The sequence below is a fragment of the Mustela nivalis genome (genome assembly GCF_964662115.1).
Source record: "Mustela nivalis genome assembly, chromosome: 10".
Taxonomy (NCBI): domain Eukaryota; kingdom Metazoa; phylum Chordata; class Mammalia; order Carnivora; family Mustelidae; genus Mustela; species Mustela nivalis.
In genome coordinates, this window is record NC_139029.1 from 29,241,895 (window position 1) to 29,293,268 (window position 51,374).

Here is a 51,374-nt window from a genome sequence, read left to right on the forward strand (position 1 = left end):
TATAAATAGGCTCACCTCAATTCAGATCAGGTTCTGCTGCCAAATGAGTTTGCTGAAGAAATACTCTCCCTTAAAAAAAAAAAAAAGCCTCTATTGTTAGTTCTCAGAACTTTATGAATTTTAGAATCGCAGATAAAGACCGTGAGCCTATTAATAGATGCCAAACAAATCTGGGAGGCTAGTATGAAAAAGAAAATTTAGCCCAAACTTGTTAAAATATTTGGAAAGCTCCTAAAGTAAAACACAGCAGGGTATAAAACAAACAAACACATAACATGACCCCTTCTCTCCCATTCTTTGCCCTCTACTTTCAAAATATATCCAATATATAATCCACCACTTTTTACCACCTCCAGAGCCATTTGTCCCCCATCCACATCACCATCTCTCAACTGAATTTTTGTAATAGTTAGTTCTCTCTCCACAGAAGCCAGAATGGTTCCACTAAAACACATCAGGTCTTGTCACTCCTCTGGGCAAACCTCTGGTGTCTTCCCATTGAATTCAGAATAAAGTTAAAGTTCTTACAATCACCTGCAAAGCTTTACCTGATCTGATCTCCCAGCGATTTTTCTGGCCTCACCTCCTACTGCTCTCCCACGGCTCACTCCACTTGAGCTGAAATGGCCTCGAGGCTCCTTGAACTGGAGGGGAAGCCCCAGGCAAAACACCACAGAGTCCCTCCGTTCTTACCTGAAGTCCACCAGGTTTTCGTGAATAAATACTTCTCAATCTGTTACGTGGCTGAGGCACAGGGGCTCAGGAGCAACTGTGCTAGGTTCTAGAGACAAAGATCCAACATAGGTATTTTTCATTATTCCACACCCACTTAAAGGATACCTGGTCAGATTCTTCCTGAGAGTGACCTTATGGGTATGGAATCGTGCCAGGGACCCAAGGAGATGTCAGAATCAGATCTCAGAGCCTTATTTCTATGAGCATCTCCATGGTTTGGCCTGAGGTTGGTACGGTCAGCTACTGCTTGGCTCTGAGAACACAATAGGCACAAGCCTTGGTGTCCAAGTGGGACAGAGAGACACACCTGACTATAGTTACAGGGTGTGTTTTTGATTGGCTTCTGGGTTTGAAATCTCTCACGTGGCTTACGGCTGCCCACTTTTCCTGCCTGATCTCATGGCCCTCCTCTGCACCCTCTGACCTTTTCATTCCTTGAGTGTGTGCAAGTGTCTCTCCCTCAAATCTTCTCCCACCTTCCTCCTCTCCCTGCTGCTTCTTCCTTTAGGCTTCAGCTTAGAGGAAACTTTATATTTTTTGTGAGAGAGAGAGAGAGAGCATGAGTGCAAGCATGTGAAGGGGGCGCAGAGGGAGGGAGAGAATCTTAAGCAGGCTGCACCCAGCTAGGAACAGGAGGTGGAGAGCAGAACTCAGTCTGCGTACACTGAGATCATGACTTCATCCTAAGTCCCCCACTTAACTGACTGAGCTACCCAGGTGGTCCAAGGCTTCGACTTAAATGTGACTCAAAGAGGTCTTAACCCACAGCTCTACGAAAATTAGGTGGTCCCATTATTTTCTACCACAAATGGCAATCTGTGATTTATGTACTGGTTTATTCCAAGAGTCGCATACTTTTTCCTATAGTGTCAGGTGGTAGATATTTCAAGTAGGTCTGATCTTGTGTGAAAGAAGCCACCGACCATACTAAAAGAGATGAGCATGCCTGCGTTCCAATAACACTTTAGAAACAATTAATTTTCACCTGTGACAAGATATTCTTGTTTTAAAAACGCTCCCCATCTATTTAAAAATGTAAAAACCTGGGCACCTGGGTGGCTCAGGTCATCAGCCCAGAGTCCTGGGATCAAGCCCCCCCGCATTGGGCTCCCTGCTCAGCGGGAAGCCTACTTCTCTCTTCCCACTCCCCCTGCTTGTGCTCCCTCTCTCATTGGCGCATTGGCGGATTCCGCCCAGGCGGGTTTCCAAGGCACCTGACACCGACCGACCTGGTCTGGGCGCTGCGGCTCACTCCTGGGCTCACTCATGAGCTCACTCACGGGCTCACTTCATGCCGCCGCGCCTCCCACCACCCCCGACGCGGACTGACAGCCGGAGGCAGGGTCTGCGGGCACCTAGACGCGGGGGCGGGGCCGGAGGGGCGGGGCAGGGGAAAGGGGGCGGGATGAACGCCGACTTCCGGCGGGTGAGCGCGGGAGCAAGATGGCCACTACGAAGCGTGTGCTGTACGTGGGTGAGCAAGCGCGGAGCTAGGCGGTATCGGGGCTAACCGGGCCGGAGTGGGTCTCGGCGTGGGGCGGGAACGCGTTTACGGTTGCGGAGGGTGGTGAGCCTTTGTCTAGGCCGGATCGATGGCGGTATTGCTTTGCTTCGAGGAGTTAGCCCCAGACTTCCTCAGTCTTTCCGGGTTTTTTCCAAGCCGGCTGAGATCTAACGGGAACCCCTTCACCTGCTGGGCCGGGAGGATTGGTAGAGGAATGTTATGAGGCTCAAGATCCTCACGCTCCTTCATTTTACAGACCCTCACTGCAGTGATGGTTCAGTCCTGATCCCTGCCCTAAAGAACGAAGTTCCCAGATTAACCCAGTAGAAGTGAGAAAAACCTCCGTAGCGAAGTTTGATGAGGGCTTTGTAGCCTAAGTAGGAGGCAGCTGTGTTTACTGAAAGGGAACAGCAAGAGCAAAACCCCGAAGGTATGAAATAGCCTTACCCATGGAACAAAGGGGTCCTCTTGGGGGAAACCCAGAGAATTGAGGAAGCAGAGGGAAAGAGGATGAAATAATTGACAGGGCCCAGGTCGTAAAGAGCCTTGTGTTCGCTGCTAAGGAGTTTGTACTTTATCCTGAGGACAGTGGGAAATCTTTGAAAGAGTTTAAGCAGGGAAGTGATGGATTAAAAATCTGCATGTTCCCGGGATCGCTCTAGTTGGCTGTGTGGAGGAGAGGGAGGCCAGTTAAGAAGCTATTGCAGTAATCCTGGCGCTAAGATGAGCGCCCGCAAGAAAAGGTGAAGAGGTGTGTTTCATAAGGATGGTTGAGGGAGCAAATGAGAAACGTGCTTATGTACCCAAAGGACTAAATGGAACAACCCCTCTCCTTGGCTGTCACATGCTAACTGGGCTGCGGGAACTTCTCAAGAGAATGGAGGACAGTGGCTCAGAAGGCATTTGGCATCTTTGCAGGTGGGTTGGCAGAGGAGGTGGACGACAAAGTTCTTCATGCTGCTTTTATCCCTTTTGGAGACATCACAGATATTCAGATTCCTCTGGATTATGAAACAGGTGAGTCCTTTTCATGTCTTGTTCAGAATCCTAAGAGGAAAAGAATTTGAAAAAATTCTAAATGTGCATTCTAATATGGTTGGTATGTAGGAAAGTTCCAGAGGGTGCCTCATTAGGGCAGCAGGACAGTGATCTTTCTAGTTATAGCAGCATTTTTCTGAGGATAAAGAGTGAGCATCCTACTCAAGATTTTAGGATTCGTGCTTTATGCACCGTTGATGCTCAAAATGTGGGATCAATAATTGAGAAGTTAAATAACTTCATTTTTCTGCTTGCTTTGTATGCTGAGGTTAAGGTTTTAATTTGGCTTTGGTAGAAGAATTGACTGCCTGAAAGATTAGAAGTATAATTCATTACTTAGCCTTGTCTTCTAAAAGTCAAAGTTCAATATGGCTTGAAATATTGTTTAAACTGGGAAGAATTAAAGAAGGAGATTCCTTCCTCCAAAACAATGATTGGGTGGATTTTCCAGTGTCAGGATATGGCACGTGACTGACTTCACTCTCCTTGTAACCCTGTTTCTTCCCATTGCCCCCCAGAGTAATTACTTATTTTTGTCCCCACCCCCCCTTTTTTTTTTCCCAGAAAAACACCGAGGATTTGCTTTTGTTGAATTTGAGTTGGCAGAGGTGAGAAAATTCTGTGTTACCTGTGTTTAGTCTTGGGCTTCTTTTAGTGTCGTTACTGATTACAAAAGCAGCTGTTCTCCCATTTGGTTGGTTTTCTCCCATTTGGTTGGGTTTCTCTAACTGATGCTCCCATAGAGGCAGGAAGTGCCGCTTGATGGAAAGCTTCTCTCAGTTAATTAAATTGTACACTGTTAACAACACTGACATGCCCCTCTTGCTCTGCCGAGCTCCTGCAGCTCTGCTCACTGAGCATTTTTGCCTGGCATTGCTGGTGAATATTTCTTACGCCTTCTTCGAGATGGCAAGTTGCTGCACCAGCAGTTCTAAACTCAGCCAGGATGCGCTCTTTGTTAGACGGACACACAGCCCAGAGAAGAGGTATAGATGGGACTTTTTCCTGTTTTGTTTTGTTTTACTCTGTTTTTCTGTTGCTATGAGTATGTGTTTAGACACCACAAGAAGCTAAACTTGACCTTGTCTTTCCTTGACAGGATGCCGCAGCAGCTATTGACAACATGGTAAGGCTGAGCATCTTCATTCTTACTGAAGTTGCTTTTGGGTGGTACAGAGGGGCCTTGTGCGTCTGCTGGCTTGCTGAACTGTCAGAGTTACAAGGTTGCACGGGGAAGCAAAAAGCTGTGGTCGTGTGAGAAGATTCACTGTGAATTAATCACTTATAAGATCAGTCCTTACTCAAAAGTCCTTCGCCGTTTAACAGTGATACAAATTCAAATCCTTGTTATTGGCCAGTCTCTCACCGGCTGCCCCATGTCTAGGATAATAAATTGCAAGCACTATGTAAATTGATTGCACAGTGAAACCGCATATGTTGCAGAAGAGGCAGAATTTCATGAAGCTTCAGACTAATTACAAGTGAGAAATTTCAGTAAGGATAATGGCAGGGCGTGCTCGTGATGCCAATGATTTTAATATCCTGGAGAGGTCTTTGTGAGTAATGATGAAATGCTGGAGTATTCGTGATTTTCCTATCAGAAAGGAAGTGCAGTGATGTCACAGCATACTGTCGTTAGAATCTTGTTGGAAAAAACACTGCAAATTAATCAGCACCCATTGTATCTTTGCTCTACAAATTAGTGCGTAGTTAAACCTGAAATTTATAATAAATTTATTTCCCTTATTTTTAGTTTAATCACAATAAAATCCCATTCCTTTTTTTTTCCCCTTAACTTTTTACTGTGAAATTTTCTTCACTGCTCTACATGGATTTACATGAAGTGACCATTCCTGGTGCCAGTTATCTTTGGATGATAAAGTTCTTTATTCCTCTTCCGTTACCCACTCACCGAACATATTCCTCAACCCCCCGAGATCATTTCTCACCATTTCAAAGCAGATCTTGGCTTTTGAAGGTGAGCTCAAGTACGTGGAAACTACATGTATCCTTGTAATCCCAGGGCACTCTGGACCTGGAGTCACTTTAAGGAGCACAGGCCTTTGCTAGTATGAAAGAAAGGTGTGTGATGGAGGGAAATTGCCTGCAGCGCCTGGGCTGAGCTTGCTGCTGGGGCTCACGGATTAAGGGAGAACGAGTCATGAACTTATCTCGCATGTAGCAGTAACAAATGCAAAAGCGGTCTGACTCATAACCCGATGGAGTTTAAACAGCTAGGTTTTTAATCTTTTCAGAATGAATCTGAGCTCTTCGGACGGACAATTCGTGTCAATCTGGCAAAACCAATGAGGATTAAGGAGGGCTCTTCCAGACCAGGTGAGTGGGGTGTGTAGGTTCCCCAGCGTGCCCTCCACTGTGGCCCTGGTTGCATTTTTATCCGGATTTACTTGGAAGTAGGTACTGAACGCCACTCTGGATGGTTTGTGTTGGCAGAGGGCATGAGCCACCTTTGTGGGAAATAAAAAAGAGGTTGAGCTTCTCAGAGTAATTGTTTGCATCAGGAGAGAAAGCCTGCTTGATCTCCCATCTTTCCCAGTTTCCTCCACTTCGTTCCTGAGATGTTCCCATCAAGGGCTGGAACTGGCAAGGCTACACCTTCCATCTTGGCATAGTTTTGTTTTGTTTTAGATTTTATTTATTTATTTATCTGACAGAGAGAGATAGCAAGAGAGGGAAAACAAGCAGGGGGAGTGGGAGAGGGAGAAGCAGGCTCCCCGCTGAGCAGGGAGCCCAATGTGGGGCTCCATCCCAGGACCCCGGGATCATGACCTGAGCTGAAGGCAGACGCTTAACAACTGAGCCACCCAGGTGCCCCTTGGCATACTTTTTTTACTTGGCCTTCTAAGAGCTGGACTTCAGGGCTGACATTCCCAGTGGAAACGTTATACTTGGGAGATCCCTCAGCCGAAGCCTCTGGCTGAGAGGGCCACTGAGTATGTTCTGCTTTGCAGACAGAAGCAGCTGGCGAGCCGTGGGGTGACGGCTTGAATTTCTGAGCATTTGTTCAATTCTTTTCCTTGCAGTGTGGTCAGATGATGACTGGCTGAAGAAGTTTTCTGGGAAGACTCTTGAAGAAAATAAGGAGGAGGAAGGGTCAGAGCCTCCCAAAGTAGAAACCCAGGAGGTGAGTCGAAGTCATGTGCCTCACCGGGGAGGCTGGCACTTTCCATAAGAGACTTTTTTTTTTTTTCAAGTTTTTGTGGAAATTTGCAAAACATATTTTAAAACATATTCAAAAATAAGGTCTTAGTATTGTGGTAAAGGAGGTATTGAGTGAGTGAAAGAGACAAACAGTAGGTCCCTCACCTTGTGCTCTGTGTGATGAGCTACTCCGCTCTGCCCAGCCCTGCCCAGCCCTGCCCAGTCCCAGGTTGGGATTACCTGCTGAGGAGGACACCTGAGGTGAGGAAGGCAAGTGAGGGCTCCTCTTCACCCCTCCTGCCAGTCCCTCCTTCACTGAAGCACTTTGCCCAGGCGCACGGCCGGGGTGTGGTACCTGCCCTCAGTCTGCACATGGGTCCGAGGCTCTCCCTCCCCGGGAGCAGCCTGCCGGCACTCTCTCCCTACTCTGGGCGTCCCTCTCTGGCTGGCTCCTTGGGCTTTCCCAGCGCTCCCTCTGGGTGGTGTTCTCTGGACTTCTTTCTGGGCTCGGAGCATCCCCCTTCCCTTCTCGTCTTGGCCGAAACAGTAGCAGTCACGGATCTTTGCAGCCTCTCCTGTGCTCTTGCCTTTTCTGGTCTCTGTTCTAGTGTCAAGCTGCAGACGTTTTGGCCACCAAGTGTCACAGGCAACATCGAGTTGCCCAGAATGGGTGGCCTCCTCTCTCTAATCTTGTTCTCCATCTTGTCGATTTGCCACCATCCATCCGCATGCACACTGACCCAAGCCAGAAACTGGGTTGCAAAGCAGAGCACACCTGTGGCCTTCACAGTCGGAGACACCATCTACAGAACAGGGCCTGCGTGTCTTCACGTGCTGCTGAGTTCTCTCGCAGACCGTCCTGAGTCCCCCTCCCCTGTTTGTCCCACTGCCCCCCCGTAGCTGCTTCTCCTGCACGTAACAGCAGAAGCTCCCTAGCTGGTCTCTGGTGCAGTGCTCCCTAGCCCTTCACCAGGACAGCTAGAATGATCTGTTTAAGGCACAGACTGCTGCCCTGACTCCTGCCGAGAACTTTTCAGTGGCTCCTACCGCGCATCCCAAGGGATAAAGTTGGGGGGGAGCGTGCCCCAGCTCCTGTCCCCGCTCCTTGCCGTCTCACTTCCACCCTCTGGAAAACCAGTCTGTTTCCCTGTACGTCTTCGCTCTTGTGCAGCCTACGCAAGTGTTTATTGCCTGTCCCTTTCTAGACAGGGATTCTGTGAGGTTAGGGGCCTTGTGTGAGCATCTTACTAACTAAAAAGTGAGGTGGAGGAACGTGGTTAAGAGTGTGGGCTCGTTGGGATGCCTGGGTGGCTCAGTTGGTTAAGCAGCTGCCTTCGGCTCAGGTCATGATCCCAGCGTCCTGGGATCGAGTTCCACATCGGGCTCCTTGCTCCACAGGGAGCCTGCTTCTCACTCTGACTCTGACTCTGCCTTCCACTCTGTCTGCCTGTGCTTGCTCTCACTCTCTCTCTCTTACAAATAAATAAATAAAATCTTAAAAAAAAAAAAAAAGAGTGTGGGCTCAGGGATGGGGTGATGATTGAGGTTTCATTTCCAGCTTCACTTACCAGCCTCTTGTTTTGGACAAGTGACTGCACTTCCTTGGACCTCTGTTTCCCCACCTGTAAAATGGGGATAAATAGTGGTACGGCTGGATCATCAGGATGGTAGTAAAGAGTTGATGAGCTAAGAGATGTGAACATCGAGAATAGCGCCCTGCTCTTGGCAAGTGCTCTGCACGTGGCAGCCAATCACAGCCTTGTCCTCTGTGCCTGCGCCGGGTCTCAGCACACGGCCGCTAAACTGAGCCCCAAACCAGTTAGGAACTTTGGACTTTTCTCTTTGGAACATGCAATGCCTGAAAATGTCTCTTATCCCTTTTTAAGCCTTGTCTCCATGGGGTGGAAAACAGGCTCCCTTCCTCCCCCACTGTCTTCCGAGCAGGCCAGAGGGCTGCCCTCCTGGTCTCCATTGTAGCCAGCCTGGGGGGCCAAGGGGGCCCAGCAGAGGGGAGGACATGCTGTCCGCCTGACTGGCATGAGATGGGTTTGTGGGTGTGGAGAGCCACGTATTGTGGGCTAGGGAGGTGGGGTTCTTTGACCGTGGGGCAGGGTGCGGCGAGCTGGGAGCTGGCATGTCTGAAGGCGAGTGTCAAGGGGTCCCAAGCTGTGGGGCAGGGCTGAGTTAGCTGGTGCTAGGTGGCGGGGTTAGGGGGGTCCCCAGCAGTGTCACTGGGGGTCTGGCTGGTGGCTGCCTTCTACAGCCCCAGGCCTTCCCTGGTGGCACCAGGCAGCAGCCCACTCCTCGCACCTGGGTTCTTGGTGTGGATGCGGAAGACTCAGTCTCTGGCTTGGGGAGGCGGGGTGCTCTCCGGCCTGACTATTTCTTCTGTGCCCAGGGGGAGCCCAAGGCCAAAAAGGCCCGCTCAAACCCTCAGGTGTACATGGACATCAAAATTGGGAACAAGCCAGCCGGCCGCATCCAGATGCTGCTGCGTTCGGACGTTGTCCCCATGACAGCAGGTGAGCGGGACTCTGGGTGGGACGCTGGAGGCCGTGCAGGGGGCCTTCCCCTGGGTCTCACTGCCTCTTTTCTTGTGCCCTTGACACTGTTGCTGACCTGAGTTCCTTTGAGGCATCTCAGACCCTGACTTCTAGTAACAAATGAGGCCAGCCAGGCACTTTGAGGCTTTATAGGTGCTGCTTTACTATTTTCTTTTTAAATACATTCATGATAAAACAAAACAAAAAAAATCGGACATACGTATTCAAATAATACTGAAGGTAGTAAGTAGAAAACGTCCATTTTTTCCCTCCCTTCTCCATATCCAGTTTATTCTCCAAAAGTAACTGGTTTTTGTTTTGTTTTGTTTTAATTAATTATTATTATTTTATTTTGACACACAGAGAGAGAGATCACAAGTAGAGAGATAGAGGAAGGGAGAAGCAGGCCTCTTGCTGAACAGAGAGCCTGATATGGGGCTCGATCCCAGGACCCTGAGATCATGACTTGAGCCAAAGGCAGAGGCTTAACCCACTGAGCCACCCAGGTGCCTAAAAGTAATTGCTGTTAACAGTTTCTTGAGTCTTTCTAGTGTAAATACCGACTTCCACTCATTTTTTTTTTTTAAATCTTAATTTTGTTATGTAGACACATAGTTTAAAAAGTCAATTTCACAAAGCTTGTTTTGAAAAACAGCAGGCCCCTGACCCTGGCCCTGACCCTGGCGCCCCACCAACACCATCTGCTGCTCGTCAGAGGCAGTGGTTTCAACTTCCAGCTGGTTCTTTGGGCATTTACCTCCGTATTGGTAGAGAAGAGATTTTTATGTTGCTACTTCCTGATATTTTGTTTTAGACCTCTGTTGGCTTTCCATTCCATTCCATTGTTGTAGACCTCTCTTGGATTCCTGATAAAGAATCAGCTTATCCCTCTCACTGCCCCTTCATCTTCCTTATATAGTTACTGTAAGTTTGGTTAGGCCATAGGTGATTCTCACTATGTAAGCATCATACTAGGGTGACCTCCTTTCGTGCACAGCATTTTGTTTTCCTGGGATTCGTAATTGTCCAGTTTTCACACAAGCATAGTCTTCTGTTCGTTTATTCCTGATGCTCCCCCTGATTCTGCTGCCTGTGTAAATCTCTCCTCATGTTCACACACAGCAGATAGTCAGTTTCCCTCCCCTGCGGAAGTTCCTTTTGGAGCCTTCTGACTCTCCCCAGCCTGGACCGTGCTGTCCAGGCCCACTGCACAGCGAGTGTCATGGGGTCTCCTGTGTTCACCTCTTAGGTTGGACTCTCTTCTGTCTTCTTTTTTGGTGTATTCCCTCATTTTAGTAGAAGACATCCTTCTGTAAGCTTCTGCAGCAAAAATCTTGGGAAGTCCATTTTTGGAGAGTGAAGGCGAAATACATGTACCTTCCCACTTAGGGTGTAGATTTTTAGAGAAGTCTAATGTTCCAATTCTAGATCCTTTACATAAAACTTCTTTTCTCTCTAGTGCTGAGCTGTTCGATATAGTAGCCACTAGCTGTATCTGACTGTTGAAAATTTTTTTTTTTTAAATATTTTATTTATTTGACAGAGAGAGATCACAAGTAGGCAGAGAGGCAGGCAGAGAGAGAGAGAGGAGGAAGCAGGCTCCCTGCTGAGCAGAGAGCCGGATGCGGGACTCGATCCCAGGACCCTGAGATCATGACCTGAGCTGAAGGCAGCGGCCTAACCCACTGAGCCACCCAGGCGCCCTGACTGTTGAAATTTAAATTAAATAAAATTAAAATTCATTTACTCAGTTGCACTAGCCAGGCTCTTAAGAGCTGTTCAATAGCCCTGTCTAGAGGCTTGTAGACTGTCAGTGTGGTGTTCTTTTTTTTTTTTTTTTTTTTTAAGATTTTATTTATTTATTTGACAGACAGAGATCACACATAGGCAGAGAGGCAGGCAGAGAGAGTGGGGGAAGCAGACTCTGCCGAGCAGAGAGCCCAATGCGGGGCTTGATCCCAGGACCCTGAGACCATGACCTGAGCCGAAAGCAGAGGCTTAAGCCACTGAGCCACCCAGGCGCCCCATGTCCTGTATTCTAAAACCATGTGCCTTTGGCTAGATCTTACATGAATCTGGATATTCAGTGGGCCCCACTGTATTAGTTTTCTCTTGCTGTTGTCACAGATGACCACAAACTTAGTGACTTATGACAACGGCTTCCCTACTGGACGTGCTGGGGGGGACATTTCCAGGCATATTCAGGTTGTCAGCAGAATTCAGTTCCCTGCGTCTGTAGGACTGAGGTACCCCATTTCCTTGCTGCTGTCAGCTGAGGGCTATTCCCAGCTTCTGGAGGCTTGCAGCACCCACCCCCCTTCCTCCGTCTTCGGAGCCAGCAATGGTGGATCCAGTCCTTCCCACATTTTGAATCTTTCTAACCCCACTTGGGGAAAGTTCTGTCACAGGCTTATGATCATATTAGGCCCATCCAGATAATTGGGGTTGTTTTCCCCGTCTTGAGGTCCATCCATAACCCTAATCGTGTCTGCAAAGGCTCTCTTGCCATAACAGGTTCTCAGCTTCCAGGGACTGGCATGGACGTGTTTAGGTGGCTGTTACTCTGTGTACCACACCCACAGGACAGTGTTTTATCCTCTGGTTACGGAAATTTTCTTCAATTATTTGTTTGCTTTTGTCCCCTCGGATTCCTCTCCTTGTGGAGCCTTCCTAAGTGTTCTTTCTCTATAGCACTCTGTGCTTATTTCCCAGAGGTAAGATCATTTCATCTTTCTGAGGACATTACTGAGTTTTTTCTTCCTATATTTTATGTCTTAAGTCGCTATTTCCTGAGTATTATGTTTTGCTTTGTGTTTGGTCTGTTTGTTTTGGTCTTTGCTTTTCACATCAGATGCCTCCCTCATATTAAGAATGGGTCCCTAACTATGTGCTTGCAGAACTTCCTAGGAGAACTTCCTAGGCATTGCTAAGGCTTGCTGGCTGCGGCTTCCACTGTGGGGTGATTCATTTGGGGTCTTCTTCTGTCAGACCCCAAATATCCATTTCCCTGACATATTCTCTTGGACAGCTGGGAGTCCCCTGAGAAGAGTCTAATCTCCTGCTGGAGGCTGTACATCCAGTTATTAGCCATTGTGATGGTGGGAAGCGGGGCTAGTGTAGAAACCTTCACCTAATACCTGTTTGTCGCTAGGGTCCCTCAGCCCCCAGCTGCGTCTAGTGTATTCCCAGCCAGAGACCTCAGCTTTTACCCACCAGAAAGCAGCCTCCAGCCGCCTGCCTGCGGAGTGGGGGAGGATCCAGGGGTTAGCTGTTTTCTTAAATAGCCGACTTCACTGTTTTTAGAACTACCTTCACCTTGGACCTGAGCTTTCGGCATTTCTGTAGCATAGAGTGAGTTGGTTCTCAGCTCTGCCAGCTTTTAAGATTCAACTTTTCTTTTTTGGTTTAAATGTTTCAAGTTTTTATTTAAAGTCCAGTTTGTTAACATAGCATATAATAATAGTTTGGGGAGTAGAATTCAGTGATTCATCACTTACGGTTTGCCTCCCTCTTTTTTTTTTCTCCTCTGTTCGTCTGCTTCATATCTTAAATTCCACATAGGAGTGAAATCAAGATAATTGTCTTTCTCTGACTGGCTTATTCCACTCAGCATAATACCCTCTAGTTCCATCCATAGCATTGCAAATGGCAAGATTTCATTTCTTTTGATGGCTGCATTGTAGTCCACTGTATATATATACCACATCTTCTTTATCCATTCCTCAGTCGGTGGACATTTGGGCTCCTTCCACCAACATTTGGCTGTTGCTGATAATAACTAAAACTGCTAAAAACATCAGGTATAGGTGCTGAGATTCAGCTTTCTGAGGTCTGCTACATGTGGTATGATTCTGTCTGTTTCCTAGCTTTCAAAACTTTTATGTTGCTTGGTCTCCTTCCCCTACCTCTCTTTCTCTCTCTCTTTTTGGCCTTTTAAACCATTTTTTAAAAAGATTTTATTTGTTTATTTGACAGATAGAGATCACAAGCAGGCAGAAAGGGAAGCAGAGAGAGAGAGGGGGAAGCAGGCTCCCCGCCAAGCAGAGAGCACAATGCGGGGCTCAATCCCAGGGCCCTGGGATCACGACCTGAGCCGAAAGCAGAGACTTTAACCCACTGAGCCACCCAGGCGCCCCCTTTTTAAACCATTTTTAAGTGTACGGTTCGGGGGCATTGATCGCATTCACAGTGTTGTACGACCATCCCCACTGTCTCCAAACTTTGCTCAGCCCGCACCGAACTGCTGATCCCATTAGCCCACTCCTCATGGTCTCCCTCCTGCCCCTGGGGGCCTCTCCTCTACCCTCCATCTCTGGATTTGCCTGCTCTAGAGACATTTCCTATAAATAGAATCATACACTATGTGGTCCTTTCCTTACAACTGGCTTTTTTTCACTTAGTATGTGTTCAGGGTTTATCCATGTTATGTGTTGGGGTTCTGTCCCTTTTTTATGGCTGAATAATATCCCGTTTTCTGGATATGTGACATGTTCGTTCATTTATTGATGGATATGAGTATTGTTTCTACTTTTTTGGCTCTCGTGAATAATGCTGCCATGGACGTTCGTGTGCCAGTATGTGTTTTAACACCTGTTGTCAGCTCTTTTGTGTATATACTTAGGAGTGGAAATGTACTCACATGGCAATTCCATGTTTACCTTTTTGAGAAATTGCCAGACTTTTCTACAGTGGCTGTACCACTTTACATTCCCACCTCCAATGTATGAGGGTCTCAGTTTCTCCATATTCCTACCGACACTCATTATTTTCCGTTGATTACGGCCATCCTAGCGAGTGCAAAGCGGCATCTCATTGTGGTTTTGATTGGCATTTCCCGCATTTGCTAATGGTGTTGAGCATCTTTTCTTGGTCTTATGAGTCATTTGTAGATCTTCTTTGGAGAAATGTCTGTTCAAGTTTTTTACCCATTTATCAACTGCATTGTTCGTCTTTCTGTTACTGAGTTGTAGGAGTTCATTATATATTCTGGGTATTGAACTCTCATCAGATAAGATTTACAGATACTTTCTCCCATTCTGTGGGTTGCCTTTTCTATTGAGTATCCTCTGATCCAAAAAGGTTTTTAGTTTTGACGAGGTCATTTTATTTTTTCTCTTTTATTATTTGTGCTTTGGGTATCCTGTTTAAGAAACTTGCCAAATCCAGAGTCAAAAAGATTTTATTATTCCCTAAATAAATATCCAAAGATGTTATTCCCTATGTTTTCTGGTAAGATTCTGTTTAGTTTTTCTTTAAAAAAAAAAAAAAAAGAAGAAAGAAAGAAGGAAAAGTAAAAAGAAACCAGGATGCCTGGGTGGCTCAGTTGGTTAAGCATCTGTCTTCAGCTTAGGTCATGATCCCGGGATCCTGGGATCGAGTCCCACATTGTATTCCCTGCTAATGGGGAGACTGCTTCTCCCCCTGCTTGTGCTTTCCCTCTGACAAATAAATAAAATCTTCAAAAAAAAAAAAAAAAATGAGATGCCCTCCATTCAGAGTAGAGCAGAGCTGGAACACAGGTATTCAATTTTCCTTTTTAACTGGAGTCTCTCTAGTCCTTTATAGTGTGAGGATCACACAGGTTTGGAATTCACAGCATATTTTTTTTTTAAGATTTTATTTATTTATTTGACAGAGATCACAAGTAGGCAGAGAGACAGGCAGAGAGAGACAGAGAAGCAGGCTCCCTGCTGAGCAGTGAGCCCGATGTGGGACTTGATCCCAGGACCCTGGGATCATGACCTGAGCCGAAAGCAGAGGCTTTAACCCACTGAGCTACCCAGGCGTCCCACAGCATATTTTTTAATGAAAATACAAATATTAAACAAATATAGTTTATTAGAATCTAGCTTCAGAGGTTTTGTTTTGGGGCGGTTGTTGTGTTTTGTTGTTTCCTCAGAGACTTTGGTGTTATTAGAGTACATGGGCTAGGAGTGATGGGAAGGGGGGTAGCTGTCATGGGCAGCCCTGAGTCATATCAGATGCCCATCCCAATGGCCACGAATGTGCCACAGGTCCTGCCATGCTGCCCTGCCTCATGGTTTTCCTGCCGGTGCTGCCCACGGCTCCTAGCCCTGCATCCTGCACCTGGCCCCCACGCCCACTGTGTGGCACACCTCAAAGTCCATCTTCACGTGGTTGCAGCAGCTCGGCTGGGACTGTCCGGGAGCCCCACGGCCCCTAGCATCTTGCTGGCAGCTTTGGTGGCACAGTGACCCCACAGCCTGACGAACGGCTCTCTTTTATTTCCTGACCTCTGTACCTTTTCCTTTCTCTGCACCAGAGAATTTCCGATGCCTGTGCACCCACGAGAAGGGCTTTGGCTTTAAGGGAAGCAGCTTCCACCGGATTATCCCCCAGTTCATGTGCCAGGGCGGTGACTTCACGAACCACAACGGCACAGGGGGCAAGTCCATCTTTGGGAAGAAGTTCGACGATGAGAACTTTATCCTCAAACACACAGGACCAGGTGGGAGCTGCTGGAGTGCGGGGGGCTAAGGTCTGCAGGCGAGCCAGCCGGTGACCCAGCGCCAGTGTGTGGCCTGGTCAGGGTCGGGGAAGCAGCATCCATCTGTCTACTCGTGCATACCTGCTGTGGTCTAGCTCCAGCTTGGGCCTGCCATGGTGAACTGGGTCCGTCAGCCCCGCAGCCCCATCTCTCTGTCGGACATACCTCTCTGCAAGCAGCTGGTGCCCCAGCAGCTGGAGAAAGACAGCTGCTGTGCTGCGTGATCATCTTGAAATTCAGGACTACACTTGAGGGGCCTGAGCTGTGCTGCTAGAGCCCCTCAGGGAATCATGCTTGGTCCCTGTCCGAGACCACCGTTGCCCCTTCCCTTCATTCCTCAAGCCTCCACAGCACCTTCCAAGTGGATAGATGGCCCCCTGCATCCCTCCCAATGCACCCGCTCTGCCTTCCCTCCAAGGAAGGGCGTGAGCTGTCTCCTGTGGGTGGCTCTGCTCATGGCCTGGACCCCATCCCCCTCTCCCACCAAGGAAGCGTGGCTTCTGTAGTTGTCCCCCTGCTGCCTTGTGGCCGCGTCCCCTGCTCTGCTGGATCAGCCCAGCAATGTGAAAGTATGTGGTATTGATCTTTAAAAAAAGAGTCCTCCTTTGACCTGTGTGAGCTGTCGCCCATGCCTCCAATGCCCTGGTAAGGAAAACTTGTTGGAAAAGTGCAGCCTCCCTGCCTTTTGTTCCCTCTCTCCCCCTTGAGCCAGACTTCGAGCCCCACGCTGTCTCTGAAGCCACTCTTACCACAGATACCAACAGCATCCATCTTGCCCTTGGCCAGTTCTTGGCCCACATCCTGGGCCGGCTTCTGGCAGCATTTCCACTGCCCTGCCTCCCACAGACATCCCTTTGGGGGTTGGGGGCCAGGGGAAGGGGGTGACGCGCTCCTTCTCTCCCCCAGGCCTGCTCTCCATGGCTAACTCTGGTCCAAACACCAACGGCTCCCAGTTCTTCCTGACGTGTGACAAGACGGACTGGCTGGATGGCAAGCACGTGGTGTTTGGGGAGGTCACAGAAGGCCTGGATGTCCTGCGGCAGATTGAGGTGGGTGGCTGCCCGGGCCCTGGGCCCAGTGGGACAGCTGGAGAGGGGGGCCACGGCTGCTCCCAGGGAGGGCTGCTTCTGCTCAGGTGGCAGCAGGCACCTGGAGAGGGCATCCCTGAGCTGCTCCTTACTCTCCATCCTCCCTGGTTTCTCTCCCTCTTCTGTCCCCACAAAGGCCCAGGGCAGCAAGGATGGGAAGCCGAAGCAGAAAGTGATCATCGCCGACTGCGGGGAGTATGTGTGAGTCTGCGCTGGCCATCTCTGTGCCGCCCCTGCCTGTCCAGGATCCATCTGCCTGGGAACCAGCACTTGAGGTCGCCTGTCCCCTCTGCGGCAAGCAGGGATGTGTGTTGTGGCCCTTCTTGGGGTCAGCTTGGAGTGGCTCTTGTGCAGACGCAGCCCGGACTCCCTCTGGCTCTCTCCCAGGTGTGGCTCTGCCCGGGAGCGCACAGAGGCACCGCCTTCCCCACTGGGGATGGGCTGCGCGTGGCCTTTTTTAGGCCTTTGCTGCCACAGCTTCTCCTGGGCCCATCCGTGGGGCTCCTGGACATTGCTTCTGGTAAAATAAACCCTCGTTCTTGTACTGCTGAGTCCAGCTAGTTCCTAGGGGTTGTCAGGGATTGCGTCTATGACTGAGCAGTCCTGCTGAGTTAGGCTGCCAGAGGGGTAGGGCTTAGCTTTTCTTTCCTCCCTTGGGTGGATTCCTGGAGATGCCAGGTGGGAGATCTGAAGCCCAGTTCCCTTGTCAGACCATGATCAGGATAATGGAAATCAGAAATACTGAAGAAGTCCCTGTGTCCTGCTGCCTCCACTCTTGAACTCCTGGCCAGTCCTTGAGGCAGCAAGGGTATGTTATGATTCTCAACAATTCATTTGTTTCTTCATAGTCAGTCTACAGAGGTTTTTTTAAGTAAGCTCTACGCTCAGTGTGGGGCTTGACTGAGCCAGCCAGGCACCCCCATTCTATGGAATTTGTAAATGCTATTTTATAACTCGAAGTGCCTTCTCTGTGCCAGGTATTTTGCTTACTTGTCTGGAGGCAGGAGGTCACTCAACTCTGTGGGCCTAATTCAGCCTGCTGCTGCTTTTGTGCATAAAGTTACTGGAATCCAGCCATATCCATCCATTTACATATATATTATCTGTGGCTGCATCCCTACTGCAGGGACAGATACTGTATGGTCTCTGGGTTAGAGCTTTCCAGAGAAACAGAACCAGTAGGATAGGTGTAGATATGCATATAGAGATTGATTTATTTTAAGCATTTGGTTCCATGATTGTGGGGGGTAGCAAGTCGGAATTCTGCAGGGCTGATAGGCTGGAGACCCGGGAAAGAGTTGATGTTGCAGTCCAAAGGCTGGCTGGAGGCAGAATTCCTCCTCCCTCATGCAGTCTCTGTCTTCTCTCTCTGAATAGCCTTCCACTGATTAGGTGAGGCCCACCCACATTATGGAGGGTAATCTGTGCTACTTCCAATCTGTTGATTTAGAGCCAAACTGACACAAAATGAACCAACACAGCTTCAAAGCCTAAAATATTGACTACTTGAACCTTTACAGGAAGAGCTTGCTAATTGCTGAAAGACATAGCCCCACCCCATGCTGAGCTCTGCTCCTTCTAATGCAGCCACTGCTCACATCAGGCTGGCTTCTCTCTCCCTTCCCTCTCCACATACTTCCCTCCCCACATACTGCTCAGTCAGGTGGTTTTTGAGAATCCCTCACCTGCTGAAGGCCCCAAGCAGGGCTGAGCCCTATGGCCACTAGACACCTCTCTCTGATTGGGTTACTAAGACCATTCAGAATCCACTGGGCTGGGCTTTTTCATCTTGAGATCTGGACAAGCCAGGTGCAGGAGAGGCCTAATGCCTCCTGGCCCTGGTGGCCCCAGGAGCGCTCCTGTGAGGGATGATGGCATTCTCACCCTGCCTCTGGCTTCTCTGGGCCCAACAGACTCCCAACCCTTTGCTGAGCTCCTGCTCGGGGTTTCTGCCTCCCTGTGGCCAGGATGTACCACATGGTTACCCTTGGCCCTGTGGGGCTTCCAAAGGAGACCTTCCCCCAAAGCACAGGCCTCCACTCTGAGGGCAAACGCTGGCCATCACAGGTCAGTCACTAGGAAAGTTTGTGTTTAAAGGGCATAGCATGGCGCATGGCCACCTCCCAAGAGGGAACTAACTTCTGTGACAATGACCTTGTTGCTTTCTCTTCTTCTCTGTTAGCACCCACTGGGCACCACTGCCCATCCCAATGCACTCCGGAGTATCCACAGCTATTATCATCGTATCCACAGTGGAACTATACAGAGGGAAACCAAGGCTCGGGTGACATGCACCCAGAATATGGCAGAACTGGGATAGGAAGCTTGGCCTGCCTCCCCATACTTTAATGTGGTCCTGGGAGGTTTACTGGGCTCTACCCTCAGGCTATGGCAGGGGCCCAAGGCCCTGCGGGAAGACATAGTCATGGTCCTTATAATTAGTCTGGACCCTCTGGGGAGACTCAAGGAAGCCATGCTCTTCTCTGCCAGGCAGGAGGGGCCTGGGGCCCAGGGAAGAGTGGCCCCATGGCCTAGTTCGGCTGTCACAGCCCAGCACCAGCCTGTTCCGTGGGAAGTCTGTGCACTGACGGAAGTGGACCTGAAGGTGCCATGCAGCATCTGCTATGGCCCAAAGGGCAGAGTGCCTTCCTTGGTCTGCCTGGCTCCCATCCAGGGTGGCCTGGTTGGTGTACATGTTGCTCCATTGTGGCAAACAGGGCTGGGTTTTGCCAGTGCACAGACTCCTTTGGGCTGTGGCCCTGAGATCAGGCCTGCAGCTGCTGGAGCTCCCTCTTAGACAGCAGGTCTGCCTTCAGGCACGGTGGGCTCTAGGTGCCAGTCATGACAACCTGCAGCAACCCTCCCAGGAAGGCTAGGGACCTACTTTTTAGTTGTGAACACTGAGTCTCGTAGGCTTCGGGGGTTAAAAATCTAAAAAGCCATGTTTTCAAAAAACATTTATTAACAGGAAAATTTTTTTACTGCATAATAAAGTGGGAAAAGCATATTTCAAAACAATTTATAGAAGAAGGTATGATCCCAATTTTGTAAACATATCTGTCTATAATATATAAACATCTGTATGTGTATATGCTAAGAAGAAAGCCTAGAAATAAATTCACCAAAATATTGTGTTTATCTGAGTCATACAGCTGTGATATTTCAGTTGCATTTTTTTTCCAATTTTTCCTCCAAAACTGCATTATTTTTGTAATAAATGAAAAACCCATTTTTTTTAAGAGGTGGGTCAAGCTTTGTACCTTTAGCAGGCTGGTGGGATCCCCTTGCCTCTGGGAACACAGGGAAATATTCACAGCCTTGGCCATAACCAGGCGTTTTCCTTAGGCCTTGAAAGCAAGTGGGCACACAAGGTCTTCCCTCCACAGATTGCAAGCAAGGTCTAGATTTTCCAGGAAAAAACACAACTCTGAAATAAATACTCCACCTACAGCACACTTTCTGGGAGGAGATTTAGTGGACAAACATGGAAAGGGCTAAGCAAATCAGTAAATCAGTAAATGATGCCAACAGGCGCCTGTTGCTAAGCGTTCAGATGGCAGACATTGTCCTAAATGTGAATGTCCATATGTTTGTAATAGCCTGGAAGGAAAGAACCAATACCTTGCTCCACAAAAGAAAAACGGATTCAAACCCATTTGACTTCAAAATTCTGTCCTCTTGCTATGCTGCCTCTTTTTCTATTTCTTAGGGATTTTTCCATAATGGGTCACTTCCCCACCTTAGAAAACTGTGAACACTGATGTGTTGACTTGGCCTTGAGGCTAGCCTCGCACTGCCCAAACCAAGACTGACCGCTGCGTTTCTTTCAGCCTTTTCCCACAGCCCACCCCCTCCCTTCCTGGCAGCAGTCGCTGACTCAGAGCTATCAGTGCGTCTAAACAACCACCCGTATTTATCCTGGTCCCGTGCACCCAGATAAGCCATGCCTTGAGCAAGAGAGAGGGAAACAGTGGCGTGTGGGCCGCTCCCTGCCGCTGCTGTGCGTGGCTCAGCAAACAGGTAACTGGGAATACGTAGCATGCAGTGAGTGCATGCAGTATCCTGCAATAAACGGGATAAAATGCGTGGGCCTTATATCCATTCACAATTGTTTCTCTGCTTAGGGCTTTTTCTGCGCGATCTCATTCAGTGACGGCGGGAATGGCGACAGTTGCTGTAAGTCTGACCCAGGTCAGCAGGCAAAGGCTTACTCTTCAGGTGTTGGGCATGCAAACGGAGGGGGACAACCTCCAGGCATTCGTGCCATGCTCACCCTGACAGGTGAGGTGCACTCCTAGTCTATAAACCTTTTGAGTGATTTGACAGACATTCCTGGTACATCCCGAATTGTGCTGGGCTGTTGGCTGAGCACAAAACATACCAGGTGAAGTAAAAAATAGCTAAAATAATTGGCTAATATTAAATTTATATTTGCCTAAAGGACAGTCCTTGATGTTAGAAAGACAGAAGCGTCAAAGGACTAGAATGGCAAACAGGTTTCCTATTATATACCAACTCTGATCTGACTGCCACCGGACCCCCAAGTTCAGGATCATGAGGCTGTTTCTGGGTACAGTGTGAGAAAGGGCTGGCAGACAGATTCCTGGCAGGAGGCCCTTTGGAGACCCAAAAAGCGCACTGCCTTCAGGTATAGATGGAAAATGAGGCCCAGAGGGAGAAGCCACCTATGAGTCTGGTCTCCTAACCTCTAAGCCAGAGTTTAGATCCCTGCACCGATGGAGAACTCACCACTTTGTCAAGAGTCTGGGCCCAACCTCTGTGTACAGGGAGGGTCTCCCTCTGTGCTCACTCCAGACTCACCTCCCGGTCCCTGTGGAGGGGCCGCTGTCCTGCAGCAGGGCCCCAGCGTCCACATTTGCTGTCCCGGGCCCCTCCTTGGGGTGCGGAATGACTGCTGAAGGACTCATTCTTGGGCACATGGGGGGGCTCCACCTTGGCTGGGCTATGCCTGTAGGGTGGGGCGGCCCCACGAACTGCTTTTAATGACAGTATTTTCGGGTTCAGGCAGCTGGACTCTGTGCCAGCAGGTAAATTACAGGCTTAGCAAGTCAGAAATCAAATAAACAGCCCAGCTGCCTGTGGTGGCTGCTCCAAGGAGAACAGCGGTTTCCGGGAACCTCCCCACCCGGGGCCAGCCTTGTTACTGCCTGTCACTCCCCCGGGACGGGGGCCTTTTCTTTGGCTCACAGGTCTTGAGAAACAGGACAGCGCTCCAGGGCGTACAGGGTGGTGCAGATTATGACAGCCTGTTTCTGACAACTTCTGGACATAAGCAGGTGCTGAGAGGCCCTAGCCCCAGCCACAGGCTGTCCAGGGTCACGGAGGTATGGCTGTGGATGAAGGGGATCGCTCCTTAGCACACCAGAAGATGGCAAACAGTTTTCACTTCACGTGTCAACTCTGATCTCTTGGCAGTGGCTGTGTGGAGTTTTAATATGGATCATTTTGAAATTCTATACAGGTTTGGAAAGAAAAAATACCAAGTTTGGTGACTGATGTTTGCCATGCCAAAGGGAAAGCGAAATGATGTCATCTGTGCTGAGCATTGTCCTCCTGGACCACCCAATGTATCTACCTGCTAGGTTCAATAAAAAGGTAACTTTTCCAGGGAGCTGAGCTCCTCATGATTCAATGTGATGACAGGCAAATGAGGCCCTCCAAATTTTTTGTTTCTACAAAGGTCAAATGTCCATGCCTGGCACTTCTTCCCCAGACAGCAGAGGCAGATCAAGGCAGGGGATGGGGGGAGACAGATGCCATTGGCCTTTGCCTTACATCATGTTGTTCATCAGCTCATTCTTGAGTTGACCCACATGCCTCTCAGCAGGCTGATACTCAGATCCACAACGACACAACAATGAGGGCAAGTCCACATTCTAACAAAAGTGCCCAGAAAATGCCTGGGAGGGGCAGGCAACCAGAGGTGGACTAGACCATGTCTACACATATCCATGCCCTGAAATGAACCGTGAAGAGTCCGAGGTAGCCATTTGGGGCCCCAGGTGCTTCTCAGTTCACCCCATATTACCCGAAGCCCGGGCCAGCAATGGACAAGAATAGGTCCTCAGACTTTTGTTCCAAATGCAAAATGTTGGGCAGCACCTGCTTTTGGAGGAGATGGCTGGGAGAGAACCTGCTTGATGACTCAGACCACCAGGCCTAGAGGCCAAGAGACTGTCACAAACCTCAGGCAGGGAAGGGGGTAGCGGGGCCTGGAGAAGATCCAGCCCTGGCAGGAAGGAGAGAGGAACACAGATACATTGATCTGTGAGGGCCAACCCACCGGAAGTCTGGGCGAGGTTTGAGGGTTTCCTGGCTCTGGAGAGGGGCCTGTCCTGGGCGGAAGGGGGTCCCCCCGCGGCGGGCATTGGCCTCAATGGCAGCCGCAGGCCCGGACCACCATGTTGCGATGCTTGCGCAGGATGACATTGTTGCTGCTGTCGTAGTAGAGCACGGAGGTGGCGCTCAGCTTGGTGGGGGCGCAGCATGCCTTGGGGACTGCATCTGGCTTCATCAGGTGCACCTGGCCAGAGCAAGGGGGCAGGCACAGGCGTGAACATGGTGGCCTTGCCCTGGCACCCCCACCCTCGCTGGCCCCAGAGTCTCTGGCCACTCATCCTCCCCTGCTCCGTCCTCTGCCTGTAGTGCAGGCAGGTGCTCATGCGGGGACCTGCCCCACCCCATGCCCCTGTACCCCTGCCCTGGCCCGCTGCCCTTAGGGCCCACCCACTCCCTTCAGACAGGACACCTCAGCACATGGTGTGCCCAGAAGCCCTCCGGGGACCCCTCTGCTCCTCTCTCTGTGTCTCATGATGTGTCTGCATTGTCTCTTGTCCCCATTAGCTGTTTGCCGTCTGTTTCCCCTACCAAATGTGGGCCAGTGAATGTTCCCAGAACCAAACAAAGCCCAGAATCCTCAGTCCACCCCTGGAGTGTCCGGCGCTCTTACTCCTCAAAGTCCTTACGCCCCAGCCCTGACAATGACCTCCAAGGCAGCTCTGTTCTGGGCAGACGGAGACCGAGCGTGTGGAAGCTGCACATGGTGCTGAGTCACGTGGCTCTCGGTGGCGAGACGGGGACCAGGTGTGGGGACTTGTGACCCTCTTAACAGCATGACTGCCAGCAAAGAGCCTGCCTGAAGGAGCAGCCTGTACTCAGCCTCCTAAAAACAGTTCTCCTGAGCAGTGGCAGGATGGGCTGCACTACCTGTGACTCCGGTCTGGGGCCCCCAGGGAGGTGGCCAAGTGGGGAGGTGGCAGGAGAGAAGATGAAGCCTACCACACCCAGGGGTGGTGGCCACCCTGCAGCCCAGGACATCGGGCCTCTCAGAGCCTGCCAAGTGGGACCCAGACAAAGCTGGCTAGGGGCAACCTGTCTGGCAGCTCCAGGTGCAGGGACGGGCCTTGGTGTTCATGTGGAAGAAACTGGGGGACACCGGCCCACCTGCACCAGCCGTGGGGCTCCACATGTCTGGAAACCAGGGAGGGCCTTTCCTGCACTGGGGTGCTGGGGAGAAGTCAGGCACTGCAGGGGTGCGGCCTTCCTGAAACTCCCCCAAACAAGAGCTTTGTTAGCTAAGTGACAGAAAGAAGGCCTTTTACCCTATCTGGCACCAAACAGAATGATCTGTGGAGGCTCATGTGCCATTCCATTTAGCCTGTCTTTGAGCCTCTGGGAGACCAAATTGGAGGGTCACTTACTGGCTGTGCATTTTTGGGTACAAATCATGCATCTATGGGGCTCATTTTCTTCTCTGCCAAATGAGTATAATGGTTCTTTTCTCATTTTCCAGCATGAACATATCTAGAACATGTATCCTGTGCCAGCTCTGCCAGGATGGGTCACAGAAATGTCCCAGACATGGTCACTACTCTCACAGACTCAGTGGGGAGGAAGGGGAGACAGGGAACATTCCAGTGGACAAACAGGACCATGGGGGTTGGCACAGCACACGGGTGCTTAGCACTGGGAGCATAAGCATGGTGGCTGACCCTGACAGGAAGGGCCACAGACACGGGGTGTGCAGGTAAGCAGGTGGTAGCTGGGCCCAGAGCGGGGGAGGCGGCCTTCAAGGTGGAGGGAACAGCAAGTGCAAAGCCAGAAAGGTGGGAAAATCAGGCCATCCTGGCACTAGGCCTGTGCAGGGAGATAAGGACACTGGGGCATGTGGGGATGCTGGCGAGGTCAGCAAGGTGGCTCGTGAGGAGTTCTGTGTCCCAGGCCAAGGGGCTCAGCCTTCCCCCGGGGAATGATGGGAGGCAAGGCGAGCTTCTCAGCTGAGAACAAAGTGCTCAGCTGTGCTTTAGTGGGGCCCCTGGCTGCTGCATGGAGAAGGGCTGGGAGGATGAGCCCAGGGGGAAATGCTTTCTTCTCTTGGCCCCCAGGACACCCCAAGACCCCCATCACTGCCCTGGCATCCCCACAGAGGAGGCCAGTCCTAGCCACCTCTTCAGTGTCTGCGGTCTCCCCAAAGGAGCTCATCTGTTTCGAGGACTTGAAGCTTGACCACATGCCCCTCTCTCACAGAGCTTCGGCCTGGCCACCTCTCTGACCTCAGATCTGTTGCTTTGGTTTCCCACCGGCAACCCTGCTTGAGATCTAATTGGACCCCAATCTTACGGTGCAGCTGGTGCAGAACTGCTGTCCCCCCCTTCACCACCTTGGACCCCAGCAACGACTCTGCCCCCGACAAGGCTCCCCATCCCTGTCTTCACATAGCCCTCATCTGTAGGCTCTTGGGTTCCTCCCACCCCACACCCATGCCCATGAGCAGCCTTACCTCCACCCTCCACCAGCTGCCCCCACCCCTTGTCGGGTGACCACAGCAGCCCCTCACTTGGCTCCCCGCCTGCCCCACCCTCGATCCCATTCATCTGCGTGTTGCTGCCAGTTACTTCTAGAGTAAGTCAGATCACTGACCTGTGTTGCTAAAACCCTGCACCAGCTTCTCAGTTTCCTTGGAAATCAGTCCACCCACCCAGCATCCTAGGTGGGACCATAAGCCCCTCTGTGCCAGCCCCTGCCCAACCCCAGCATCACCTTCCCAGCTGCCCCCCCACTGCCCTGCAGCCTGAGTCCACCCAGCCATCCTGACGTGGGTGACCACCACCCACTTGCCCCTATGGGCCGGAGGAAGCACACATATCTCATCACTCCCGAGCTTCTCACAGGAAAAGGGCTCCTGGGGGCAGCAAGTCCCACTGGGTCTGAGAAAGGCAGTGTCACCACAGGGTCAAAACTGCTGTTGCAGATACATTTACTCTTGCTCAGAAGCATCACGTCACCTATTACTAGATTAACATGGGGTGGATTCTATCTAAATGTTCTAGGAAGAAATTTCAACCCTAGAACCAACAAACATTTAAAACACTTAGCAATCAACGGCAGCTTGTGAAGGTACCCCGGCCACAGCTCCCAAAGCCATACCGTCTACGGAAAGCACAAAGGGAAAAAGTGCCAGCGGGGAGGTGAACAGGGGAGGCCAGAACCCAGAAGCCCAGCGAGGCACACCCGCACCCCTCCCTGCACACACATGCAGCAGGCAGCTGAGCGCACGTGTGTGTCACTCATGTGCACACAGTGATGTGTGTTTTCGGAGCACATGGGCCCCAGGAAGGATGTACGCCCGTTATGCAGGCACTGTGTGTCTGACCATGAGCAAGCATGTCTTGTAAATCTGGGTACCCACATACTGTCTGTGGTGTCCTCACACGTGTGTGTGCAGTATACAGAGGTTGGTGTGCACCAGCAGTCAGGGTAAGTTGGGTATATGCATGTTGAGGTACATAGGCGTCTACACAGCCAGCATGGCCATAGAGGCACCCGTTTCCCTCCAGGTGCAGGCCGTCCTTGCTCATGTGTACAGGGAAGGTTCTAGGCAGAGAGAGCCCCCTGACCCCCTGGCAGGGGCTTCCATTCACCAGGCCGTGCCAACCCCCGTCCCCGGGAGCCGGACCAGACAGACGCAGTACTGACCAGGGACTGCAGGATGGCATGGTTGGTGGCGTTCATGCACGAATCCAGTGGGAACGAGCACTCCCCCTCACAGTAATAGGCCGAGTAGCCTTGGGGAGCAATGACCCAGTCCTGGGGGTGTAAGGGGAGAAGGTGAGTCCCATCCAGATGCCCCCTCCTGAGCTCCTGAATCTAGCACCCGGCACAGGACGGCTCGGGGCTGCCCTGCACCCAGCCCCTAGCCCCAGGCCAGTCAGCCAACCCCAGGGTCCCTTCAGACAGGCTCCCCCAAGAGGCTGGGCACTCTCAGCACAGCTCTGTCCCCCTCATGTGCAGTCAGCCCGGGCCTTGTCCTCCCCACTTGCCCCTACCGCCCACATCTCCTAGAGCTGCAGTCCCAGCAGGTGCACAGGCGCACTGCCCACCATGGCCTCCGTTTCCCTGTTGCAGATCTGACCTGTTAGGGCTGAGGATTCAAAATATCCCTCTTTTCATGGTTTTTACCAAGAAGCACTTCTCACAATAAAAGTAAGATATTCTCCCTTCAGAAAACACAGAAGAGCCTAATGCATGAGAAAATGAAAATCACCCATAATTCTACCTCCTCCTGGAGCTACACTTAGGATGTTTGGGTGGGGGCTGTCTTTAAGAAGAAGGAGGATAGTCAGAAATTACCAGCCAGCCGAGGTCCTGGAAGCTGACATAGAGCTCATGCCGCCGGCAAACCTGCCGGCCGTGGGCGCCGTGAACATCATCTGCAGGGACAGAAGCACAGGTCTTTTCTGGGGTTCCTGCTCACGCAGCTACCCCTGGTGGCTCCTAGGGTGGGGACACCGCATTGGGCATATTTGTTGAATAAAATGATTGAAGAGGAACTAAGGCATGTGGTGTCATAAAGCCCATCCTGCAGCTCTGCTGGTGCCCTGACCCAGCTCGAGAAACTTCCATGGCTCCAGTGGCTCCTGATAGCTACAGAGTAACTCTGCACTGAGCCCAGCCTCCTTTGACTTCCAACCTGTGGCCCCAAAGGTGCCAATAAAGAGCCCAAGGGGGCCCAGGACATCAGGCAGCTCCTCCTCTGCAGAGATACCTCCTGACCTCCCCACACCTCTTCTGCCGCACCTGTTCCACCGGGTTGAGTGGTTCTATGGAGGCCAAAGGCTGACTCCCCATGGAGGAAAGGAGGGCAGGAGGGCAGGGCAGGCCCACCCCGATCCCAAGGAACTTGGTCAGGTGGGGAGAAAACAACAATGGGTCCTCAGGGTCCCCAGGGGAGACCTGAGAGCCACCAGTGCCTGGAGGAAGGGGCACCTGGTGCTGACAGACTTCTGGAAAAAGCCCTGGTGAGCCAGAGGAGGTCTGAGAAGATGCTTCTGGGTGGCAGGAATAGAGAGGACAGTGGCTGGTCTTCAAGGCACACAGGACAAAGGAGGTGTCGGGAAAGTGCTGGAGGGTAAGCACAGGCTTGAACCTATGGCAGGCCTGGAGGGTTCTGTCCCCCAGAGCTGTTCTGGGGCCCAGCCGCAGGCCTGCCCTGGACCTCACCAAAAATCCCTGGAAGTCTGTTTGCATGTGGCAGCTCGTTGGTTTTCTTCGGCAGCCTCCTCTTCAGGGGCCTGGCTGCCCGAGGGGCTCGGATGGGACTGGGGTTTGCCCTGAAAAAGGTGACCAGGAAAGGCTGCTTGGAGCGTGGCGCCTGTCGCCCCAGCAGACCGGCCAGGCCAGGATCCACGCTGTGCCCTGGGATGGAGACAGGAGAGAGGGCGGTCACTCGCAGGCAGGGCCGGGCACAGGGGACAGCGGGGACCCTTCCATTAGAGACTGCACGGGCTCTGGCCCATGGAGGCAGAGGTCCTCAGTTTCCTCATCTGGAGACCCAAGGGAGATGGTCCACGGAAGACAGGGCGGGGGGCCTTGCCAACACAGGGTCGTCATTTGTGATAGTGGTCAACACTGCCATCTGTGAAGCCCTTAACTGGTTTGAGCGACTCCCACTTGTGACCCCATGTGTCTCCACAGTAACCTGGACCACATGCCTCACGGAGAAACTTTGAAGCCCCGTGGCCAGGGGAGCACAGAACCGTGGTTCCCACTGCCATCTAAGAGCTCCAAGGCCCAAGTTCTCCCGCCCACCCCATACTTTCGGAGGACTCGATGGATTGTGCCCCAGCAGATGGGAGCAGCTGCCAGGACATAGCAAGGGCTTGTTCTACTTGTGATGCCCACAAACGGGACACTGGGGACAGCAGGGCCACAACATCAGGCCAAAGTCCCAGAGCTGGGGTTCAGCCCACGTCTAATTTCAGACCCCAAGTTCTTATTCACTTAAGAGTTAACCCCAGGTTTGTGGGTCCAAAAAGAGAGAAAAGACTGTGGGCAGGGAAATACGGAGGCCTCTGGATAGGAAGAGGGTTACCCATTAAAATGAGATTTGGTCCCAAAGCTGCTTAAAGATGAGGATGCCTTAAGAAACACAGACATGATCCCTGGAAATGTCGACTCCACCAATAAAACTAATTTCCTGTACCTCTTTGTATTTCCAAAGGACCTCCTGATTTTTTTTTTTAGGATTTATTTATTTATTCTGACTGGGAGAGAGAGTCTCAAGTTGACTCCCAGCTTAGCATAGAGACCCATGTGGGGCTTGATCTCACAACCTTGAGATCATGACCTGGGCCAAAACCAAGAGTGAGCAAGGCTTCTCAACTGACTGAGCCACCAGGCTTCCTGCCTCCTGATTTTTTAATTGTCCAAGTAATACAATAGCAACTGTAAAGTAACCTTTGAGAAAAAAAAGATCCCTCTGAAATCTCTCCACACTCCAACACAGCATTTTCATATTTCTGGAATATATTCATGTCAATTGAAGTTTTACACAATGGTGACCATGAGTGTCTGTATTTTTTCCAACTTTTTCATATAAACACGTTCACTGCTATTAAAATGTCTCCACAATGAGCATTTCAAATGTATAAAACCCTTTGAGAAAATACACCATATTTAGATATTAGCTTCACTTTAAACACGTCAGTTATTTCCTGGCTTCCACTGTGAAGACGAGAGTGCCACAGACCCCTTCATTTTCTCTTCCTGTGGAATTTTCTTAAACAACAGGAGAGGATTACTAACTCAGTTTTATGCTTTATAACATGCAGAGTCAACTGTTCCCGTTCCGTGTCCCTGTCCCCTCGAAGTGACCACCCTGACATACACACACATATGTATAGAAACACATGCATTTATCATACAGTATACAGATGTCCACATGTACAAATACCTATGTTTGCTCCATTAGTGGGTCTATTATGAGTCACTGGGATACACCACAGGTCAAGGGCACTGCCTGCCCCACCCACAGTCCTGCTCTTCTGGTAAAGGTCAGTCCTTCAATAGCTGTGCTGTAGGCCCATGTCCTTGGGCCAAGTTGACTGAACAACGAATCAATCCAAAGACTGAACTCTGACCTATGGCATCACCTGCCCCACACACAAATGCCCTGGACCCATTAGAGGCTCACTTGGGAAGAATCCTGCTGGACAGGAGGCCAGCAGCAGCAGGAGCCTGAGGATGAGAAAACCCAGAAATCCGTCTTAGGTTTCTAGAACCCCTCCTACCACAAGCCACAGCCTTCGAAAGCACACGGAGGGACGGCTGTTCGACAGGGGAACCTTGTCACTGCGTTGCCAGTCCTCTGGCCCAGCAAGACAACCTTGCTGTCGTTCCAGATACATCTATCGAGCCACGAGGAGGAGGACATGCAGGGAGGAAGAGGGGAGGCTGCAGGGACACAGAATTTAACCAGAGGACGGAAGGCCCCAGAGGAAAAGTCAGAGGGGCCGCAGGAAGACAAGCTCACCCGGACAGCATCCCCCAGGTCACGGGGCGTACGGTGCCGGCAAAGTGGGGCTTTGGGGGTATGGGGGTGGTCACGCCTTCCTCACCATCCCCCCACGTTTCCTGACTCATTCACAAGGGGAGGCCCTTCTGTGAAAGCTGTCCCGTGGGCTCATTCGAGCTGCACACAATGTCATGTAAACAGCACAGTGAGGAGGGCGTTCAAAGCGCCTGACGATGGTACCAGACCATTCTGGGAAGTACAGAACAAACAAGATAAAGGGCTCCGTTCTTCTTTGGTTTTTAATTAAAGCCATATCCCTCTTGGCAGAATAGTCTGTCTGGCGGTGGGAAAGCTGGTCAGACAGCCAGCGCCATGGAGAGGTGACCAGACCTCCTCTGGTTTCCAGTGAAACCCACCCTCTGTGACCGGGGCTTCCTTCCCAGCTCAGGCTGCCACCTGCTGTGTGGGTCTGAGGTTTGGGGACAGGGCAAAGGGCTGCCCGAGCTCTTTTTGATGTCGTCCTCCATCAGGCCATCCCAGAGTTCGATCCACGTGGGGCCTTTCTTCCCGTGCACGTGGAACACAGCCTTCTTGAGGATGGTTTTGTCCGCACAGCGCCCTGGTCAGCGGCCCAGTGCATTTCTCCAAGACGTGGGGTCCCTTGTCCTTGGTGTGGCGTTGCATGGTGACCACCGTTCTGGCCTTGGTGTTGGACACCAAACCGATGGCTCCCTCCGGGCTGCTCCCCTTCTTTCTGGGGGTGACCCCGTTAGCCTGTCACCAGACAGGAAACCTGCACGGCTCCCAGTATGGTGAGGTAGAGGTGTCCCCTCGAATTACTACAGATGAGTCTTCGTGGGAGAAAAAACAGCTCCCGAGGGAAATGGTGACCGTCTGCTCACCCGCAGTGATGAGATCTGCATCCGCCTCCTCTTTTAATGGAAACGGAAGGAAGCCCAGGATCCCATTTTCACGGTGAAGATGAATAGTTACATCTGGGCTGATGTAGTTGCTGGGCAGGAGCGGGATTCCTATGCCCCAGGTGGCGCACATGCCATCCTCGTGTTCAAGAGCTGCCCGTGTGATGATCTAGGCCCTGGGGTCACCCACACACTTGGCTTTTTCACCTTCCTCTGGCTGCACCATGAGATGCTCAATTCTTTTCTCATACTTTTCTCTCCAGATGACGCGGCCGTATCAGCGTTAGGAACCTGGACATTTTCGGGGGCAGACATGCCCACACCTGTAGCTTCGTCTGCCCCCATCATGGAGGTTTCTGCAGCTTTGCTCATGGGCACGTTGGAACTCCTGGCGCTTCTTCTGAAGATAACGTTTCCTCCGCAGTGGGCCTTTCACCCTTTCACTAAAGCAAACCCACCAAGATGGACGCTCCAGAAGACAGTGGTCCCCGAGAAAGTCCTTCACCTCTGGGTACTGGTTCTTGAGGGCCATGTGGCCTCCTGCGAGTACCTGATGGGGGCACCTCTCTCCTGCACCAGGATCCTGTAGGCTATGGGCCTGTAGAACAGGGGCACCCCTGTGCACCCCTTAGGGATGTGCTCCCCCGGGGCCCTGGGGTGGCAGCTCCAGCCCCAGCTGCGGGACAGGCACTGGTTCTCCCCTGCTCAGTGCCAATGATATGGGGGGCCTGCTTGGTCTCCAAGAGAACGCCCAGCCCAAAGTCGTCCACCCCCATGTTGCTGCTTCCTTGACATGTGTCTTGAGCAGCGCCTTTATCAGGTTCTCTGGAATCCTGCAGAGCCCAAAGCCATGACCCTGAGCTTGACACTGTCGGAGATGTCTTTCCCAAGCTCCATGGGGTCCGTGTACAATCTGGCGAACCGATGAAGGGCTGCCATCATGCCCTCTGCCTCCTGGCTCTGGACCTGGTAAGGACTGACTGATTGCCACAGCTGCCACATCACAGAGCAGGGAGGGCACACAGGGTGTTTATGTGGAGACAAGGTGACCCCCGACGTCCTGGCCCCTCCACACTCCCAAGAGGCTCGGGAAGCATCGTGCCTCTTAGCCTGCAGGACCCAAACCCAGGACCCTGCACCCAATGGGGGAGGGAGCCATGCCTGCAGAGGCCCCGTGGTGGTGTCTATGAAAGGAAGACTGACCCTGAGCCCTCAGGTTGGCTGGAAGGCCACCTTCTCCACCCCAGAACCCCCATGGGATGGAAAGATCCTCCACATCACCCCTTCTGGGCAGCCCTCTGCATAGGGGAGGCCCTAGAGTTCTGGACCGTCCCCTTCCTTCTCCATCCACACCCCTGCCCAGGAGACCTGCTCCGGTTCCAGGCCTCTCAAGCCACTTAGATGTGGGCGCTTCCCACCTGTGCCCCAGCTCTCAACTGTCCTAGCTGACTCTCCATCTGGACATCAACCAGGGCTCTCAATAACATCGCTGCCGAAAAAGGGCTCCTGGTTTGCTCCCTCAAGCCTGCCCGTCCACTACCCACACTCAGGCAGGAAAATATAACGATTCTATTAAAAATGGCCACTGGCTCGATCCACGTTTTCCATCATTCCTCCTCGATCCCCTCTTCTCTATTTCTGCTGCTACCAACCAACAAGCACGTCTCCACTCTCCCCTGCAGCTCATGGCTCCTGTTGCTCTGACTTTGCTCTTGTCCCCCCCAGACTACTGCAGGGGGACAGGGCCTTTGTTGGACACACACACTAAGTTTTTATTTTACAACAGCTGACATTTACAGAAAAATCACAAGGACAGTACAGACAGTTCCCAGATACTCAGGCCCGTTTCCCCGGGAAATGCCAACATTGACATTAGCACTGTGCATTTGTCACAACTAAAGGACCAACACTAAGTCCGAGGATAAACTAAACACGATGTATTCGGACCTCACTGGTCTTCCCCAGTGTCCTTTCTCTCCTCCAGGGTCCCATCCTGGATCCCACACGGCATTCCGTTGCTACAACTGCTTAGGCTCCCCGGGCTGTTACTATCTCTCAGACTTTCTTTGTGTTTGACGACCTGGACAGTTTTGAGAAACACTCGTCAGGCATCTGTAGCAGGTCCTTCGATTTGGATTTGTCTGATGTTTTTCCCACGGTCAGGTGGGGTTCTGGGATGAACGAGATGAAGGGCCCTTCCCATTCCATCACGTCAAGGGGACACAGCAGGTGCAGGACACCTTGAGCCTTGGTCACCTGCTAAGTTAGTGCCATCAGCTTTCTCCTCTGTGAACTCACTTCGCTTGCCCCGTCCCCACTGTACTTATGGGAAGCCTAATTCACTAAGCACCAGGGTAAGTGATGCCCTCCTCCAGGGGCTGTCTCAGAGGGCTCTTTTCTAAAAACCTGACTCAGATCCCGTCATCCTCCATTGCTATGAAATACAGGGAGCCACCCTGACACGGGTCCTGGGTTCACCCACACTCAGGATGTGCCCTGCAGCTCTCAGTCTCCTCTCCCACCTCGCCCCTGCCCACCCAGCTCCAGCCATGGTGGCCCCTTGCTGTAGCTCAGATCCACCATCCTGTGCCCACTTCCTGCCTCTCCCTCCTCTACTCCACTGCCTGCGATGAAGGAGATTCTCCCCCAGCTGCCTGGGGAATGAATGAAGATGTGAACCCTTGTTCTACAGAGGACACTGAGACCCTGAAGGTAAGTACCCTGCCAAGCTCACCAGGTTAGAGTGCTGAAGAGCTGGGATTCAAACCCAGGCCTCTCTGCTCCCAGTCTGAGGGTGTAACTGCCTCCCTTCAGCCCTGCCCAGTATGGACACGCCCACATACACAGCTGCTCTTGGGGAGGGACAACATGGACTCTCTCTTAGTGACTGAAATGTTGGTTCTGCAAAAGGAGAGGAGGGAGACCAGCGTGGTAGGGGCTCCCGCTGTGGGTACCGTGGCTTCTGCACCTCAGTGAGCACCCAAAGTGGTTAGGGGATTATCACCCCAGTCGCTGGCTGAGAGAGGCCAGGCCTCCAGGGCCAAAGGAGGTGGTTGCAGCTGGCTCTGTGCCAGCAGCACTGAAGAGCCCCCAGGAGAAGGTCTGCTGCCCAACCCTGAGCCTTACCATCATCCGTTTCCACATAGAGGCGGAGCGCCAGGTCCTTGTTCCGGCTCAACAACCAGCGGTCACTGGCTGCTGTCACGTCCAGCACCAGCCAGCCCTCGTCCCCAGCTCGGAGCGTCTGAAGATCCAAAAACAACAAGTCAGACTCCCTGTGGACATGAAAAAACAATTAACTGAGGGCCGGCACAGCTGCCTTTGCGTTTCCAGTGCCCACCCGGGGGACGCTGTGTGGGGCACCTATCCCGCCTGGCTCGGGGTGGGCACCCCATGTGCCTTCTCTCACTGTATGTACTGCACAAAATGCTACTGGGCCCAGCAGGGGTGTGGAAACCAAGGCTCGGGAGCTCAGTGACTTGCCCATGGTCCCACAGCCGGGACAGCATGGCAGGGATGTGAAGCGTGACCTATGCTGGGCCTCTACCCACAGTGACATGAGGCCTTGGCCAAATATCCTTCTGCCTCTGGGGGTGTACTGCCCAGGGAGCTCCCCTTCTGTCCTCTGGGAAGTGTCCCCTCCTCGGCCAGGCTTCATCAGGAGGCAGCGTGAGGGTAGGCACCTGTTGGACTGCTCCCTGACCACCTGGAACATGCTGACGTGCAGGGTCCTGTTGAGCAGGTGGGCGCTGGCCAGCTTGTAAATCCGGAACTCGGCGGCTGTGACCGCCTCGCCCTCTGGGATCTGGGTCAGGTCGAAGCGGAACTCCTTCCAGTGGGGCTCCTGGTAGCCCAGGGTGCGGTCACGCTCCACTGCGAGATAGAGTGGGGCCGTCGGTCACTTGTGCTCTGGACAGAGCTGGGGCTGGGGGAGATGGGGCCCCGGCAGCCTGGGTGGGGACGGCTCCCTCCTCTGCAAGGGGACTTGCTCCCAAGCTCTGCCTCCTGGTGCTGAGAGGGCATGGCAGGTCAATCACTGAGGTGTCTGGCACAGGGCCCAGCACACCGTGGTGCCAGCAAGAGCTGCCTCTGCTTCTGACCCCCAAGCCCTAAACCCAGCCTGCCCCACCCATCCCCTGCTGGCTCTGGGACCCAAGGATGGGACCTGAGGGCACGTCCCTCCTCTGGGAAGACTGACATCAGACCTAAGGCAGAAACAGGCCACGGGGTGGGCAGGGACAGAGCTGATCATGTTTTTGAGGCTGAGCAGAGTCTGCTGATGTGTATGCACGGGAGCCTGGGGGAGAGGGAGTGTTTGCAACTGACCCCGGAGCTGGGCCTCAAGGGCTGAGAGTGTATGTGCCCCCATGTCAAGGGAGGACAATGCAGAGGAATGGCCCAGCCTGAACAAAGGCCTAGGGCTGAGGAATAGATAGCACAGGCAGGGAAAACAACAGCCACAAACACAGCGAAAGACAAAGGATGGCAGTTCCTGTTTGGTGACAAGGTGAAGGAAGGAGGAGGGTCAGAGGGAGACCTGGAAAGGAACAAGAAGGAGCAAAGTAGGAGTGACAGCGCCTGGTGACACCTGGTCAGGTCCCAGGGAAGCTGGACGGTCCTATGATGGGTGGGATCTGAGCAGGCTTCCCAGGGGAGGTGCCACCTGAACTGGTCTTGAAGGATGGGACATGCGCAGTCCTGTGGGGTGGAAAAGGTGGCAGGGAAGCCATACTAGGCAGAGGAGACCTCAGAGGCACAGGTGTGCAGCGCGGGGGTGTCCACAGGTCAGCGCTGTGGGGGACCGGCCCTGAGTCTAGCTGTGGTCTGACTCTGGAGGGCTGGAATTCCAGCCTGGGAGCACCAGCTGTGTGTCTGGCCAGCGGGGTTTAGGGTTCTGGGCAGCAGGGGGGCGCTGTGGTTTGAAGTGTGGGTGAAAGAGGCGCAGAGGGGAAAGGGATGCACAGGCTGGAGGGGAGCCGAAGTGGGGCTGATCTATCTGGGCCGGAGGCTGGGGTGGCGAGTCAATCCCACATCCCCCGCTGCCCGGAAATGCCCAGGACGGTATATTTAGTACCATCCCACTTTAGTCTCCTGTCACTGTCAAACACCCCAAATCTGTTTCCAGAAAGCAGGGGCGGGAGCCACCCAGCACCTTCCCCCAAACCCAACACTGAGATTTTAATGACATGTCTGTGAGTCTTTTTAAAAACTCTCTCTCTGGCTACTGGGGTCCGGGACCACAAGTCACCAGGCTGGGGCGGAGGTGCATGTGGGGAATGCTTCCTGTCCTTGCGGTAGGGACTGGGTCCAGCGAGGGACAGGCCAACAGCTGGGCTGGGTGGGGCTGGTAGACACACAGTGACGGGACAAGGTGGGCTCTTTCTCCGGAGACCACAGTGGCAAAGAAAGACAACGGCTAGACTCCGCCAGGTTGGTGAACAGGCAGCACATGCGCAGCCGGGAGCCAGGATGCTTCGGGGGCGGTGACCCCGGGAGGTACCCGTGTCCTCCCACACATGTGGAGAGCGAGGACGGCAGGGCTCTGGCCCTGCACCCGGGGATGTGGGCCATGAGTACTGCCACACGCGTCCGCTCCTCCCTATGGACACTCCCACACGCACAGCTTTGGGGACAATTTCTGTGGATTCAGGGACCACACAGACCACCTCTGTTCCGTGGCTGTGTTAAGAATCCTGGATGTGCAGGATGCCCCAGGTCGAGGCTGCTGGCTGTGACAGGGGTATGGCTCAGAGGAGGAAGGAGGGTGGCTTTGTCCCGCCCTTCACCTGACTCCTCACAGAGCCTCGAACCCGGATCCGTGAACACATATCTGCTCCCAAGGCTGTGGGGCTGGTGCGCGGGTGGAGCCACAGGCGATCTCGTTCCACAGGCCTGCAGCTGATTTCCTTCGGATCTGGGGGCCAAGGGGACAACCCACGAATCTGCCAGCTCCAAGGGAGGACCACGCTCTGGGGCCTCCCTCCTTTGCTGACCTCCTTTGCAGGGTCAGGGAGCCTTGTGCACCTGAACTGAACCTGGTTCCAAGCTTCTACCTTATGCATTTGTGAAATCCATGAACTACCCAGTAGCTCAGCACAGGAAACTGCCCCCCTGGCTGTTCCAGGCAAGCCAGGACGTTGTGAGGAAAGTGATGTTTTTCATCAGAAATGAGTGATGTTTCCTGCAGTGTGGGACTAGGTAAAGAAAGATCCTTCATCTGACAGTCAGTTGGGAGGATGGGAAGATGTAACCTAAAGATTTGCCTCCTTTTCAGTGGCTGTTGCTCTGAGCTAGGAGAAAGATTTTCTAAAAGCAGATGTTCTGGGAAATCATTTTCTGGCACCTCTACGTCCCTTTTTTAACCAAGTGCAGGCCAAGACTTCTTTAGCCAAAGAGGCAACTCAAGGCAGCACAGGAAACTGTGGAGGTGGTCAGGTCAGAGCCTCCTCTCCTCCATGAACAGGGAGTAAGGGTGCAGTCCAGCTTTCCTCATGGAAGGGCTTTGTAAACAGGAACGGACTGGGAGGAGTAGTCTTTCAACTTAAGTTCTTAGGAGCCTAACTTGCAATCTCCCTATTTATTTGTGCCAAGATGTGATGCCCTCAAGAGGCCATGTCAGAAATTTCAAAGCCATGGGAAGGAGAGGAAGGGGAGATTTGGGATGATCTTTTTTTAAATAAATGTATCACTTTGCTCATTTAATTTTCATTGGTTTATCAAGTTCTATTTATAAACAAATGTATTAAGTTCTTACGATGGTAAGGTAGAGACCACCTGAGCACTGGGAGTACAGTAAGTAAGTCAGGTCTCTGTTTTGATGGAGTTTATGGTCTAATGGGGGAGACACAATATGAACACTACCAACAACAAAACAAGTAAGACAAGGGATGCCATTTACATTGTTGAGTGGAATATGGAGGGTTATGAGGTCAACAGTAATGTGGAAAGGAAGAGGATACTTTATAGGGTGCTCAGTGTGGCCTTTGAGAAGTAGGTGAGAGCAGACAAGAACATTCTCCCACATCACTGGTAGGAATATGTTGGAGAGCAATTTGGCAATATCGTTTAGCAGTACCCTGGCAAAATTACATACGAATTTACTCTTTAACACAATAACCCCAAGATATACTGGCAAGATATGAAAGGCCCCACACGAATTATTCAGTGGGCCTAGGGAACAGACAAAGCTACACCTGGCTCAAAAGGCACTTCTAAATGTTTATTTTCTACATAATTATAAAAGCTGCCCCAAATGATCAAACACTGAACCAGCTTCTGTCTGGGGAAGGAGCAAACAAATTTACTTTCTGAATCACCATAATGTGGCTTCCGGAACAAGAAATTATTATGAATCATCAACGTGTGCTATTAGGACTCTCAGCCTTCTTTAGTCTCTGATAAACCAACCTCCAGATCCCACATTTGGGAAAGGCCCGCTGTGGGGACGTGATGTCCTCCACCCTCTGTGACCGCCATCCACATTCTACGTTTCTGTGTCTGAGGCCCTGCACCACTCGTGGGCTAGATTTCCAGATGCCACACCCTGAGTCCACCAGTCCTACACCAACAAAAGCTTTGTCTATTTTTGTGCCCTGGACAAAATTTAGAGTCACTCAGGACCTAAATCTGTCTTGCTTCTGACCAAAAGTAAGCCACCCAGAGTGGCTGTTAAGAAAACAGAATTGCCTGACCTGTCTGCTCTCAAACCCTTCTCCAACCCCACAGGGTCCCCAGGAGGAGACTAAGCTCTGGTTCAGCCCCGCCACGAGCTGGCCCGGCCCAACCTCATGGCCTCCTGGGCCTTCTGGCTACAGATACCTCTTCCCTCCCCTGAAGGCCCTCCCCAAAGCGCCCTCTCCTGAGTCACCCCCATTCTGCCCTGTCTAAAGCATGCTTTTCCTCTAGGTCCAGCTTTCAAGGCACCTCGTCCTCCTCTGACCTCACACAGATCAGCCTGCTGGCCTCTCTCTTTCCCCTGACCCAGGGGTCCCCATCTCTGGTTCGTGTGTCCATCTGGACGGTGAGCAATTAAGGGCAGGACTGTACCATGTGGGGTGGAAACGGGAGGCTCTCAGTGGATGTCATTGAGCTCCCTTTGTTCCGGGGGCCCAGAGAGGGCATGTGTCTGCAGGTTCTTCCCAAGCTCCGCAGGACAGTGGGGCAGCTGCTGGTCTGGGAATGGCTTCCACAGCACAGCGGGTCTCGGTCAGAAGCCCCTCACATCTTCACTTTGCTGCAGGACTAGTCCCCACTCCCACAGCCAGGCTGCTGAGGTGGAGAGCAGGCTCCTGAGGGTCCCAGAAGCAGAGGCACTGGTCCCATCTGGCTAGTCCTGCTAGTGACAAGGCTAAGGTGCCCCCTTTAGACCTAAAGCAAGACCAGGATCTCTGTGCCTGGTGGGGGCCCCGGGAGGAGCTGCAGCACTGATCACCTACCAGTTCTGTGTCTGAAGGGCTTCTCCCTCCCACCCAGAAATCTCAGTGCTACCCAGAGGAGGCCAAGGAGGCTTCATTTCTAAGGTATTTTTAGTCAGTTTTCATTACCGACTTTTTTCAAGAGCTGCTTCTATAAATGGCTCTGCACTCATGATTGCCAGTCCAGACCTCAGACAGCTTTAGACCCCAAATTAAAAGGGAACACCCGCACACTCCACCACATCAAGTCGGTCAAGGCCAAAAATAAATCCAACGAGATTGAGCAAGTATACGATTCCCCAGTGCAATTCCAGGGAAAGAACTGAACTGTGGGAGTTTTCCAGAAAGATGTGGTCACAGTGACACATCCCTTTCTCCCGTAGGGAATGGGTCCCATGAGGAGGTGGAGTGGGTGTACCTCCCTGTCCTGGGCCCCAGTGCTGGAGGAACCCCATCAGTGGGCAGGGCACATTCTTTCAGACTTAAAGATGATGTGAGATGCGTGGCAACAGATTCCCTGTAGGTGGCGAAATTAGGATGGGAGGGTCACCTGTCAATGAGGTTCTGCTGTCAAAGGGAGGACCCCAGTCCCTTCAGAATGCCTGCTGAAGCCACCTTCCTCCAGGCAGGGCCCTGGGAGGACTGGAGACCCCAGGAAAGCATTTAGGGAGATGCTGCACCCATGGTCAGCCTCCATAAGGACAGGGAGGGCAGGCCCTGCTCTGCCCCAGCTGACCAGGCCCAGGCTCCTGCCCCTGCTCTCAGCCCCCGCCTCCCACTGTGTTCTTCCTCCCTTCACCTTGCCAGTCTGCCCCATGCACCTGCCACACAGGACCTGGGGTGCACAGTGGGAGGGGGATGTCATGGAGAGTCAGATCTAGCCCCTGTTCTCAGGTTGTTCATGGTTTCTTAGGGAGCAGGAGAAAGGGGCAAGGCATGGCTCTGAATGAGGCTGGCAGAAAGTGACTCAAATCCTAAGAAAAATACATAGGATGGGGGATCAGGGCTCTAATCATGGAGGGTGCTGTGGGGAGAAGGGTCAGTGACACTTCCTAGAAAACAGATTTGAGAGTGGTGGGAGACTCCTGACAAGCCAAAAATGCAAGAGAGGTAAAGGCACAGGGCTGGGAAATAATGTGCCAGCTCCCATTATTTAAGCACCCCACTGTGTCAGGAATCACACTGGGCACGTTACACACACCACTTCTGTTAATGCTTACCTAACTCTTTTAGTCACCTGTTGCTGTGTAACACAGTAACCCAATTGTAGCAACTTAGAACAAGAAACATTTATTATTTCACATATTTCTGAGGGTCAGGAATCTAGGCACTTAGCCGGGTGGGTCTGGCTCAGGGTCCCTCCTGGCTGGGATGAACAAATCTACTAAGCTCATGTGGCTGCTGGTGGCAGGCTTCTGTTCCTCATGGTGTCCACCTCTCCCTGGGGTTGCTCATGGCATTCACAGCATGACTTCCCCCAGAATCAGCAATCTGGTGGGGGTGCGGGGAGTGGCAGAGTGTTGGACCCAAGAAGGAAGCTGTAGTCTTTTATACCTAGTCTCAGAAGTGACATATCATCACCCTTATTGGTCACACAGACCAGTGCTGGCACAGTGTGGCAGGGACCTGCACAAGGGCATGAACACCAGGAGACAGGATCACTGAGAACCAGGCCAGAGGACACAAGAACTCAGTGGAAGAGGCATTATTTGCCCAGTTTTATAGATGAGAACATGGATGGTCAGGGAAGGTAACTGATTTGCATGGGTTCACAGGAGCACCCAAAGTGGGATGAGAGTCTATGTGTATCTGACTCCAAAGTTTGTATTTTCCCCTCATTCAAAGCCTCAGCATACTGGGGACGTATCAAGGGAACACCATGTGGTCAAGCTGGACTAGAACACTGGACACAGTGTACAAGACTCGAGGAACTTGAATGCTGGCATCAAGGGACACACAGAGGGAACCTGAACAGGGAAACTGTCTGGAGTAGATTTTCACTGGAGGAACTGGAGTTCTAAAACATGCCGAGAGCTTTTCACCTTCATGCCTCCCCTCCACCTGAACACCTTCTCCTTCCACCCCCTTCTGACTAAATTCTACCCTTCTTCAAGGTCCAGCCTGAATGTTATCTCCTGCCGAGCTTTCTCTGTCCTCCAGCCAGGAGAACCTTCCTCCTCTTCTTCTGGCCTTGTTTGTCTCCCACAAAATGAGAGGAAGACCTGGTCTGTCTTCTGCTGTGCTGAACCATTCTGCTCCTGTTTGCTGAATGCATGAATGGTCATTCCTCCCATTTTGCCTTAATTTATAGCTGTAACAAGCAGACCTTGGGCTGGGGCTGTACTTTGGAATAGGCCCCAAGATAACCAGGAAGGGGAATGGCACACAGTGAGTTCCTAGTAGTGTTAAAGAATGGCCACAGACCGAACAATCCAACATTCTCCATACCCAGGCCTTGCAGCCTTCAGCTTCCCCAGAACTCACTGTATTCAGAGCCCTTGGCTGCTCAGAATAAATGGCTGTTGCTCCGAGCACAGAGCCAGCAGCTAAAGGAAATAACCGGATTTTACTTCTGGTCTTGTTACTAACTAGCTGGCCTTGGGCTAAAAACAGATAAAGCTAACATTTATTGGGTATTTACCAGGCACTGTTTCAGCACTTGGCACAGATTATCTCATTTAACACAGCAGTCCTATGACACAGGAACTATTATCTTTCCCATTTTATAGGGAGAAAACTGAGGCATAGAGCATTAAATAATTTACACAAAAATCATATAAACAGTATCTCAGGTCAGGTTTCCTGGGAAAAAGTCCCTGAGTCAGAAGGTTTGGCAGAGAGTATTCTCTGTAAGGAATGGAGGCAGCAGGACTGAGCTCAGCTGAACAGTGATGTGGACCCACAAAGGCCTCAGCCCATTCCTCCTGCACAGGGGCCATTCAGAGCAGTCCTCCTTGAGACAAGGGGGCTGGACATTTACACCCCCATAAAATAGCCATTAAATGTGGGGTGCTGCCAAGGAGGGTGGCTGACCTTGGATAAGCAGCCCCTGTGCACCTGGCCACTTAGTGCCTAGAGGAAGACTCGCCACTGGTCCGAAGCCCACCCTCCAGGCAGCTTACTCCTGAAGAGAAGACATGGCAAATACCACAGCAACCACTACAAACAGCAAGTGGCAGAATGGGGATCTGAACCCAGGAAGCCTGATCCTGAAATGGATCCTGAAACCCACTCAGCTGCAGGTCCCTAAGGGGATGGTTGGGCTAGGGGGAGGGCGTAGATAAATAGGGCAGGCCCTTCCCTCGGATCGCTGGCAGCTCTAACTGAGCACTGCTAGGCACTTGCTAAGGGTTTAAATGCCTTAACCTATTTAAGTGTTGCACCAGGATATAGGTACATTATTCTGATGTTAAAGGTGAGGAAACAGATATGGAGGCTCTTAGTAACTTGTGCAACATCTCACGGCTCTCAAGTGATAGACCCAGGATTGAAACCTGGCGTGTCCTCCTCCAAAGTAGCCCACCCCTCTGGCCTCCCAGTGGCAGGGGCAAGCCTCTTCACTGCTGTGATCCACTTTTCACATCCGCCCCTGTGGACCTGGGTACCCAGGAACTGAGCCAGTCACTTATAGTCCTTGAGACTCCATTTCCTCCCCTGCCTACAGGGGATGGTAGTAGACATTTACCCCAGAAGGGTAAGAAACACCGAGGAGATGGATGTGGGGAAGGAGGCAGTTATCAGGGATTCACAGGGGACACCATCCTGGTGGACTGACAGGGTTTTAGAGAAAATGGAACCAAGTTATCTGTGAAATGAAAGACAATATTTGCAAACCACTTATCTGATAAGGAACTAATATCTAAAATAGATAAGGAACTCAATAGCAAAAATAATAATAATAACAATAATAATAATCCAATTAAAAATGGGCAGAGAGGGGCACCTGGGTGGCCCTCAGTTAGTGACCTCAGTCTTTGGCTTAGGTCATGATCCCAGGGTCCTGGAATCAAGCCCCAGATAGGGCTCCCTGCTCAGCGGGGAGCCTGCTTCTCCCTCTGCCTGCCTCTCCCTCTGCTTGTGCTCTCTCTCACTCTCTCTCTGCCAAATAAATAAATTTTTAAAAAATCCTTAAAAATGGGCAGAGGCACTGAATAGACATTCTTCCAAAGAAGACATCCAGATGGCCAACAGACACATGAAAAGGTGCTCAACATCATTCGGCATCAGAGAAATGCAAATCAAAACCACAATAAGCTACACCTCACACCTGTTACAATGGCTATCCTCAAGAAGACAAGAGATAACAAGTGTTGGTAAGGATGTAGAGAAAAGGGAACACTTGTCCACTGTTGGTGCAGCCATTGTGGAAATCATCACAGAGGTTCCTTGAAAAACTGAAAACAGAACTACCATATGATTCAGCACACATACTTCGGAGAATAGATCCAAAGGAAATGAAAGCAGGATCCCGAAGTGATCACGGCACTCCCATGTTCACTGTACATTATTCACAACAGTTACGATATAGAAACAACCTAAGTGTGCATCAACAGGTAAATGGACAAAAAAGATGCAGTGTGTACATACGACAGAGTATCATTCAGTCATGAAAAAAAAGGCAATCCTGTCATTTGTGACAAGATGGGCTGGACTTTGAAGGCATTATGCAAAGTGAAATAAGCCAGACGGAGAAGACAAATACTGCATGGTGAAATCATGCTATGCTAAGTGAAATCTTGGGAAAAAAGTCAGAATCATAAAGATAGAGAGTAGAAAGTTGTTGCCAGGGGCTTAAGGGTGGGGGATATTGGGGAGATTTAAAAGGGTACAAACATCCAGCTATAAGAGGAATAAGGTCTTGTACCCCTGGGGCTAATAATACATTATATGTTCATAAAAAATTTAAAAAATTTAAAAAAAAGATGAATAAGCTCTGAGGACCTAATGTAAAATATAAGGACTAGAGCTGATGACACAATAGTGTGTAACTGAAATCTGTGAGGAGACCAATGTGGTGATTAACCAGCTGCGGAGAATCCTGTGACAATGCCTCTGTATAACAAGTCACCACATAGTATACTTTGGATATCTTATAATTTTACATGTCAATTACACATCGATAAAGCTAAGTTAATTTTTAATAAGAGATGCCACCTTTGGGCATATGGCCACATTAACGGCTTTTCAGATGGACAAAGGATTTACTGTTAAATGACTGGTGAAGTAGCAAGACAGTAGGCATTTAATGTTCCATTTTATAAAAAATAATAAAATATTAATATCTGTATTGATAAAATGTCAGGGCTGATTGGGGAGACTACAGCAAAGGATTAAAATGCTGGTTTTCTCTGAAGTGGAGAGAGGGTTGCAAAGGACTTCATTTTTTTTTCTTTTTTTTAAAGATTTTACTTATTTATTTGGCAGACAGAGATCACAGGTAGGCAGGCAGACAGAGAGAAGGAAGGGAAGCAGACTCCCTGCTGAGCAGAGAGCCCAATGAGGGGCTCCATCCCAGGACCCTGGGATCAAGACCTGAGCCGAAGGCAGAGGCTTTAACCCACTGAGCCACCCAGGCGCCCCCATATTTTATGTTTCTGAACATATGGTCTGATTTCCTAAAATGAAATTACTACAATTAATCCATATGGTATGAATTTTTTACAGTGAACATTCATTATCATTAGTTCTATAAAACCCTAAAATGAAGATATTTTCAAAATAAGAATCTCAGTTTACAACCTACATTCCACACAGTCCAATTCCACCACACTTAATGCACCTAAGGATGGGCCAGGGCCCCACAGGGAGAGGCGGCTTCTATACTGGAGAAGAGCTGAAGAGCAGAAGAGCAGAGGAGCAGGGAGCAGACCTGCTGGGTGGCCTTGGGAAAATCACCCAACTTCTCTGAGCTTCACTCTCCTCTTTTCCAAAACATAGATGTGACTGTAATTGTACTGCAAATGAAGGCACAGACCTGGACGTTCTGGGCGTGAGGTCCTCACCAGGCATCATCTCACATGCTCCCAGAACAGCTTCAGTGGGTGGGTACCCTGAGTGCCTCCATTTTACAGAGGAAGAAACTGAGCCTCCTGGAGGTGAACTAGAAGACCCAGATCACACTCACAGCAGGTGGTGGCATTGAGATGCAGATTATGTCTGAGTCCACGGTCAGAAACCCCCATCCAGGTCCCCTCTGCCTTCCCCTTGTCCCTTGGCTCCTGGTTTCCAGATGGGGGGGTGTCACTGTCTACACCACTTGACAACCATCTCTGTGGTTTATGCATTTATTATTTGCATCCCCCCCTCCGAAGACCGGTTCCATGAGGGCTGGACTTGGTTAGGCTCACTGTCACATCCCAGTAACCACAACTGTGCCTGGCACATGGCAGTTATCACAAAACTATTAGTTGAGTGAATTCATGAAAAATGAAAGAATTCCCTAGTAAAGAACCAAAGAAAGTGACCTTGGGGTCATGGAGACCAAGCATTGCCCCTTCAAGTCACAGGGCTGAGGAGCACGTGGGCCAGATTCCTCATTTACACAGCCCTGCTGGCCCCAAATCCAACACCTCAGGTCAACACCCCAGTCCTCGAGGCACAGGAGTAAGTCTGCTCAGAGAAGGGCTGGGACAAGAGTGAAGACGGCTCCATGCATTTCTGGCTAGACCTCTGCCTGCAGGGTTATTTGTGCCTCCGTTTCTCGACCTGGAACTCGGTATCTGCTACTCCTCTGACTCAAGGTGGAGAAGGACCAGAAGGAACACGCAGAGTCAGTCCTTCCCTCCTCATTCCTCCCTCACCAGCCGCAGGGCCAACCCCAGGTGCCTAAGGTACAGCCGGTCAGACCCACCCTCCAGCCCAGGGGATGGGGCAGTGCAGTGAGGAGCTATCTCCAGCACAGGGCCACGGGGTCAGGGCTGGGAGGCCCCTTGCTTCCTGACACCATCGCTGTGGACTGGACGAGAAAGCAGAGGGAAGGGAGGTGACTCAGAACAGGAAGGAATCAGTGGTGGGTCCAGGTGGTGTAAGAATGTGAATGTTGCCTCCCAGCTCAGGGCTCTCCTCTCCCTGAGCACAGGAGACACTCGGGACAGACCCCATCTGCTCCACATGGGCATCAGCCCCCCTCAGCATGTCCTGACCAAGAGGAGCCAAGAGTGTACAGTCTGAGATGGACAGGCCAGGCAGGGGCCCCAGCTCTGACCACAGCCCCGGCCTCCCTCCAGAGATGCTGGCAGCCATGACAGAGGTGTCCTAAAGCATCTGCTTGGGCACAGATGCCCGGCCTGTGGGCCAGAGGCTGTGACAGGTCCAAGGCCTCTGGTCCCACAGGCTGCCGTGGATGGTCAGGGGCCTAGCAGGCACTAGGTCTGGCTTCTGGAGCAGATGAGGCCAGTAGGAGAGGTGGAGCTGGTGGTGCGGGTACAGGAGCCCAGCTGTGGGCGTAGATGCCACCATGACTCTGCCATCAGGCTCTGTGGCGGTTCAAGGGCCTGGGGCCTGGGCCTCCAAAGAAGCAAAGACTCCTGCTAAGTGTCTAATCCTCCCACCCCCACAGTCTAGGTAATTACCAGTTAAACCACTCACACTGCAAGAGTTCTACTAGTGCAATTAGTACATCAGAATAAAGAAGCCCTCTGACAGCTGGCTGGGCCCGCCCACAGACTGGGCTTCCACCAAACAAAGATTTGCTTGTTAATCCCATAGCGTCAGAGGCCTCAGATCTTAATGAAACACACACAGACAGCGTGGGAAGAAGCTGGCATCAGGAATCCACAGGCCCTGGATGATGCCATGGATGAGCTGTGTGGCCCTGGGCTGGCCATTTTACCTCTCTGAGCCCATGCAAAGGGGGCTGGTAAAACAGCTTACATGTCGCTAGATGGGTGCAACAAAGGCTCTTCAAGTGCTCGTTTTTATTCTAAAAATAGGTACAGACATCTTTTGCTTGGCTTTTAAAAATCTGTTTCTGGGTTGCATATAGGAAGTGTGGGACATTCCCAACACACCCAACCAAGGCTGGGCAGCAGCTGGCAGGGAGCTGGGGCAACAGGGACCAGTCCAGGTGCACCTACTAGAGGGCTGATTTTCTGCTCCTCCCATCTATCAACCCATCCCATCTATCAACCCATCCCACAATACCCCTGACGATGCTCTGATCTCAGTGAGCCCCATTTTACAAGAAGGGATCTGTGGCTCCAAGAGGGTAAGGGGCTTGCCTGAGGTTACACAGTGGAGGCAGGAGAGAAATCAGTCTGAGCTAAGGGTACTTCTTGATTCGCAGTAAGAGCTCCCACCAAGGCTGTGCATTCCTTCACCCAGGGGATGCTGGGGAAGCAGGACACTGGCTGGGCAGAGACTCACTCTAATGGATGTCCCCCTTAGGGACATTCTCAGGATGACTGTATCCACAACCCCTCTTGGTTCTGGCCTCAGGTCAGCTTGTCCTGAGGAAAGGGCTCTAGTTTCAGTTCCACACATGGTCTCTTTCGTCCTGAGTCCCCCACCCTGCCCTTAACCAAGAAGGTGGCATTCAGAACTCATTGACCCAGTCCTATGCCTGGCACCCGGCTCTCAGCAGAGATTAACAGCCACTTCCTGGTGCTCACTCCCCACCCCAGCCCACCCACCAGCTCTGGGGTGTGGTGGACAGAGGTCTCCCTGACTGTCCACTCTGCCTGCCCTTATAGAGGAAGCGAATGGCTGAAAACCCCACAAAACCTGCTGCTGCTCCATCCCCTGGGTTCCTCTGCCTAAACCCCTCTGGAAGCTCTTTCCACCTTGAAAGCCTGTCCTCCTGACAGTAGAAATATCATCTCCTTGAGGACCCGATGTAGGGCCAAACAATCTGGGCCTGTCCTGACTGGGCCATGGAGAGGCTGTGCTGTCCTGGGCATGACATTACCTCTCTGAGCCTCACTGTCCTCATCTGGGAGATGGGGATGAATATCATGTCTGTTCCCGGGGTTGTGGGGAGGGGTGAGTGTGATGCTGTACGTGAAGGGATGCTTGTGGCTTTGGCAAGGGTCCTGTCTCCACCTCAGCCTGAGCTGTAGTCCTTCAATCCCACATCCAGTCTGGTGTCTGCTCCAGCCCAGAACCCTGGAACTCACTGGCTACAGACAGGAGGCAAAGCAGATAGGGGACACGACTGCAGATTAAAGAGATTTAGTAATGGAGAGACACCTTCGTGTACTCTAACCACAAATGGGTCCACGACTTGGAGAAAAATTACTGTAGAAAGGAAAGGCTGGGCTTTGTGTGGAAGAACGAGGAGGGTCCAAGGGGCCTACTGGGTCCTTCCACTGGCCTGGACACTCACTGCATGCCAGCCATGTCCCAGGTGCTAGGCCCAGGGTGACAGGACCACTGACTGCCTCATTGAGCTCAGAGGCTACTCCTTCCCGCCTGCTGCCCTGGCAGCCACACCCTCACCTGCAGGAGCTGGGGCTCTGGCCAGGGAACAGACAGCTGTGCACTCAGGACATCTGGGTTCTCAGCTCCGGTCACTTTGATGATGTGACTGGGGCTTTCCACACTGAACTTTGTCCTTTTCCAGTATCGCCCTTATCACTGTGACAGCATCTGGGCCTGTTTACTCATCTGTCTCCCCGGGACCAAACTGTCTTCCTGGCACTGTCCGGTCCACCCGACAGGAGAGGATTCCTACCCTCGGGTGTGTTCGGGGGCGGGACGAACGCGCACATCCGTGGGACTCACATTCGCCCCCACCCGCCGTGGACTTGGCCCTGAGCTCCGCACTCCTCAACCCTCGTTGGGGGCGTGGCCACGACCAGGGAGCACCTGTTCGAGGCGGGGGCGCACTGGCCAAGGCCGTGCACTCGCCCCTGCCGCCCGCGAGGGGTCCCTGGTCCCGTCCGCGCCCGCGCGTCCAGCCGGCGGCCGCACTCACCCATGTTGACGAAGCTCATGACCAAGTCGGCGCGGCCCGGGGGCCACTCCGGGGGGCCGCCGTCCTCGTCATCCTCGTCGGCCATGGCGTGGTACAGGTCCAGCATGAAGAGCGGCGCCGACGCGGGCAGCCGGGCGGTGGCGGGCGGCGCGCGGGGCCGGGGCCGCCCGGGCAGCCCCAGCACCGCCAGGATCTCGCGCTGCATGTCGCGGCGCTCGCGAGGGCCCAGGCGGCGGACCGGGCAGCCGGCCGGGGGGCGAGGGCCGGAACCACCACCGCTCAGCGCGCACAGCGCCAGACCCACGAGCCACAGCGGCCCGGGGCGCGCGGCCATGGCCGGCTGGGCGGGCGTTCAGCAGGTGCGCATCCGCTCCGCGGCCGAGCGGAGACCGCGGCCGCCCCGACGGCGAGAGGCGGGCGAGGCTCAGGGTCGGCGCCTCCGGTTGGGGTCGCCGGCGGCCGCGGCGCTACCTCAGACCGCCTCCCGCGCCGCACCTGCTGGGCTCTCGGCGGCGTCGACGAGGCCTCCGCCGCCTCGCGGTAGGCGCTCCTCCGGGGGCCGGGGACTGGGGACTGGCGGCCAATCTGTGGCCGCTGTGCGGTCGGTCGGCTACTGCCGAGGCCACTTCCAAGGTAGGGGCGACGGGCGAGCTCCCGTTGGCCCTGAGGGCGGCGCGGACCCGCGGGCGCCTCTTCAGTGGGACCCGCCGTCTGCGCCGCGCGCCCCGCCTCCGCCGCCTGTAGGGACCGCGCGCCGCCGTCAGGCCCCGCCCCCTTCCGCCCTGACCAATGGCGGCGCGGGGCGGGGCCAAAGCCGCGGAACCGACGACCGGGAAGGGGCTGTGGATCTCGGCTAGTGTCGCGGGTGCTGGCTTCCCGGAGATGTAAGCCGTCGTTGGTGATGGACGGGTCGGGTGAGTCCTCTGCCCAGCCGTCTTCGCGACCCTACTGGGCTCCTCTCCCAGCCGCCGGGGGCACCGTCGGGCGACCGCGGGGCCTTGCCCTAGGTTTTCCAGGATAGCGGCCCGGTCCGGCCAAATCCGGGACTTGAGCTCCCGCAGGACGTGTCCTCGAGCGCCGTCCCGCCAGCGCAGTGACCCGGCAGCCTCGCCTGGTGCGCGGAGGGTTGCTCCAGGACCTGAAAGGCCTCAGTGGGGTCTAGAGGTAGAGGAACCCCGCTGGTGCCAGTTGCGGCGGGAGAGTGGGACGCGTTCCTCTGCCACCCACCGCCTCCGCAGTTCCTCGCTGGCCACCACCTCTCCGGCTGTCCGCTTACGAGCGCTGTTGGCGGCTTCTCCTTCCCTCACTACTGCTCCGTCTCTTGCTCCGGGGCTTCCAACTACCTGGCTCCAGCAAGCTCCTGGCCCGCATCCCAGGCGGGCTCCCCACGCTCCCCGATGATCCCTCAACCGCATCGTCACCTCCGGCTCTTGATCTGCACCCTGCAGCCTCCAAGCTGATCCAGCCGCGCAAGGGAGATGCACACCCGTGTCCAACTGGGCCAGGGAACTCTGGGGCCCTTCCGGAGCGTCCAGGAAGCTCCCTTTGCGCATCTTAATTGTCAGGACCCCCAAGGGCTTTCAAGAGAAGACTCTACACGGAACCCCCTCTATTGACTCAGCCTCCTCCTGAACACTTTGCTCTTCCTGGACGCTCTCTCGCTGCATTTATTCATTTATGGCTAAGACGCTGCACTGGGAGGAAGTGACACCTAGACTGAGCTCGAAAGGCTGGAA

General features: G+C 52.4%; 2 protein-coding genes across 6 annotated transcripts; one reads left to right on the forward strand and one right to left on the reverse strand.

Moving 5' to 3' along the window:
* Positions 1-2,130: 2,130 nt before the first annotated feature.
* Positions 2,131-19,709, forward strand: PPIE (peptidylprolyl isomerase E). Of its 2 annotated transcripts, none has more exons than XM_082687043.1 (10): positions 2,131-2,201; positions 3,158-3,256; positions 3,842-3,885; positions 4,377-4,403; positions 5,533-5,614; positions 6,322-6,422; positions 8,838-8,961; positions 15,266-15,451; positions 16,397-16,539; positions 16,715-19,709. In XM_082687043.1, exons 1-10 carry the CDS (start codon positions 2,141-2,143, stop codon positions 16,781-16,783), a joined length of 936 nt encoding a protein of 311 aa, XP_082543169.1. In that variant the 5' UTR covers positions 2,131-2,140; the 3' UTR covers positions 16,784-19,709. The 2 variants fall into 2 exon arrangements, with proteins under 2 accessions (XP_082543169.1, XP_082543170.1); XM_082687044.1 differs by having other exon boundaries at positions 2,132-2,209.
* BMP8B (bone morphogenetic protein 8b) lies at positions 19,521-50,376 on the reverse strand. Of its 4 annotated transcripts, XM_082687038.1 has the most exons (8): positions 49,639-50,375; positions 34,995-35,184; positions 34,438-34,586; positions 28,099-28,293; positions 27,865-27,999; positions 27,229-27,308; positions 26,575-26,685; positions 22,836-23,122 (listed from the first exon to the last, which is right to left on the reverse strand). In XM_082687038.1, the coding sequence occupies exons 1-8, from the start codon at positions 49,970-49,972 to the stop codon at positions 22,973-22,975; spliced, it is 1,344 nt and encodes a 447-aa protein (XP_082543164.1). In that variant the 5' UTR covers positions 49,973-50,375; the 3' UTR covers positions 22,836-22,972. The 4 variants fall into 4 exon arrangements, with proteins under 4 accessions (XP_082543165.1, XP_082543166.1, XP_082543164.1 ...); XM_082687039.1 differs by lacking the exon at positions 27,865-27,999 and having other exon boundaries at positions 19,521-23,122; positions 49,639-50,374; XM_082687040.1 differs by lacking the exons at positions 26,575-26,685; positions 27,229-27,308; positions 27,865-27,999; positions 28,099-28,293 and having other exon boundaries at positions 19,521-23,122; positions 49,639-50,376.
* Between the last annotated feature and the right edge of the window lie 998 nt (positions 50,377-51,374).

Bases quoted from the DNA above. Each gene is read 5' to 3' on its own strand.
- PPIE (XM_082687043.1), top strand. From the start codon at position 2,141: ATGAACGCCGACTTCCGGCGGGTGAGCGCGGGAGCAAGATGGCCACTA. The intron at 2,202-3,157 runs GTACGTGGGTGA...GCATCTTTGCAG, and splicing joins GCCACTACGAAGCGTGTGCT to GTGGGTTGGCAGAGGAGGTG. The intron at 5,615-6,321 runs GTGAGTGGGGTG...TTTTCCTTGCAG, and splicing joins GGAGGGCTCTTCCAGACCAG to TGTGGTCAGATGATGACTGG.
- BMP8B (XM_082687038.1), bottom strand. From the start codon at position 49,972: ATGGCCGCGCGCCCCGGGCCGCTGTGGCTCGTGGGTCTGGCGCTGTGC. The intron at 28,294-34,437 runs GTAAGGCTCAGG...TCTCCATCCCAG, and splicing joins CTATGTGGAAACGGATGATG to GGCACAGCGTGGATCCTGGC. The intron at 26,686-27,228 runs GTAATTTCTGAC...TTACACCCCCAG, and splicing joins TCCAGGACCTCGGCTGGCTG to GACTGGGTCATTGCTCCCCA.